Source organism: Passer domesticus, chromosome 18 (assembly GCF_036417665.1).
Source record: "Passer domesticus isolate bPasDom1 chromosome 18, bPasDom1.hap1, whole genome shotgun sequence".
Lineage (NCBI taxonomy): Eukaryota > Metazoa > Chordata > Aves > Passeriformes > Passeridae > Passer > Passer domesticus.
The window spans coordinates 1,524,536-1,595,075 of NC_087491.1; the positions used below are offsets into that span (position 1 = coordinate 1,524,536).

The 70,540-nt window shown below is 51.7% G+C and overlaps 2 protein-coding genes across 2 annotated transcripts; both read left to right on the plus strand.

The window, feature by feature from the left end:
- The first annotated feature begins 32,837 nt into the window (after window positions 1–32,837).
- Window positions 32,838–34,926, plus strand: LOC135283351 (gastrula zinc finger protein XlCGF9.1-like). Its single transcript, XM_064394062.1, has 3 exons — window positions 32,838–32,889; window positions 33,493–33,905; window positions 34,870–34,926. The coding sequence occupies exons 1-3, from the start codon at window positions 32,838–32,840 to the stop codon at window positions 34,924–34,926; spliced, it is 522 nt and encodes a 173-aa protein (XP_064250132.1).
- An 11,470-nt stretch (window positions 34,927–46,396) lies between these two features.
- On the plus strand, window positions 46,397–49,217 carry LOC135283352 (olfactory receptor 10A4-like). The gene is made up of 3 exons (XM_064394063.1): window positions 46,397–46,837; window positions 47,051–47,221; window positions 49,014–49,217. The coding sequence occupies exons 1-3, from the start codon at window positions 46,397–46,399 to the stop codon at window positions 49,215–49,217; spliced, it is 816 nt and encodes a 271-aa protein (XP_064250133.1).
- Window positions 49,218–70,540: the final 21,323 nt, after the last annotated feature.

Below are 70,540 nucleotides of genomic sequence, written 5' to 3' on the forward strand. Positions count from 1 at the left end.
GTGGAAACTGCTTTGGAGGTTTTCTCCCAAATTTGCCCTAAACCAGGACAGGGCAGTGGGGAGAGAAGGGAGCCCAAAGTGGCTGGATTGGGGTGAGGCTGGAGAGGGGGACCCCAAAACCCTCCACCATTACTAAGCAGGACCCAGGGGAGGGGGGATCCCCAGGATCCATGGGATCCCAGCAGCCCTGAGACAGGGGATGGCTGGAACCCCAGAGGGATGAGAGTGGAAATGGGACACTCCTGGTGGCTTTTTTTGGTTCACTCTTGATTTTTGGAGATAGACTTGGGTGAGAGGAATCCCCGACCAAAGGCATTCACACCTTGTTTTTCCCTAAACAAGGATTTCCCATTCCCAAACCTTGGCCAGATGGAGGAGGAGGCTGCGAGGAAGATGCCCCAGGACACCCAGGCAGGTGAGGAGGAAGTCAGTGCCCCTTTCCCCTCTCTCCTGCTCCATCTCCCAGCCCAGCATGGCCCCTGGCTGCAGGACAAACCCCATTGCTGATGCTGTCCTGCTGGGGATGCACTGGGGGGGCATCTTCTTCCCCTTCCCTGTGGCACGGAGGCAAATCCCATCCTCTTATTGTCCTTCCTCCCCCAGACAAGGAGCTGAGGATGGAGACCAGTCAGGACAAATCCCAGGGCAGAGCCTCATGGAAGAGGCTGTTTTGAGTGGCTCATTGGAGCAGGAATCCTAGGAGGAGGAAAAGCCTCAGAGATCCCACAGGAAGAGGGGCTGCAAACCCAGCCCAGGGTGCTCTGAGGAGGAAACACCCACCCTGTGCCAGGAAGGTGGACAGAACTTCAGCCAGAGCTTGGAGATGGTGGTCCATGAGCAGCTTCCTGATGGGGAGAAACTCCACAAGTGTTTGGAGTGTGGGAAGAGCTTCAGGAAGAGCAGCACCCTGATCCGCCACCAGATGATCCACACTGGGGAATGGGCCTGTGAGTGTGGGGAATGTGGGAAGGGCCTCAGGTGCAGCTCTGCTCTCATCACCCACCAACGCATCCACACTGGGGAGAGGCCCTATGAGTGTCCTGAGTATCAGAAGAGGTTTCAGAGCAGCTCCAGTCTCCTCCTGCACCAGTGGATTCACACCGAGGAGAGGCCCTTCTGCTGCCCTGACTGTGGGAAGGGCTTCAAGCAAAACTCCCACCTTGTCATCCACCAGTGCATTCACACAGGGGAGAGGCCCTACGAGTGTCCCCTGTGTGGGAAGAGCTTCTCCAGGAGCTCTCACTTGACCAGAACCAGTGGAGGCACAGATAATGGAAGCCCTGTGAGTTGCCCCGAATGCAGGAAGAGCTTTGGGCACCGTTCCCATTCCACCCCCATTGGAGGACCCACATTAGTCAGAGCCCTGGTGACCCCCATTCCCTGTGATCTGAATTAGGAAGACACCTGGCTGCTTATCCTTTTGGTTCGGCCCTAATTTTCTTCTGATCTATCTTCATCCCTTAAAAATACCCAATATAGGACAAAAACAAATTGATCAGAGATGTCTAAAGTCCCACTATTTCAGAGGTATTTGTGGGGACATTTATGGTTTGGGGTCATATTCTGGAAGATTTGTGGGTTCTTGGGGGATTTCAGGCAGTGTTCTCCATCTCTTTGCACTCCAAAAGCCAAGATGAATTGATCTGTCACCTCCAGATGACTCAGTCCCACTGAAAACAACTCAATCTTACCCCAAAAGGGCTCAGTCCTACTTCAAAATTGTAGAAACTTTGGGGAGCATCTCCTAGGTTAGGGAGACACAAGAAGCTTCCCTCAAAAAGCTCTTAAGACCCTACTGATTCCTTCCTCTGTTCTATGTCCCTAAGCCACTCCCTATTCCCTGATTGGCCCTTATCTTTGTACTGCCCTGAGACCAAGTTCAGCCCTGGGTCCCTTGGCAGAGAGAAACCTGGAGACTCCCCGTGAGAGTGCCTGGGATCCTGAACATCTTACCAGGGAGCTGAATTAAACATCTGTAAGTATTATGCAAAGGCCCTTTTTGCTTCCTTACCCTGGACTTTATTAGCAGCAAGTCTGGCTGCAACAAGTGGCTCCCAAACAGGGACTTCTTCTCCTGGAAAACATCTGCAATAGACCACACCAAGAATTTCAGGTTTTTTACCCCTGTGTTGTAAGTTGGACATTTTAGTTCTTGCCTCTTTTTACTCTCAGGTGTTAGGAAGAGACTTGAGTTAAGGAGGAAAGCAACACTCACCCACACACAACAAAAAGTTTACCTCCACCTTGAAAAGTCTTTCCTTCAAGAAAATTTTTGTTTTTCAGAGGGGGAGTTAAAGTGTTTTATACACTAGTTATTTAAACATTTTCCTTATATTTTGCTGAACTCAGTCCTAACTGATAAATTTTTAGAAGTAGTTTGGGAAAAGTTAAGAACTAAGATAGAATTCCATCCTTTATTTAATATAATGATGAAATACATTCTGAATCTTGAAGAACATTTAAAAAATAGTGAACCCCAGCTGAAAACCCCTCCATGTTCCCCTCTTCATGCCCCTGCCCCCCCTCCCCTGTCACAAGGAAAGACTCCTCCAGGTTCTCCTGTCTTTACTCCTGTTGATCAAGTAGGTTCTCATTGCATGGCCTCGGCCACATGGTCACATTCATGTACTGAAGATGGCGGAGACCGTGTAGCAGGGGCCACGGGGTATCCCCTTCCATCCTTTAGTCCTCACACCTCCTCCCACAGTTTCCATGGTCCCAGGAATGAGGGTGGTGGGGGGTCAGAGGAGCAGCCCCTGACTGGCAAATTACAGCTGCACCAGTCTCTTACAACGAAGGGGAAAGAAACCCCACCTGTGAGCCTTTTCCAAACGCACAGTTTATTCAGCATTGCAGTGCTGGAAAGGACAGTAAGCAAAAAAAGGGACATGTTTAGCTCAGTAGCTATAGCACCTCAAGACACAGCATGTGTGGCAACAGCCGTCCCCCCTGGCACAAACTGCTGCCCCACAGAAAACCCATGGCCACCCTGCCACCGCTCCGCATGGCCAGACCAAGCCAGCCGACACACGGAGCCCAGCCCGCGCCACACCAGCCCACCGCACCAGGGCCAAGGGTGGGCGGGCAAGGCCAGCTGCCCCGGGATGCCACTGTCACCAGGTGGGTGGGCAGCCCCACCGGGAGATGGCTCAGAACCACAGTTCTGGCAGCGAAAGCACCGCCACCCCCACCTCTGCACTGGAAACCCCTCTCCGGCAGTGCCTGTGAGCACCAGCTGAGACAGACCCCTGGGAAGGGGCCGGGCCCCAGCCCGGCCACCAGTGCTGGGAGCAAGACAAAGCTCGGACAGCAGCGCCTCAACACCAGCACCAGCAACAAGTCCAACACCAGAAACACAAACCCACTGGCAAAGGTAAAAATGTCCTTGCAATGAATGTTTTGGGGACAGTGAAATGGTTCAATGTAAAAAACAGACACAGTTTCATAACCCAGAATGATAATGAAGAAGATCTGTTTGTTCATCAGACTGCTATAAAAAAGAATAACCCCAGGATAAGAATAAACCCCACAGTCTAGGAGACAGAGAAATTGTGGAATTTAATATAACATAAGGAATAAAAGGCCCCCAGGCAGCCAGTGTGAAAGGACCTGGTGGAGATCCAGTGCAAGGTAGTAAATATGCACCAAACTGCAAACCTGCAAAATATTATCCATGTCATAGAAGTTTTTCACACACCTTATAAGGAAATAGAACCCAAAGCCAGCAACCATCAAGCCTCAGCAACAGCCTAAAAGCCAAAAGGGCACAGAACACCGACAAGCTGTCCTGCATCCAAAAGTCCTCCTCCATAGTGATGCAACCTTCCAATTGTATAAGTCCCACTTCTTCTAACGCTTCCTCAATTCCTGTGGCCTCCCTGCCTCCCTCACACTTTCCCCCTTTCCTTTCCATTGTCCTATTACCCTTTTCTAATGTTCCCACAAATTCCTATCTCCTTTCCCCCCCTTCCATGGCCTCCCTCCACTAATCCCTTTTCCCAGAGTCTTGTTTAAACTGTGTTCCCTTGAACGAGGACACGAGGCTTGACTCCATTTTCATCAGAAGGCTGATTTATTATGATATATATTATACTAAAATACTACATTACAACTATACTAAAAGAACAGAGAGAAGAAGATCAGAAGGCTACAAAGACAAGAATAGAATAGGAATGAATAACAAAAATCTTGTGACTGCTCACAGCCTTGGCACAGGTGGCTGTGATTGGTCACTGATTGAAAACAACCTACATGAACCAATGGAAGATGCACCCGTGGCATTCCACAGCAGCAGATAGCCATTGTTTACATTTCTTTCCTGAGGCCCTCAGCTCCTCAGGACAGGAAAAATCCTAGCAGAGGCTTTTTCACTAAAATTATCATGGCAACATCTCACCCTTTTAAATTTATTAAATTAAATAGAAAAAGAAATGTTTGCAATCTCTTCTACTGGCCTTGCAGAAGAGAGAACAACACCTCTTGAGGTTCATCTGTTGCCAGTCAAAATCTCAATCATCTGCTGATGTGTAAATGGTCAGGGAAATTCTTCACCTGTAGAACATTCAGGGAAATTCTTCACTTATCAAACATCAAATTCTATCATATCACTAAAACAATTCTAAAATATAAGAAAATGCAAAACTCATGCAAAGAAAGTTCATTGTTTCGAGTCCAAACAGCTGAGTTTCAGGACAGAGTTCATGGACTGAAGATGTTCTTCTTTGACATCTCTGGAAGTCCCCTTTGGTCCTGAAACAGACTTGCAGAATTCTGAAACAAAGAACTGCTAAAGAAAACAAGAATTATCAAAAAATCCATTGACAGTCATGAAACAATTCAGAGAGAAAATTCTGGAATGCCCTGGCCACAGCCCTTCATTGAACCACTTGGGCTGAGGCTAATTTTTGACTTTTCAATGCTTTGAGCTGCTAGCTCTTTCCACTTTTCTTTATTAATTTTTTTTTTTTTTCCAGAAGAAGAGCAGCAGCAGCAGAGGGTCTCTAGGACCATTCGGTGGCCCTGGTCCTGGTGGACGGACCAGAGAACCCAGACCTGGCCCACAGAATGGTGGCCCAGGTCCAGGCAGGGAGATGAAAGCTCCCAAACCCAACACTGGATGGGGCGGTGGCCCCGGCCCAGGGAAATGAGCCAAACGGCCCAGAACTAGCGTGTGAGACGGGCTCTGTGTGCTCAGAACCTGGCAGGACCATGCTGCCAGTGTCTTCAGAGCAGAAATGACCCAATGCTTCCTCCCCCCAGCAGCACCGGTGCACACCGGCAGCTCGGGAAGAGAAGCTTTCTCAGGAATTGTCATCCCAGATCTGAGGGGTTCTTGTCCCCAGAGCAAGCGAGCAATGCTTGCTTTGCATTGTTTCTCTTGCTCCAGCAAGGCAAACGCCACTGCTCCTGCTTTTGCCCCTTGGCACCACCCCTATCCCCTCCGGGCTGGGAACCAGAGGCAGAATTTCCAGGACCCAACTCCCCCACGCCGCTGGGGTGCTCGGGGGAAGGCAGGCACCCCAACCCTCAGGGAGAAGCCCCCGACCACACGCGAAATGAGCCGCGAACTCCACTGAGTTTGAAAACAGCCAGCCGAACTGCTCCTACAGTCAGCTGGCGAACCATGCTCCCTCCACGGAGGCAGAGGTTGTCCGCAGGGTCTGATGTGAAGGACGGAGCTCTGGAAGGCAGCAGGACAGCTGGGGTGGGCGGTTAGGGTGGCAAGGGCAGTGGGACCGGCTCTTGAGACAGTCCCATGGGCTCAGCACCGTTCTCAGAATGCTGTTGCACTGCAATTGGGTAGTCTGGGAGCAGTGAGACCGGCATGGGTGACAGGGGCGCACCCCCACTGGCTTGGGTGCAGCAGCCGAGCCTCCGGGGTCTGGACACTGCAGCGCAGGCACAGCCATCAAGGCCGGCAGAGCTGTGGGCAGGGCCTCGGGCTCCAGTGCCTCCCGCGGGGCCAGCCAGGGCGGGATCAGGTCCGCGCCCTCCCGGAGTGGGGGGAGCAGAGACTGCTGTGGCGGAGTGGGTGGGGCCGGTCCGGAAAGTAGCCGGGCCGGCTCCCCATCCCCCCCAAGAGAAAGAGCTGGGGGGGAAAGGCTGCGCACACTCCAAAGATGCAGAAAAAGCTCTTGCTCAGCCATGGGTGATGCGGGGGGAGGGGCTGGGAACCCGCAGTTCGTCTTCTTTGAGAGGTTCCTCTCATGCCGGGTCTGGTGGAAATGGGGCTCAGCCGGGACAGCAAGCCATGAGTCCCCCCACAGCCTCTCTTCATTTCAAAACATGGAAAAAGGCTCGGAACAATGCATACATTGTTAGGAGTTTAACACCCTGGTCACTTGTCCTCTCAAAAGCAGACTCCATGAAATCCTAAAGGTCTAAATTGAGGGAGTATACCACATCTGTAAAATATCTATGTAATTTGCCCAGCTGAAAAACCTCATAATGTTGTCTCTCCAACGTATCGATTCCATCCTCACATCCCCATCTGTGCCAGAGCTTAATAATTTTCTCATCTAATGCAGATAACTGAACCTGAGTTTTCGAAGGTGCATTTTGCCAACTTTCCTCCCACATTCTGTGAAGGGCAGGATCTTCAGGAAGGGAAAAAATAACAGTACCTTGAGACAGTGTCCTTGGATCAGCTGTCCAGCTCTGCTGCACTGCAGTCTCTGGACATGATGTCCGGGAAACTCCAAAGGGTTCTTCTTCTTGCCTTGGCTGTGAACTCTGCCCATATTCAGGGTCTCAATTCTTCAGCTCCAGGCTGGACTCCATGGTCACTCCTGGGCTGACCATCAATTCCACACATCCGGAGGTCACCAATTGTTCAGGTGAACACCCCATGTGTGGAGACACGAGGCTTGACTCCATTTCAGGATGATTTATTACCTTATATATTATATTAAAATACTACATGAAAACTATACTAAAAGAACAGAGAGAAAATATGATCAGAAGGCTACAAAGAACAGAAATAGAATAGAATGCATAACAAAATCTTGTGACTGCTCACAGCCTTGACACAGGTGGCTGTGATTGGTCATCAATTGAGAACAACCCACATGGACCAATGGAAGATGCACCTGTTGCATTCCACAGCAGCAGATAGTTATTGTTTACATTTCTTTCCTGGGGCTCTTCAGCTCCTCAGGAGGGAAAAATCCTAGGAAAGGATTTTTCATAAAATATCATAGCTACAAAACTTCAGTGTTTCATTCTCTTTTTGAGTCCCTGAAAAGTCCATTGAGCACTCTCTGAGGGACTGAGTCTATTGCAAAGAGCACCCAAGCCCCAGAGCGTCATTAAAGTCCTTGTGCTGTGTCTGTGCTGCTGAGCTGGGCTGGGCTCCTGGCCCAGAGGCAGCTCCTGGCAAGGGCAGCGCTGCAGAGAGACAGCTCTGGCCAGGAGCAGCTCCTGTGCACAGCCCAGCAGGGCTGGGGCACTGCCAGAGCAGCTCAGGGACACGAGCAGGGCACAGACAGAGCTGACAGGGGCTCAGCACTGGCAGGGGCTGGGGGATGTCCCAGAGGGGGCTGTGTGACAGCGGCACCTCTGTGGCTGTGTCCTAGAGGCACAGGGCAGCTGTGATGTCAGCAAGGGGCTGTGTGACAGCACAGAGTAGGCTGTGTGAGGTCACAGATTGGGCTATGACATCACAGAGTTTGTTGTGTGAGGTTGTCAAGCAGCTAGAGCATCATAGAGGGGATTCTGTGTCATCACAGAGCAGGCTGTGACATCATGGCATGGCTGTATGACATCATAGAGCGGTCTGTGAGGTCAAAGTGTGTGCTGTGACATTACTTAGTGGCAGTATGGCATCACAGAGAGGGGTTTGTGACATCACGGAGGGGGTTGTGACATCACAGAGCTGGCTGTGATGTCACAGAATATGGTGTGAGGCCATAGAGCAGACTCTGCCATCATAGAAAGTGGCTTTGTGACATCAGAAAGTGGGTTGTCGCATCACTGGGTGCTGTGTAACATCATAGAGGAGGCTGTGACATCACAGAGCAGACTTTGACATCACAGGGTGACATTGAGACACAACAGTGTCTTCTCTGACATCACAGAGCAGCTGTATTGCATCACAGGATGACATATCAGAGTTGGCTCTGTGACATCACATGGGCTCTGTGACATCACAGGGCAGCTGTGTGACATCACAGGGGCTGTGTGAGGTCACTGGGGAGGTCACTCTGCCCCAGGCCCCATTCACAGTTCCCCCCAGAGCAGTCCAACGCTGCTCGTGCACAGCGGGGTCCCCTGTCCCCCCAGAACCTCCCGCCCCCAGCGCCGCAGCCTCCCCCAGAGGATGTTCCACAAGATCGACCCCAGAGCCTGACACGGGGCCAGGGGCCGGGGCCCTGGGGGGTGGGACAGGGGAACAGGGACCCCCCTGGCAGAGTCCCCATGTCCTACGAAAGAGGGCTTGAGAGCGCTGAAAAAATCCCCTGCAAGGGATTAATATTAAGTGACAGAATGTCGTGGTTTGACCAGGAAGCGAGTTTCTGAGAAAGTTGTGGTCAAACCAATCAGTGGCCAGATTTGAAATTGTCACCTAGTGTGGCCACTGAAAACCTGGATACGCCTCTGTAAACACAGAGGGGTTAAAAGAAGAGGATTCCCAGAGGGGCTCTCTCTTTTGAGTCCGTCCATGAGTGGAGTCTGACCTCTCCCCTGCACTTAATAGTATTAACCTAACTTACAACCTATGACTTTGTAATTTAAAAGAGGAATAACACTTAACAATGTTTAACTTAGCTAGTGACTTATATTAAACGTAACAACTTAGCCCAACAGCAACTTTTAGAAGCATTTAATTTAGCTTACACCTCATGATTTAACTTCACTTACAGGTCTGACTAACTCAGCTATCCAAGGCACTCCAACCCCTCCAAGAGCAGCATTTCTGCCACATTTCCCCAGCACAAGCACTCCTGTGTGCACACAGACACAAAGAGTCAGTGCAAGGCACCTGTGAGAAATTCCCCTGAGGGCAGGAAATGCTCCCTGTGGATGCTTTGGCATCTCCCCAGCGGGTGAAGGGTTGAGCCTGGAGGAGTGGGGGGATCAGCCCAGGCTCCCTCGTTGTTCAGGGATCCCCGAGTGCAGCAAACGGGAGAGTTCCCGGCTGGGAGAGGCCCCACTCAGAGGGAGTCGCTGGCCCAGGAGAGCTCCAACGGGCTCCTTTTGGAGCGCTGTTTGTAGGGCCCCAAGGGAGGGGCTGCAGTCACAGCAATGGTTCATCCTGGCCGCACTTGGCATCAACAGCTTTCTTTGGCAGTGTGAGAACATGGATTTTCTACCACTGAGGGAACACAACCAGTTCCCAGGGCTGCTCCCACACCAACCAGGAGCTGGTTAGGCAGCAGCAGAGCCTGGAGCAGACAGTGTTTGTGCTGAGCTGCAGAGGAGCTGAGCCCAGGGGCTGTTGGCCAAGGCTGAGGCCCAAGGAGCATTCCTCAGTTGGCAGGGCGGCATGAGAATGGGAGGGGGGGAATGCAGCAGCACAGGGCCCATGGAACCAAGGGACCATGGTGACACTGTGGGGCCCTGTGAGACCAAGGGACCATTGTGACACTGTGGGACCCCGTGACACCAAGGGACCATGTGACACTGTGGGGCCTCATGTAACTGTGGAGACCATTATGACACTCTGGGGGTCATGGAGCCATGGAGACACCAGTAAGGGACTTCACAGACTCATGAAACCATGGGGCCATTGTGGCACTGAGTGGACTCATGGGATCATGGAAACCATTGTGACACTGTGAGGGCCCATGGAATAAGCAAAGCATGTGACACTCTGAGGCCTCATGGAACCAGTGAGACCATTGTGACCCTTGGGGCCCCCACAGAACCAAGAGGACCATTGTGATACTGTGGGGCCTGGTGAAACCGAGAGGCCTTTGTGACACTGCAGGTCTGCATGGAACCAAAGGTCCATTGTGACATTGTGGGGCCTGATGTCATCAGTGGTCCATTGGGACACTGTGGTGCCAAAGGAGACCATTGTGACACTGCAAACCCCCAGGGTCTAGAGGTCCATTGTGACATTGCAGGGCTCATGGAACAGAGGAGTCACATGTCATTGTGGGGCCTGGGGAACCACAGAGACCATTGTGACAGTGCAAGGCCTCATGGAATGGTAGGGACCATTGTGACATTCAGGGCCTTCTGCAACCCAGGAGCCATTGTGACATTGTGGGACCCCAGTGAACCAAAGCACCAGTGTGACACTGCTGGACCCCATGGAATCAAATCACCATTAGGACACTGTGGGGTCCCATGGAACCAAGGGGACCATGGTCATACTGCAGGGCCTCTTAAAACCAAGGCAACACAGAACAGGTCTGCCTGGTTTGGCCTCCTGTGGACTGCCTGACTGGTCCAACTGACCATGGCATATTGAAGGCCACTTCTCATCTGCTGTTGAAACACTGGTGCTCCATACTTTCTGTACTTCTCCTGCAGGCACCCATGGCCAGAATTGGGATTTCATCTCCAGATTTCCTTATATCCAGGGATTATTCCCATAGGAGTACTGCCAGGACAAGACTAGCTGACAACGGTTTCATGAGGGTCACCTCTCATCTGTCCCTAAAACACTGGGGAAGGCTCCGTGCTTTCCTTCCTATGGGAAAAAACTGTCCTTCTTCTCCAGGAACCCATGGCTGAGAATGGGCTTCTACCTCCAATATTCCTAAATTTCAAAGACTGCTCCCAGACAAAATCTGCCATTCCTGACAAGTCTGGATGGCCTTGGTCTAGTGAGGCTCTCACCTGCCTTCTAAACACTGGGGGTCTGTGCTTTCCTTCCTATGGAAAAGAACTGTCCTTCTTGTCCAGGTGCCCATGGCCAGAATTAGGATTTCACCTCCAACTTTCCCTACTGTGACAGACTGAAGGAGATTGTTGGCTCAAAACATTTCATTTGAAGCAGAGGACAAGGCAGAACCAGCCTTGCCCTGCCCTGGAACCCCAGCACTGCCCTGCCCTGCAATCCCAATCCCCCCAGAGCCTCTATCCCAGCCCAGCAGTGTCTGCTAGTCCCTGGCACATAACAGGCAATGCTCCACAGCCACCTCTGGAGCCCCCAGCCCAGCTCCTGTGTGACCGAATGAGCTCAAGTCCCACCTGGGGGAGGGCCCAGGAAGACCAAGGGGTATTGAAGGCTGACCACAAGGCAAGCACACATTGTGACCCCACCTCCTGTTGGAATTTCTTTCTGAACACTGTTGGAATACAGGAGTTGGTAGCTGTATTTGTGCTTCTCTGTATCTTCTTTTCTTTCACTCTTTCTAATTCCCACTTCTTGAAAATTTTGGTTAATATAAAATTGAACAAGCTTAGAGTTTGTGAAGTTTAAAGGCCAAGTTAATGCTATGAGAAGTGTTTTTTGTTGATTGAATGTAATACTAAACTTTTGCCAAAATTTCTCTGATTTTCCAAAATTGCCAGTAAAGGTTGTTTTGTTGTTTTGAGCTCTTCAAAATTGCTTCTTAGTATTTCTACAGTACATCCAAATCAGAATACATAAATAATTGTAATTCCTTTTAAATGTCTCCTTGAGAGGGTTGTTTTGGGGATGGGAGTCAGGGTTTGTCTGTCCTGCTGGGAAAGCCCAGGCAGGGCTTTCCCAGCCACATTCCACACTCCATTGCCCAGCTGGAGCTGCTGGTGCCTCTGAGTTCTGCTGGCCCAGCCCCAGGGACGCTCTCCTTGTCTGCCCATTCCCCCACGGTCTCTGGGCAGGGATGGCCTCAGTGGGGGCTGCTGACATCCTCAGCAACTTGGAGGCTGCTGCTGGATTTCACTGTTCCAGAGGCTTGTTCAGCCTTCAGCTCTTCAGTGCAGGAATTCAGTGTCCCAGGGCTCATTAACATTGAGAACCCCTTAACAAGCCAAGCCTCTGGGAATAATTTTATTTCAGTTTTCAAATCATTTTTGGTTAATTAGATTTCAGATTTGTATTCAAACTGAATATATTCTATTTAAAAAGACAGTGAGAAAGCATTTTTTAGGTCCTGGTTAGATTTTTTTTCCCAGTTAGTTCATGGATATGTGCAATCTCCAATTGACACTGAATCCAAGTACCTCCTCATGCAGTTTGATTAGATATCCCTTTATGGCTGACAATCAGTCAGACCCTGTCCCTACCCCACCATTTCCCCCATCCAAGCTCTGGCACTCAGAGCAGCCTTGTGCAAATCTGAGCTCCCTCCAGCCCAGGCCGCACCTGCAGCTTTCAGCTCCTTGGCTCCAAGTCCCACCTGCTTTCCTTGGAGAAGGAGCTGCCCGAGACACAGAGGGATGTTCGTTGATTGTCAGCCAACAAAGCCAAGGGAAGACACAGCTCCATCCAATGCAGAAGTCATTCTTCTCCCTGGCTCTGCCCTGCCCCTGATTCCCACAGCCTGTCCTGTTTCCTTCATTCCTCCTTTACCAGGCACTGTCTGGGACAAGAGAGCTCTGCTCTGGCTATGGAGCGAGGTCCAAGTGCAGCCAGTGGATTGGGAACCACAACTCATCAGGTTTGTGTGAATTGTGGGACCAGGAATTGGTGAGACTCAGAGGCACAGAAAGATTTCTGTTCATGGCAAACAAAAAATGTGAACATGATAAAATTTAAGAAACATCAAAACCCTTCATTCAGTTTCTTGTGACATCCCAGCAACATCTGACATGTCCACCATCCACACTGGATTGCCATACAGGAAGGATTTTAGACAAAGACATAAAAAGTGGTGATAGAAAAGATAAAGCTACAACTAAGATGCTGACTAAGGTGTTATTTCAACTTCTGAAAGATTGGGCAATTCCCTGATGCTCAAATCATTAAGCCAATCAAGGACGACACATTGGAATGAGCAGAGAGCATCTGGAGGAAGACTTCTGGGAGCAAGGTGAAGGACAAGGATCCAGCTGCTCTAAATGAAGAGATATCCTTAGACATGGCCATTTCAAAAGGAGAGCTAGAAACACCTGAAGGAGGGGGTCGTGAAATATTAGAGTGAATGATGTTCGTGGCAAAGGTAGAGGGGAAGACCCGTATTTCTCCTCTTGCCATAAGTAGAAGAATCCAGTAGAATCAGGAAATTTCTTTTCCTGGAGGGAAAACTTGGCCATTTCTTAAAAGTACTCAAATGACCCAGATAATAAAGATTTGCTTGTATATTATGAAATGTACAAGTATTAAAACCAGTGCCCCTTTCCAGGCAGACATCAGCTGTGTGCCCATGAACAGGCAGTGCCACTTGTGCCCTGAGGTGCCCAGCTGGGATTGGATCTCTCCGAGAGCACCTGAGGGAGAGCAGAGCAATTTGCAAGCTGCAGGTCCCTGACAGACCTGCAGGGCTCTTGTCCCATCAACATCTGCTCTGCTCCAGTTTGAAACAGGGCCCAGCATGGTGCCGGGATCATCAGAGAGCTGAGGTGTGTGCTGGAATTCAATGCCCTCCCCATCCTGCAGCAGCCCTGCATTTCCCTGCTCCAGCCTTGGTCTCCAGCACAGCCATGGAGGCTCTTTGGGCTCCTGACTGTTCCTGCAGCCCCCAAGGGCAGCTGAGCTCTGCCTGTGGCACAGTCAGCCCTGGCCAGCGCAGGCCATGCTCAGCAATTGCTTGTGTGTGCCTGGCCTTGCTGTCAGCCCCGGCAGCGGCTGCGTGGCCCCTTGGTGGCCCTGTGCTGGCCCAGCCATGGCAGCCCAGTCCCTGTGCAGGCCCAGCCCAGGCCAGGAGCATTGCGGCTGGGAACGGCCCCTGTGCCGTGGTGCCCACAGCAGCCTTGGGGCTCTGTGCCCCATGGCCTCCCTGCTGGGCAGCCTCTGCCAGCTCCTGCACAGCCCCTGGCACCTGTGGGCCTGCACAGACAGCCCTGCCCTGGGCTCTGCCAGCCTCTGGGCCAGCAGAGAGGCCGGCCAGGGCTGGCCATGGCCGGGAACAGGCCCTGAGCCCCGCAGGAGGATGGAGCTGGGCCACAGCCAAACTCAGCCCAGGGCAAAGCTGGGCTCAAGCAGCCAGGGCTGCCAAGGGCTGGGGACAGAGGCTGGTGGTGACAAATGTTCTGGGCCCCCTCCCTGCTCTGTCCATGCCCCCAAGGGCACAGAGCAGCCTCCTCTCTGGGGCACTTGCCTGTTTTCAGTGCCTGGCACAGGCGCTGGCCCTGCCCCATAAGGCCTGGCCTGAGTCCTGCCCCTGCACGCTCAGTCAGGCTGAGATGGACACTGATGGTTTCTGTGGCAGGCTCTCTGAGCCCAGCCCAGCTCCCTGCAAGCTCTGCCAGCTGCCCTGAGCTCTGGGCAGCACCAAGGGCCTCTCCCCAGCCCAGCCCAGCCCAGCCGGCTCTGGCCCCACAGCTCTGCTCAGGCCAGGCTGCTCTGGCCACTGGCCTCACAGCCTCAGCCCCTGGCAAGGGCACATCAGCAGCTGCAGCTCACACAGGACTCAGCCCCAGCCATGGGGGAAGGTGCTGAACCAAGGCCAAAGGAGGCTCCCTGGCTGCCCTGCTCCCCTCTGGCTGAGATGCTGAGAGCTCTGCAGCCCCTGCTGCCATCCCATGTGCCCAGGGCAGCACAAGGGCCCTGGCCTTGGGGCCCTCAAGAGCTACTCCAGGCCCTGGGCCCATCCCAAAGCTGGGGTAGCCACAAAGCTGTGCCCATTGCTGTTCATTGCTTCTCTGATGGGGATGGATCCTCAGCCACTTGGAGGCTGATGATGAATTTTACTCCTCCAGTGGCCTGTTCTTTCTTGAGTTCCTCAGTTCAGGAATTAATTGAGAAAGGTTCATAAACATTTGTTTAAAACACCTGAACAAGAAAAGCCCCTGAGAATTATTTAAGTTTTCATTTGTTCTATGGTTAATTAGGTTCATTTCAGAAGTGTATTCAAAATGAATATATGGTATTGAAAACAATGTAGAGAGAACAGTTTTGTCCTGTTTTCCTTTCCTGTTTATACACTGATATCAGAACTCTCCACTTGATATTGAGTCCCAGCTCCTTCTAATGGGGTCTGAATAGATATGAAAATCAAGACCCATCATGGCTGGCAACCAAGAACACTTTGCCCCACCCTCTCCCCGCCGTGTCCCTTATCCAGCCCCTGGCACTCCTATGGATCAGGAATGGTGTGGCAAGCAGGACCAGGGCAGTGATTCTTCCCCTATGCTCAGCACTGGTTGGGCAGCACCTCGAGTGCTGTGTCCAGTTCTGCAGACCCCAATTAAGGAAGGACATGCAGGGGCTGGAGCGTGTCCAGGGGAGGGCAACAAGGCTTGGGAGGGGTCTGGAACATAAGTCCTGGAACACAAGTCCTTTTAACACAATGTCCTTAGGTGAGGGTTTGTTTATCCTGGAGAAGAGGAGGCTCAGGGGAGACCTCATGACTCTGTCCAACTCCCTTACAGGAGGGTGCAGCCTGGCGGGGATCAGGCTCTTCTCCAAGGGAACAGTGACAGGACAAGACAACCTAGGTACAGCCTTCAGTTGCACCAGGGGACATTTAGGCTGGACATTAGGAAACGTTCTTCACAAAAGGGGTGACTGGGCATTGGAATAAGCTGCCCAGGGAGGTGAGTGAGTCACCTCCTGCAAGTGTTTAAGGAAAGACTGGATGTGCCATTCAGTGCCATGGTCTGGGTGACAAGGTGGTGTTGGGTCCCAGGTTGGACTAGATGCTCTCCAAGGTATTTTCCAGCCTGGTTGATTCTCTGATGATTGTGACACTGCAGGGCCCTGGGGAAGCAAGGGGCCATTGTGACACTGCTGGGCCTGGTGGCACTAAGAGGACCATGGTGGCACTGTGTGCGACATGGCAGCACAGAGCCAAGGGGCCACTGTGACCCTGTGGGGCTGAAGGGAAGCAAGGAGTCCATTGTGACAGTCTGGGTCCTGGTGGAACCACAGAGGCCACTGTGACACTGCGGGGCCTTGTTGAACCAAGGGGCCATTGTGCCACTGCAGAACCAAGGAGACCCTTGGGAGAGCCTGGGGACAATGGAATCAAGGGGCCATTGCTCCATTGCAAGGACTCTGGGAACTGAGGAAACAATAGTGACGCTGTTGTGTCCCATGGAAACAAAGGTCCCTTGTGACACTGCAGGACACAAGGATCCAAGGGACTTTGTGACACCAAGGGGTCCCCGGGAACCAAATGGACATTGTGAAACTGATTGGCCTCATAAATCATAGAGACCATTGGGACACTCTGGGGCCTCATGAGACCACGGTGACACCAAGTTGGCTGGGGGGTGTTGATCTGCTGGAGGGTAGGACCCGGGACAGGCTGGATCCAAGGCCCAAATCCAACAAGGTGAGGTTTAACAAGTCCAAGTGCCGGGTCCTGCACTTTGGCCACAACAATTCCTGCAGCGCCCCAGGCTGGGGACAGAGTGGCTGGACAGCAGCCAGGCAGAAAGGGACCGGCAGGGATTGATGGACAGTAGGCTGGACATGAGGCAGCAGTGTGCCCAGGTGGCTGAGAAGGCCAATGGCTCCTGGCCTGGATCAGGAATGGTGTGGCCAGCAGGAGCAGGGCAGTGATTCTTCCCCTGTGCTCAGCATTGGTTGGGCAGAACCTTGGGTGCTATGTCCAGTCCTGGGCCCCCCAATTTAAGAAGGACATGGAGGGGCTGGAACATGTCCAGAGAAGGGCAACAAGGCTGGTGAGGGGTCTGGAGCACAAGTCCTGTGAGAAGTGGCTGAGGGAGCTGGGGTTGTTTTTCCTGGAGGAGGTTCAGGGAGACAAGGCGGTGTCAGGGCACAGGTTGGACTTGATGATCTCCAAGGTCTTTTCAAGCCTTGCAGATTCTGGGATTCTCTGAAACCACCCTTGGAGCAGTTGCACAATGAGCCCTGGGCCTCCTCTTCAGAAGCTCCAGCAGCCCAGGTGCCTCAGCTTCTCCTCCCAGCCCCAAAGCCCATCCTGTCAGTCCTGCAGAGCCTCTGCAGCTCCTTCTCATTGCCCAGAGCAGGAAGCCCCACAAGCAGACACAGCAGCCCAGATGTGCCCCCTGGCCTGGGGTGTCTCTGGCAAGGGAGCAGCACGAGGCACTGCAGGAGCCTGCAGACAATTCCTGCAGCACTTGGAGGATGGTCCTGCAGCCCAAGGGACGTTCCCATGGTGCAAAGTCAGGAACTGGAATGGGAAGTGGGGCCAGAGAGGAAAGGGCAAACAGGGATGGGCTGTTTGCAGGGGAGGGAACAGGGGTAGGCAATAGGAAGAAATTTGTAGCAGGAATGGAAAAAGAAAGCAAAGGTGAAGCAAAGAAAATGCTTGGGGCAGTTTGGGGGTGGCTGCCATGCAGCCCTAGCTCTGAGCAACAGCGTCTGCAGTGGGACAGGAAACTCCCAGCTGATGGGAACAAACTTTCTGGCTGACTGCAGAGGCCAGGACAAAGCTGAGTGCTTTCCCAGCCCTTGCTGGCCCCAGGGGCTGATGCCATTTGTGCTGCCTCAGGTTCATGTCCCCACAGCAACAGCATGGGGGTGCTCCCGCCTGCTCTGTGCAATGCAAACAGGGGCTCCTGAGCCATCGCTGCTGCGTCTGTGCCTGCAAGGACGCGGCACCTGTGTGAGCTGGGGGAGAGGCCAGGGCTGCAGAGGGGGGATGTTGTTGGCAGCTCCATGAGGACGCTCTGGGACGCTGCCCTGGGCTGTGCAGCGCACTGGGGATGGATCAGCCCCTGCTCTGTTGCTCCTTCCCATCTCCCCCAGGGCCCTTGCAGAGCCCCAGCCATGCTGTTTGACCCCAGCCTGCCCACGGCCAGTCTGGGGCTGCTCACCCTGGGGCTTTTCTGTGCTGAGCATTGGCCTGGGTGTGTTCTGGAGAGAGCCTGGGCAAGGAGCCTGGAGCCCCCAGGGTCTGGCCTGAGGCGTCAGCGCTGCCCCAGCAGTGCCCATGGCCTGTCCCTGCTGCAGCCCTGGCACTGCCACCCCCAGGACTGTGCCCGGCCCCGAGAGCACTCAGGCTCTGCAGCAACACCAGGGCCAGCAGGGCAGCGGGGCAGGGCCACGGCAGCAGCACTGGCAACACCAAGTGCTGCTGCTGCTGCTGGGCACAGATGCTGGGCCAGCACTGCTCTGCCCCCAACTCTGCACACAGACATTGCTGCTGCAGCTCCAGAGATGGCAAGAATAGAGGGATCTTCGGAGAAAACTCTGCTGGGAGATCCTTTATTTCTTTTAAAGCCACCAAGAGTGGAGACCCTCACGGACACAGTCTGTGGCCACAGAGAAAAAAAAATGAGAAATGGCACAAACAATAACATTTATTTGTGAACAATATGAAAAAGCTGAAGGAAAGTGAAAAACACCCCACAACCAAGCTAACAAGAAGTATCAAAGCTGACATTAAGTACAAGTGATGTGCAGAAATAGGCAGCAGTTTAATCTTTCTGAATGCATCCAGGCATCAGTCCCCACACTGCAGCCTTAAGCTGCTGGTTCCTCAGGCTGTAGATGAGGGGGTTCAGGGCTGGAGGCACAGCCGAGTACAGAACTGACAGGGCCAGATCCAGGGATGGGGAGGACACGAAGGGGGGCTTTAGGTAGGCAAACATTGCAGTGCTGAGGAACAGGGAGACCACAGCTAGGTGAGGGAGGCAGGTGGAAAAGGCTTTGTGCCATCTCTGCTCAGAAGGGATCCTCAGCACAGCCCTGAAGATCTGCACATAGGAGAAAACAATGAACACAAAAAAACCAAATATTAAACTGACACTAAATGCAATGAGCCCCAGTTCCCTGAGGTAGGATTTGGAGCAGGAGAGCTTGAGGATCTGAGGGATTTCACAGAAGAACTGGCCCAGGGCATTGCCATGGCACAGGGGCAGGGAAAATGTATTGGCCGTGTGCATGAGAGCATCCAGAAAGGCACTGGCCCAGGCAGCTGCTGCCATGTGGGCACAAGCTCTGCTGCCCAGGAGGGTCCTGTAGTGCAGGGGTTTGCAGATGGACACGTCGCAGTCGTAGCACATGATGGTCAGGAGGAAATACTCTGCTGACATAAAGAACAGAAAGAAGAAGAGCTGTGCAGCACATCCTTTCTAGGAGATGGTGCTGGTGTCGCAGAGGGAATTGTGCATGGCTTTGGGGACAGTGGAGCAGATGGAGCCCAGGTCGCTGAGGGCCAGGTGGAGCAGGAAGAAGAACATGGGCGTGTGCAGGTGCTGGCCGCAGGCTACGGCGCTGATGATGAGGCCGTTGCCCAGGAGGGCAGCCAGGGAGATGCCCAGCAAGAGGCAGAAGTGCAGGAGCTGCAGGTGCCACGTGTCTGCCAGTGCCAGCAGGAGGAAGTGACTGATGGAGCTGCTGTTGGACATTTCCTGTGGCTGCACAGGGGGACCTGTTGATGGAGAAAGGACAGTGACAAGTCAGGAGAGGGTGCTCCGAGCCAGTCCTGGACCATCCCCTGTAGCCTCCTTCGCTGGGACTCACCCACCCTTGTTCCTGCTCTGGGAAAACCTTCACCCAGGTCCCTGCCTGAGGTCCAGTTGTGCTGGCTGAGTGTGCCAGGAGCTGCCAGGCCTGTGCAGGGGGGGCTCTTGAGGAGCCATCCCTGCCCTGCTGCCCTGAGTTTGTGGCCATGTGGAAGAGGGACAAGGCTGGATATTCAGGATTTGTCAGGGAAATCACTCCTAATGGAGAATGAATTGGTACCATCTGCACTCACACTTCTAAAGAATGTCAGGAGTTGGTTTTAGGAATTGTTTTAAAACATCATTGCTGGATTGCTGAGGTCAGAAAACTGCAGCATTCCTGCTGCACTCAGAGTTTGCCACTGAGAGATGAGAGAGGCAAAGGATTCCCTGTGGCTGAGGGAAGGTGAGGGGCTGGATGGGTTTGTTCCCACTGCCCTGGCTTTGCATCTTTGGCTGCAATCAGAGCACAATCACACTCCCCGGTCACCCTGGTATAAAACAGACCCTGCCCAGAGCAGAGGGATCCCTGAATGTCTCACCCTCTCTAAAGGTCTCTGGGCAAAGTCTCAGCACCCCCTTTTGCCAAGGACACTCACGGCTCCCTTGGCAAACCCAGCAGCATTTCCTCAGCTGTGGCAGCTCTGCCCTTCCCCGTGGGACATTCAGGGAACTGCCAGGGGCTCTGGCACAGATTTGCACCCAGAAGAGCAGCTCAGAGCTTGGAAGGGTACAGCAAGGAGATCCCCAGCTATGCCCATGATGGGATCTCAGGGAGGGGACTCATCTCATTCCCCTTTCCCATGGACTGTTTGCCCACAGCCCCACTGGTCCCAGGGAAGCTCAGACACCCCATTCCCATGGACACCCCTGCCTGGCAGGAATGCCAAGGGCAGTGCCTGACTCAGCTGCTGCAAATGCCAGAGCCTCCCTGAGAGCAGCAGATAACAGTGACAATATCAGGGCAGTGCAGAAACAAGAGAAGATGTTGTGGTGCTGTGCCTGAGAGGGCAGGGCAGAGACAGCTTGGCACTCAGGACAGTGTTCCCGTGCCCAGATTTGCCTGGCACCTCCCACACACCAACAGTGCCCTCCTGCCCCAGCACTGCTCTCTTCAGCCCCCTCTCCTTGCCTGAGCATCTTCCTGGGCCTGGACACTCCCTCCTGAGAGGAGCCTTGTCCCTGCCAGCGCTCACAGAGCCCATCCCACCCTGTGTGCCCTGGCCCCGGCCCTACAGAAACCTGCCTGTGTGCAAGGCCCTGGCTGGGGCAGGCTCTGTGTGCAGGTGGGCAAGGGCAGCTCAGGAGAGCCCTGCTGGGCCCTGCAGAGGGGATCCTGGTGCTGTCCAGGGCTGAGGAGTGGCTGAGGGCCCTTTGGGAGGCTCCCAGCAGAGAGACTGACCACCCAAAGTTACAGTTCTGGAGTCTCTGTAAATGTTCAAACATTCTTTTGGTGATCCTGCTGTGTCCCTTTCAAGTCAGAATGTTCTGTGATTCTGGGATTACAATTCCTCTTCTGCTTCTCTCATCCCCCTGTTGTCTATAACCAAAAGAGGAAAAAACCCCCTTGCAACAGTGTTTGAACAGTAAAGTAAAAACCAGACATTTATTGGAAGCTTCCAGGTGTCCCAGTGGAGATGGGGCACACCTGGCCCCTGATTTCAACAATTTGTTATTGTTGATTAATTAGGATATTTAACAGGAACATCCAATAGGAGATTCAGTTGCCCCAGTTACACAACCTTGGGTCAACCCACTGGAGTAGGTCCACGGGTTTTTTGTTTTCACTATTTGTAATGATTGCTCACATTCTGGTCAAAAACTAAACGTTCTTCTTATAAGTCCTCTTCCTGATAACTAGACTACATTTCAGGAATGTATTTAGACAGTCAGCTTATTGTTCTAAAATCTAAGAGAAAGGTTAGGAAATGAAGAGGTAATTAAAGATTATAATTATATTGGTATATAATAGTAGTTTAATAGAGTTCATTAAGGGAATAATACTTTTAAGTAAGGATTATAGTTTTATAAATATATACTTGTAATTCACAGAGCTACGAATATATGAAAGATGTATAAAACGTAAAAATATTTTTGTCATCACCCCAACTTTCCCATCCTTCTCTAAGCAGGAAATTGAAAACACTCTCAGGAAAGCTCCTGGTCTTTACAGCAACCCCAGGCTTACCTTCTTTGGGCAGTGTCCTCCGGAGCTGTGCCCAGGCTGGTGTGGAGCTGGGAGCAGCCCTGCCCCACCCAGCCCCTCTCAGCAGCAGCACCTGCCCTGCTCAGGGTGGCTCCTTCCCCCCACAGCTTCTCCCCAGTGCTGGGAGCAGCTGCCAGGGCTGGCTGAGAGCTGTCCCTGGCAGGCAGCAGAGTCCCTGCCCCAGCACAGCGCCCTGGGCTGCAGGAGCCTGCTCTGCAGGACAGCCCTGGGCACCCCTGGCTGCACCCGCGGATGCTCAGCCCTGCAGCAGAGCCTGGCAACAGGAGCTGCCTGGGGCTGTGCCTCGGCTGGGGCAGCAGGGAAAACCAGCCCTGCCCTGGGGCCACATCCCTGCCCTGGAGTAGCTCAGAGAGTCCTCCGGAAAGCTTCTAAAAGGTGTGCGATGTGTCGGCTCTGTGAGATCCCTGCAGGAACTGCAGCTTCTCTTCCCACAGCCAGGGAATGACTGTTTCAAACTGGGGATGATTTCTGCTCTAGTGAGCTCTGGGAGAGCTCTGCTGTGTATTCCCAACCCAAGCTGAGTTTAACCCCTCTATGCCTCTGTGCTGCGCCCAGGGTGGCTGCAGGCAGTGCCCCAGCCCTGCTGGGCTGTGCACAGGAGATGCTCCTGGCCAGAGCTGTCTCTCTGCAGCGCTGACCTTGCCAGGAGCTGCCTCTGGGCCAGGAGCCCGGCCCAGCTCAGCAGCACAGACACAGCACAAGGACTTGAATGACTCTCTGGGGCTTTGTGCTCAGGCCCTGAACATCAGTCCCTCAGAGGCAGCTGAAGAAACCTCTCCAGAACTCCAAGTCAGAATCCAACTCCAAAGTTTCTTGGACTTTTAATGGGTCCCACTGAGGGACACGACTCAGAAAGTGTCCCCAGGCCCCAGCTAGAGCAGAGAACTGGAGGCAGTGATGAGAGGTGGGGACAAAGGGAACCCAAGTCTTGGTGCCCTGGGGCACAGCAGCAGGGTCTGTGCCACCAAGGGCTGGGAGGAGACACCTTGTCCTGAGGCCCTGGGGCCTCCTGGCACAGCCCGAGCCAGGCTGGGCACTGCCAGCCCCTTGTCCTGCCCTCAGCATCCCCCGCTAGCCCACATCCCAGTGGCCTCAAGGATCTGCTGGAAGGAGTCCCTGGGGAGCCTTGTTCAGCAATGGCCCTGGGGGCTCCTGAATGCTCCCAGGGACTGCAGGTTTTTCAGAGGACTTTGGGTTTGTCTTTTGCCTTGGAATCTCTGAGTGGTTTCTGCAATCATGGCCTCCAATTTTGTGCTGTAATTAGTCCCTGGAGAGGCTTTGTCAGTAACAACACTCAGTGGGACTCATTAATGCTTCAAGGTACTTCAGTTATTTTAAGGTACTTGATGTTTCCATTTTGATTCAGACTCTGTGAGAGGTTTGTGCAATCATGGCCCCAATTATCTGCTTTAATGAATCCCTTGAGAGCTTTGCCCTGACACTCAGTGGGGCTCATTTATACTTTGAGTTACTCAAAGATTTTAAGGTACTTTGGATTTCCCTTTCCACACGGAGTCTCTGAGAAGTTTTTTGTGCCATCTTGGCCTCCAATTCTCTCCTTCAAGGAGTCCATGAGGAGCCTGTTTTGGGGATGTACCTTAGTGGGACCCATTAATGCTTTCAGACACTTTGGGTGTTTCCTCTGACTTGGACTCCTGGAAAGGTTTGTGCAACCTGCTCTCAGGCCCTGGGTTTCAAGGGCTCAGCTCCAAATGCACCACGGGGCTCATTAGGATGAATTAAGTCCTGACAAACCATGGCTCTGCCATGACTTCCCTCTGCTCTAGTGCAGTTAAACAGGAAGTTTTCTGTAGTGGTTTTGGTTTGCCAATTTGAGATTTTTTTAGCCAATGCATCAATTGCATTGGTGTGGTGGGTTCAGTGCTAGCTAATTACAAGTGCACTTCACTAAAATATACTTACTCATTTCCTGCTGTGAGGATTAGAAGAAAGGCAAATTAGGCTCAAAACTTTAATAGGGTATAAAGTTTATTAACAGTAACTAAAAGAAAGAGTAATAAGAATCAGAACAAAACTTCCCCCCTCTCTATACAATCATTTCTTTCTTACTGACAATGTAAAGACAGAAAACCAAAATTTTTCAATCAGTTTACCACCTCTAGTCTTTCTTCAGTTCACCTGGGGAGAGGAGTCTCATGCTATGGAGACTTCTTCATAAGAAAACAGTTCTCTCATGACTCTCAATTTCCATACATAGCAGCTGCCTGGAAACATCTGTAGTTGTGAAGTCCCTCACAGTTTTTCTCAGCTTTCCCACAACTGTGTTTATGGGCCATGTCAACTTATGGGGTATCAGTTTAAAGATGAGCTGATTGACAGCAAAGGTTTTCTTAATCTCTCTCTAATATAATCTTCATATCTGGGAACAGAGATCTTCTGAAGATGAAGGGTACAGGGTGTGAGGGCACATGGTCTCATCACTCTTCCCTCTTTCTCTGTTCAAACTTCTCATGGAATCACATCTACTTCAACATTTGCTTAATTTAGCATGGAGGCCTTTGCTGAACAAGTCATCTCTCCATACTTTTCAGCTCACTACAGCAAAAAAGAGAGTCTGATGTATCAATTACATACTTCTCCATAGCTTTACAAGACAATTTCAGCCCCAAGATCAAGGCATCTCCTCATCCCTCCCATCTGGGACTCAACTTCCCCTTCACTGATCTTGGTGTCTTTATGTTGCTCCTCTATGTGCCTGCACTTTGCATTTCTCTCACTCGAGGGAGGATGGAAGCACTGAAAGAGTTAATATCTCTCCCGGGGCCTGCAGATGGTTCTGTGACCCCGGCTTGTCTTGGTCCTTGCAGCCGGAGCTGTTTTATGATGGAGGTTTCTGCAGCGGCTGCGCTGGGGCTGTGTCAGAATGGGCCGCGCTGGGGCAGGGCCAGGATCTCAGCAGCCAGGCCAGATCACAGCAGCAGCACGGCCGGGGCCCATGGCTTCTCCTCCCCCTGCCCGGGGCTTGCGGGTGATCCCCAAGGGTGGCAGAATCTTGGTGGAGCCGGCCCGGCCCGGGGCTGCTCCTGGGGCCCAGCGGATCCTGGCTGGGCCCGGGCTGGCGGCGGGGCAGGGCTCGGTAGCGCCCAGGTGTTGGAAACCGCAGCCATGGCCCGGCCCGGCCTTGGCCCCGCGGCCTCCCCTGCCCTGCCCAGCAGCTGATGGGGCCTGGGGGGCTCCCTGGGAAGGAGCCCAGCCCCACGGCAGGAGCCACCCGGCCCGGCCTGGCTGAGACGGGGGCTGAGCCAGCCTTGTTACCTCTTTGCTGGCCAGAAGGGAAAGAGACCCTCCCAGGCTTTCTCATCTTTAACATGTGTCTTCACAGAGGCATTTACAGGTTCCTCAGTGGTTTAACAGACTGTCAATTCTCAGAGCTAATTACTGATTAGTTTTTTTGGCCAGACAAGGAGGAAACTGCTAGCAGCTTCTTTTAGAACATCACTTCCATGATGCAAAACCATCACAACATCACAGAGCACAGAGCTCCTTTGTTCATATGTATTGGTCATGGGCCTGAGGCCTCAAATCATATGTATTTGTCATGGGCCTGAGGCCTCAAAACCCTTCCTTGGAAGAACTCTGGGTGCTCTCCAAGGTATTTCCAAATGAAAGCCTTCAGCTCCTAGTCTAAGGAAATCACCAGAGGACATGGCCAGCCTGAGCTTTCTGTCCTGGCTACTTTTGGCTGGGAGCAATCTATGTATATACAGAATTGAAGAGGCCAAATTTTAATTTTTTGCCATGGCTCTTGGACATGAAAGCTGGCTCTTTTCCATAGGAAGGAAGGAAGAGAGCCCCACTGTTTCCCAGGTGGATGAGAGATTATCACCAAAGGCTAAGGGCAGCCAGAGCTGGCAGGTTTTGTTCTGGGAGATACCTTTGCATAAAGGAAATTTTTAGGGAGAGTACCAATTTTGGCAATGGACATCTGAAAAGACAGATGGTTCTATTCCATAGCAAGGAAAGCATGGAGCCCCAGTGCTCCAGGAGCTGATGAGAGGCAGCCCTTGACATTCCAAGATCAGCCAGACCTGTCAGGTGGCCCCTGGGAGGCCAAGCCAGCCAGACCTGCTCCATGTTCCCTCGGTTCCATGGGGCCCCACAGTGTCCCAATGGTCCCTTGCTTCCATGAGGCACTGAGATGCCATAATGCCCCCTTGGTGACACGAGGCCCTGAAGGGTCAGAATAGTCTCCATGGTTCCATCAGGCCCCACAGAGTCATAATGGTCTCTGGGTTGCATGAAGCCCCACTGTGTCACCATGGCCCATTGGTTCCATGGGCTCCAGTGGTGCCACAATGATCCCCTTGCTTTCCATGAGGTCCCCACAGTGTCCCAGTGATCTCCTTGGGAAGAAAAGAGCCAAGCCCCAGTGTTGCAGAGGCAGTCACCAGCGGCCAAGGCCAGCCAGACTTGGAGGTACTGGCAGATTTTGCCTGGGATCAACCCTTGGATATACAGAATTTTAGAGGTAAAATCCCAATTTCAGACATGGACACCTTGGGGAGAAGCACAGTTGTTTTCCATAGGAAGGAAAGCACAGAACACCAGTGTTTCTGGGGCAGATGAAAGGTAGCCATCAAGAGGCTTAGGCTGGCCACACCTCTCGATCCTGCTAGCTTTTGTCTGAAAGCAACCCTTGGATATAGGGAATTTGGGAGGTGGAATCCCAGTTTCGGCCATTTCTGTGTAGATAAGAAGGATGGTTCTTTTCCATAGGAAGGAAAGCACAGAGCCCAAGAGTTTCAAAGGCACAAGAGGAAAGAGGTGGCTCCCGGGAGTCCAAGCCAGCCAGACCTGTTTGTTCTGGCAGCTTTTGTCATGGAGGAATCCTTGGATATATGGAATTTGGGAGGAGGGATCTCAATTTTGTGCACAGGCACCTTGAGAAGAAGGATGGTTCTTTTCCATTGGAAGGAAAGCACCAACCCCCAGTGTTTGGTAAGCAGGTGAGAGGCTGCCTCCAAGAGGCCAAGGGCAGCCAGACCTGTCTGTCCTGGCATCTTTCATTGGGGAGTAATCCTTGGATGTATGGAGTTCTTGAGATGGAATCCCAGTTGGCCATGGGCACCTGGTCAAGATGGATGGGGTTTTTTGTACTGGAAAAAAAGTGTGAAGTCCAAGTGTTCTGGAAGATGATGAGAGGTGGCCACCCTTAGGACAAGCCAGACAGACCTCTTTCTGCTGGCACCTTTTGTCTAGGGGCTATCCATAGACATAGTGCACTTTGGAGGTGGAATCTCAATTTTTGCCATCGGCACCTGGACAGGAAGAAGAGTTCTTTTCATTAGGAAGGAAAGCACAGAGCCCCAGTGTTTTAGAGGCACATGAGTGCCAGCCCTCGGGAAGCCAAAGCTAGCCAGACTTGTCACTCCTGGCAGCTTTTGTCTGGGAATTATCCTTGGATATAGGGAATGCTGGAGGCAGATGCCAAATTTTAGCTATGGGTGCCTGGTCAAGATGGATGGTTTTTTCCCATAAGAAAAAAAACACGTGGTCCCAGTGTTGCAAAGGCAGATGAGATGGCCCCTGGATGGCCAAGGCAGCCAGAGCTGTCTGTCCTTGCAGATTTCATCTCAGAACAATCTTTGCATATAAGGAAATTTGGAGGAGGAATCCCAATTTTGACAATAGGCCCCTGGAGGAGAAGGACAGTTCTCTCCCATAGGAAGGAAAGCCCAGAGCCCCAGTGCTTCAGGGGCAGATGGGAAGCAGCCCTCGACATGCCAAGGTCAGCTGGACCTGTCAGGTGGTCCCCAGGAGGCCCAGCCAGACAGACCTGTTCCATGTTCCCTTGGTTTCCTGGGACCCCAGAGTGTCACAATGGCCCCGTGCTTCCATGAGACCTTGCAATGTCACAATGGCTTTGTGGTTCCACAAAGCCCTGATGTGTCACCATGGCCCCTTGGCTCCATGCACCCTTGCTGTGTCACAATGGCTCCTCTGTGACACTGTGGGCTCCACAAGGTCACCATGGACCTTTGGTTCCTTGGGGCCCCTGAGTTTCACAATGGAGACAGTCCTGGATTGCCAAGCAGATTGTATTCTCTTTGCCATCTGTATGGCAGTTGTCTTCTGTTAACTGGGCAGTTTTCCTTATCTCTTCCACACCCACTCCTCCCTCCGGGCACACATCTGCTGATAACAGGCTGTTGAATGTCACTGCATGACTTATAAGAACTACAGCATCCCATTGTGATATGATCTGCTCAGAGGGGAGAGCCAAGCATTCCTACCCAGATATAATCTTAAAAATTCTGGAACACCAACATGGCTTTCTCCACTGGATTTTCCAGAGGAACAGCAGCTGCCTCTTCCACTGGATCTTCAGAGGAAGACTATACCTTTTTAAAGGACCCCCCCTCCAGCAGAACCACATCTGCCGCTCCAGGAGGACTGCAGCCACCATTCCAGTTGGATTGCTACCAACACCCTGACCAACAGGGTGTCAGGTTGTGTTCTGACTCTGTCAGTGTTGTCTTGCTTTACTGCATTGTTTATTTTATCCTTTTATTTGCTTCCCTAATAAAGAACTGTTATTCCTGCTCTCATATCTTTGCCTGAGAGCCCCTTAATTTCAAATTTATAACAATTCAGAGGGAGGGGCTTTACATTTTAGATTTCAGGAGAGGCTCCTTCCTTAGCAGACACCCATCTTTCCAAATCGATCTTTGCTTAATAACTGGTTTCGCTTTAACACAGTTACTTTGAAATCACTTCCTAGTATATGATATGATACGATATGATATGATATTATAATAATATAATATAATATAATATAATATAATATAATATAATATAATATAATGTAATGTAATGTAATGTAATGTAATGTAATGTAATGTAATGTAATGTAATGTAATATAATATAATATAATATAATATAATATAATATAATTAATATATGTTACAGCTGTTATACCTAGGAGCAAATTTTTCAGATTAAGATAATATTGTCTAATCATTACCATCATAGATAATATAAATTTATAGAAATAGCTCTGGTTTGCCATCTTTAATCCCGTGGGACAAAGTCTATAAAGGTTTCGTTCCACCCTTATAAATCTTTACATACAAAGTCTTGAAAGTCTGGGACTGGGATTGGAAACATCTGCTCCAAGGCTCCTCTCACAAGAAGGAGTTTAGAAAGCTTGGAGGTCCTTGCAGGTGTTTGGGGAACCGTGGGGGCTATTGGGGGTCCAATTTACTGCCCAATTAACAGAAGATAACTGCCCTACCTGTGACAGATGGCAAATAGAATACACACATTATATTTCAATCCAGAACAACAGGATTTCAAATTAATAGAATGTAACTTAACATTGCTCAAATCTAACAATAATGAAGTTTAACTGTGCCTAATCTTGTCAACCCTGAATTTACATTAAATTAAACATCACAGAATTAAAAATTAATAACCTTAAAATTTATACATACAACAAAATTTGACTTATTCTGATGTTATTAATGCAAATAAGGCACTGAAAAGTTGAACAAACTGAGATTGAAATACCAGCATGAAGGATTTACTGGAGGGATTAAAAGCATGTAATAAGTGTGTCATGATTTTATGTAATTTAGTTTTGAGAGAAGCCCATGGTAGCCACAAATTTTATGCAAGCATAAATTTGCTAAGACCTTTTAAAGTGCAGTTTTAATGAACGAAACAACAATGTGGAATTGGGCAAACTGCCCAGAAAACCAGCAGCTTCTTGAAATTATATTTAGTGTAATTCCAGAGGGTCAATTTACCAGCATTTCTGTTAAAGAACCTCCAGCAAGCGCCGTGGTGGGGGGGCCTGGTGGAGCTGCGCCGGGGGCTCGGGGGAACCGCGCCAGGAGCAGCTGAGCCACGCACCCCAAAGTGCCCGCAGTTCCCCCTCCTGCCCCAGAGCCTGTGAATGTGCCTCCATGCCAGAGGGAAGGGGAAGGAGATCCCCCAGTGCATCCCCGGCAGGACAGCGTTGGCAGTGGGGTTGTCCTGCAGCCGGGGGCCATGCTGGGCTGGGAGATGGAGAAGGAGAGAGGGGGAAAGGGGCACTGACTTCCTCCTCACCTGCCTGAGTGTCTTGGGGCATCTTCCTCTTCCTTGCAGCTTTCTCCACCGTTGGGAGTTTGGGAATGGGAAATCCTGGTTTGGGGAAAAACAAGGGATGAGCACAGTGAGGCTGAAGTTCCTCTGCCCAAGTCCTTCTCTAGAAATTACCTGGTGTCCATAAAACCTTCAAAAAGCAAAAATGAATCTAAAAAAGACACCATGAGTGTCCCATTTCCAGTCTCATCTCTCTGGGGTTCTGGTGATCCCCTCTCTCATGGCTGCAGAGGATCCCATGTGTCTGGGGGATCCCCCCTCTCCAGGGTCCTGCTTAGGGATGCTGGGGGTTTTCAGGGTCCCAGCGTCCCCGTCTCCAGACACCCCCCAGTCCAGACAGTTGAGGCTCCCTCCTCTCCACACTGCCCTGTCCTTGTTTAGGGCAAATTTGGGAGAAAACCTCCAAAACGGGTTTCCTATAGAAAGCAAATTCAAGCAGCCCCTCCCCCAGCCAGTTCAGTACAAGATTTCCTTGGAGAAAAGTGGAAAAAACCTGTTTATTTAAAAGGAAATGCATTTATGAGCACAGCAAATGACCAATATTAAACAATAAAAATTCTTGCCACTCCAAAAGAGATGATAAATTCAGAAAGTCCCTCAGTGGGCTGTAGCTGGGCTCACTCAGTCTCTTATCAGTCCCTTAACAGTTCCTCCAGCACTGGAAATGCCACGACCCAGGCTCGGCCCAATGGGCCACAGGTGCCAGCTGTCAGTGCCCTTCTGGGTGTTCAGTCCAGAACAGGTTAAAACAACTCCAAAGAAAAAGAAAAAATCACAATCCATGGAACTTATCTGCCTCAGAGAGCTAAAACTCACTAAAAACAAAGGAGAGACCCGTCCCGCCATCTGTCTGTCCAGGAGCCGGAATGTGGAGGAGTGAGTGCAGTTTCTAAAACAAACTGCAGCTTCTTCCTGCCTCCCTTCGCTCTCAGAACCAGCCTTAAAGATGCAGAACTTATTTCTGTGCTAAACAGATGAATGGGGTAAAAGCATGATCCCAGGTTCAGCCCTTCTGGGTATTTGGGGGTGTCTCTGTCCCTCTGACCCTGATGATGTTTGGGCAGGGTCACACCAGGGCTGAGAGGGACAGAGAGCCCCCCCAGCCCCGAGCACCCTCAGTGGTGAGAGGGACACAGAGCCCCTGGTCCCCAGCCCTGCACAAGCATTCCCTGAGGCAAGAGGGATGGAGACCCCTGAGCATTCCCCAGGGTGAGGGGACAGAGACCCCTGAGCACCCCTTGGGCTGAGAGGGACAGAGACTGCCCCAAGCACCCCATGGGGCAGGGTGAGAGGGAGGGAGACCCCCAGGCATTCCCTGGGGTGAGAGTGATGGAAACCCCCTGGGGAATGGCCTGGGGTGACAGGGACAGCCCCCACAAGCCCCTCCCAAGCATCCCCCAGGGCAAAAGGCACAGAGACCCCTCGAGCACTCCCTGGGCACTGGACAAAATAAACTTGGCAGAAATCAAATTTAACTCTGTATTAATCACTTTGATGAATATTTGATTTTCCCACAACTCATGGGTGATTAAAATGCAAACAAATCCCAAACATGAATAAACCGATAATAGAAGCAATTCTGTGGCAAATTCAAGTTTCATTGGTTCCTGCAAAGTTCCAGTTCAGCTGCTGGCAGGTTCCCATAAAAGAAAAGTGGAAATTGGGCCCAATACAGATTACTAAATGGAAAGAGAAAGCATTGTGGGGCTGTCACAAAGGTGACAGGGACAAAGAGAATAATGATTCTCACATTTGGCAAAGCTCCTAAGCCTGTGAATTTGGCATTTATTCAGGAATTTAGCTGCTTGAGCTGGGCTTCTTGTGGGACTTTTAGCAGCCTTGTTTTCCTCACCTTGGGGTGAATGAACCTTGTCAGACTCGCTGGTATCATTTGCTGCCTTTCCTCCAGTGTTTTTAAGAAACTTTTCCAGGAAGGACAACAAAACATTTTCTTTACATTGGCCACCCAGCCACCAACACCCATTTCTCTCATCAGTTCTCCCATAAGTTGCTCAGATGAAGCTGCATCCAAGTTTCCAAGAGTTCCTCCAGAGAGGACCACAACCTCCTCAGAGGAGGGAACCATGCTGTAGTCAAAGGCACTTGGGGGCAAAGAACAGTGTCTAAACTCACTGTGCCAAAATAATGTTGCAGTCTGGTTAAGAAAATTGTCAGAGAGATGCTTCTGCCCCAATTGAGGTGCTAAGAAGACCAAATCCAAAGTGGATTGTATTGAAGAGGAAATGTGAGGTAGAGAGAGACATGGAAAGAAAGAGAAAAAGAGAGAAGAGGGGGTAGGGCAAGGTAGTGAAGGGGACAGAGACCTCCCCCGGCAGGGCAAATGTGACATTGTCCTCTGTGTGCGTGGCCTTCCCAGAGTGAGGGTTTTACACCTGAGCCAGTTTGGGTAAGGGGGGTGGTGTTCACCCCCACAAGCAGGGATTACCCCACTGTTTCAGGTTACAGTGTAAGATGTAACCAAATGCATGTTTTCAATCACCATCTTGACAAACTGTTATAAACGGGCGGGGCAGTGTTCTTTATCTCTTCCATGACTCAGCCCTGATAATGCCCTCCAGGGGCTATCTTCTGTGAATGGGCCATTGAGTGTCCCTGCAGGACTGATAAAATGACAGCATCCCATTGTAGGATGCTCCGCCCAGGGGGAGGAGCCATGCATTCCTACCTGGATATAAGCTGAGGCTTGCAGCACCAGGAGCACCTTGCCTACTGGATTCCCAGAGGACAAGAGCTCCATAAGCACCACTGGACCTTCAGAGGAAGACCAGACCCTTCTACAGGATCACTGCTTCAACAGAATCACATTCATCCCTGCAACAGGACTGCAGCCACCATTTAATGGGACTGCTCCCACCACCCTGACCAACAGGGTGCCAGGTTAGAACCTGACTCTGTCAGTTTAAGGCAGTGTATAATTGCGTTGACCTTAATTTTCTTAATTAATTGTAATTCTGGCCTAGAATCTCCCCCTGGTTTGCCTTCAAACCAGTACAAAACTCACTGTACTCATCTCTTGCTTTCCTCCCAGAACAGAATTTCCCATCCCAAAATCTTTCCCAGATGGAGGAGGAAGCTGTGAGGAAGAGGAAGATGCCCTGGGACACGCAGGCAGGTAAGGAGGAAGTCACTGCCCTTTTCCCCCTTTCCTTTGCTCCATCTCCCAGCCCAGCATGGCCCCTGGCTGCAGGACAACACCACTGGCAATGCTGTCCTGCCAGGGATGAACTGGGGGGATCTCCTACCCCTTCCCTCTGGCACGAAGGCAAATCCCATCCTCTTCTTTTCCGTCCTCCTCCAGACAAAGACCTGAGGATGGAGACCAGGGAGGACAAAACCCCATGGCACAACTTCGTAGCAGAGGCCATTTTGAGTGGCTCCACAGCACAGGAATACAACAGGGAAGAAAAGCCCTGGAGATCCCACAGGAGGAGGGGCTGCAAACCCAGCCCAGGCTACTATGAAAAGGAAAGACCCACCCTGAGCCAGGAAGGTGGACAGAGCTTCAGCCAGTACTCAAAGCTGGTGGTCCATGAGCAGCTTCCTGATGGGGATAAGCTCCACAAGTGCTTGGAGTGTGGGAAGAGCTTCAGGCAGAGCAGCACACTGATTAGCCTCCAGAGGATCCACACCGGGGAATGGCCACACAAATGTGAGGAGTGTGGGAAGGGGTTCAGCTACAGATCCACCCTTGTGACTCACTAACGCATCCACACAGGAGAGAGGCCCTATGAGTGTCCTCAGTGCCAGAAGAGGTTTCGGATCAGCTCAGATCTCCTCCTGCACCAGCAGATTCACACCAATGAGAGGCCCTTCTGCTGCCCAGATTGTGGGAAGGGCTTCAAGCGCTACTCCCACCTCGTCAGGCACCAGCTCATCCACACCGGGGAGAGGCCCTATGAGTGCCCCCAGTGTGGGAAGAGGTTTCAGACCAGCTCCAATCTCTGCCCGCATGTACGGATTCACACAGATGGGAGGCCCTTCTGCTGCCCCGACTGTGGGAAGAGCTTCAAGCAGAAATTCACCCTCGTCAGGCACCAGCGCATCCACACTGGAGAGAGGCCCTATGAGTACCCCACATGTGGGAAGCGCTTCACCCAGAGCTCTGACTTGACCAGCCAGGAGTCACCGGTAAGGGATGTCCTGCCAGTGCCCCAACTGCAGGAAGAGATTGATGAACTGCTCCAGCTTCTTCCCCCACTGGAGGACCCATATTGGAAAGAGCCCTGTGAACCATGGTGGGAAGACATCTGTTAATTTTCCTGCCCCTGCCAATGACGTGGTGTGAGATTGAAGAACATGACGGTCTGGCCATGGCCCTGTCATCACATTCACTTCCACCTCAGGTCATTGCCAGGGGCAGGAAAGGGACTCTCTCTCCCTGAGTGTGGTATTCACATGCCTTCTGAACATGTGAATGTTCGAAGCTGTGAGACAAGCAGAGAAGAAGGAAAACATCATTCTTACCTCTCTTGCTGTGCCTGTGTTGTGCTAAAGTAGAATGCAATATGGAGATTGTTTACTGTTGTGTTGTGTTTTTCAGGCTCTTAGTTATGCTAAGTTGTATATTGTAAGTTGGTTTGTTCCATTCGCCCCTGTGGTTGTGTAATGGTTCTACCCAGGTTGTCTCCTCCCCCGCAATCCTTGTCAGTCTCCCTGTTCCCTTGCCTGTTACCCCAGTTAACATTGTATCCTTTGTTTTGTCGCACCTTGGTGCTTTGTCTGTCACTCAGCAACCCATCCTCTCTATCTAGAAGCTTCTCTTCTGGGCACCAAGTGATTGGTTCAGCAGCTGGGGCCCTTCCCCTAGTCACTCCCCATTGGTCCCATAGCAGTGTCCTTCTTTCCTTTTCTACTCCCTCCTGCTCCTCTATTGGTTGGAGGGCAGGCTCCACCCCTGTTGCCACCTCCCTTTATAAGTTGCTGTAAGCGCTTTTCCCACTGTGTTCAGCTTCTGGACCCCCTGGACTTTTCATCTCCCTGCTCCTCCCAATAACCCTGTTTCACCAGAAGTCGGAGCCCGCTTTCTTCACTCCTGTTTGCATCGGCCCAGAGTCCGTCAAGGCATTCGTGCCTAAGGCTCTCTCCTTGCAAGCGCAAGCGAGGAGAGTGCCCCCCACACCTCGCTGTCACTCACATGCTAAAAAGCTAGCCTGGGGCAGCCCTCAAGGTGGGCTTTTGGATGCATGTGGCCACATGTTTGGCACCCAGCACGAGGCCTGAGGTCATCACCAGACCCTGTGGAAAGTGGACTCTGGGCTCTTGCAGATCTCCATCTGGACCTGCTGTGGGAGTGACCTCTTGAGACCACCTGGCTGTGAAGCTTCCTCCAGTAGGAGCAGACCCATCTCTGGTGGGTTGCACTCCTGGAGGCTCGAGGAGGCAGCTCCTGCACCCGAGGAGTCTTCCCCTGACAGGAACCACCACCTTTGGTCTTTTGTTCACCTAACACTGGATTTTTCCTGAGAGGGGGCCCGAGTTGAAGTGGTGTAGAATTTTGCGCCTGACTGTAAGTGGTCTCCTCTCCCCTTCTCACCTCCTTCTTGTTCCCCTGTCTCTCTACCCCAGATCCTTTCTATTGTTGAAGGGTCGGGGCATCCTGAGCTCCTTTCATTTACTTTGAGCCAGGTCTTTGTAACTTAGCACCTTTGCCTCTTTTTCTGTGCTGTGCAGCCACCGTTCTTTTCGACAGGGGCCGGTGTGGGTTTTTCTGCCTTTTCCTTTTTTATTTTCTCAAGGGTGGTGGGTATTGGTTCTCTCTCTTAACATCATAAGTCATGGGTGCGAGGCTTTCTGGGATCCAGAAAACAGTGTTTATCCAAGTTGAGGGAATCCTTGAGGGTGGGGATGTTCATGTTAAAAAGTGAGAATTAAGAAAGTTAATTGTTTGGTTGTTTTCTCACTTCCTGGAGGTTACCACTGGCCAATTGTATGGGGTCGATTTTTGGGATGTAGTCATTGCAAAGTTGGCAGAATTAGGACGGTCAGGGAACTCCTCCCTTTCTAAGAGTATTTTCTGGTTTCACCAAGTAAGAGCCATTTTAAATTCAAGGTGGGAACGGAGAAAGCAACTGGCAGTTAACACTTTAATCCCCAGTTCATGTGGTTCTCCCCGTCCTACCCCTCTTCCCTCTCCCGTGTTCCCAAAAGGTGGAATCTTGAAGGGAGCTTCCACAGTTGTCCCAAATTGGGGTCCCCATCTCCCCGGCTCTCTACAAGGTTCTCACCCCTCCCGCCCAAGAAGTCCCACTACAAACCAAGGCCTAACCCGGCCCTGGCCCCACACGGGCATTCCAAGCATCCCAAGGTGTCTGGGGACATGGATCTCATCCTGCCTCTGACAGCAACCACAGTGACCCTACAGAACCTCATGGAGCCAGGGGTCAGTTGTGACAACGCGGGTCCAAGGACACCACGGTGACACTACGGAACCTCATGGAACCAAGGGGCCACTGTGACACTCTGGTGCCTCATGCAATCAAGGAGACCATTGTGAAACTCGGGGCCCCAAGGAACCAAGGGTCCATGGTGACCTTGTGGATCCTGTAGTGTCACAGAGGAGCCATTGTGACACAGTGAGGGCGCATGGAGCCGAGGGGCCATGGTGACACATCAGGGCTTTGTGGGAGCATGAAGCCATTGTGACGTTGCAAGGTCTCATGGAAGCATGGGGCCATTGTGACACTGCAGAAACAGGGGGAACATTGTGACACTCCAGGGCCTCATGGAACCAAGGAGACCATTGTGACACTCTGGGGTCCCAGGAAACCAAGGGAACATGGAACAGGTCTGGCTGGCTGGGCCTCCTGGGGACCACCTGACAGGTCCAGCTGACCTTGGCATGTTGAGGGCTGCTTCTCATCTGTCCCTGAAGCACTGGGGCTCTGGGGTTTCCTTCCTATGGGAGAGAACTGTCCTTCTCCTCCGGAGGCCCATGGCCAAAATTTGGATTCCTTCTCCACATTTCCTTATATGCAAAGGTTGTTTCCAGATGAAATCCACCAGGAGTGACAGATCTGGTTGCCTTGGTCATCCAGGGGCCCCCTCTCATCTGCCTTTGAAACACTGGGACCATGTGCTTTTCTTTCTTATGGGAAAAAACCATCCGTCCTGACCAGGTACACATGGCCAAAATTGGGCATCTGTCTCCAGCATTCCCTATATCCAAGGATAACTCCGAGACAAAAGCTGCCAGCTGGAGTGACAAGTCTGGCTGGCCTTGGCTTCCTGAGGGCTGGCACTCATCTGCCTCAGAAACACTGGGGCTCTGCGCTTTCTTTCTTCATAGAAAGAACTATTCCTGTCCACGTATCCACAGCCAAAATTGAGATTGCATCTCCAAAGTGCTCTATGTCCAAGGACAGCCCCTAGACAAAAGGTGCCAGGAGAGACAGGTCTGGCTGGCTTGGCCTAAGGGTGGCTACCTCTCATCTTCTTCCAGAACACTTGGACTTGGCACTTTTCTTTCCTGTAGGAGCAAATCATCCATCTTGACCAGGTGCCCATGGCCAAAACTGGGATTCCACTTCCAAAATTCTGTACATCCAAGGATTGCTCCCAAGTGAAAGTTGCCAGGACTGACAGGTCTGGCTGCCCTTGGCCCCTTGGGGACTGCTTTCCAAACACTGGGGCTCAGTGCTTTCCTTCCAATAGAAAAGAACCATCCTTCTTCTCAAGGTGTCCATTGTCAAATTAGAAATTCTTCCTCCCAAATTCCATATATCCAAGGACTTCTCCATGATGAAAGCTGCCAGGAGAAACAGATCTGGCTGGCTGAGCCTCCCAGGAGCCATCTCTCTTCTCATCTACATTTGAAACACTTGAGCTCTGTGCTTTCCTTCCTATGGAAAAGAACCATTCTTCTTAACTGTGCAGAAATGGCCAAAACTGGGATTCCACCTCCCAAATTCAAAATATCCAAGGGTTGCTTTCAAACAAAAGCTACCAGGACAGAGAGGTGTGGCTGGCTTTGGCCTCGAATAGCTGCCTCTTAGCTGCCCCTGAAACACCAGAGTTCTGTGCTTTCCTTCCTATTGAAAAGGACTGAGATTCTCCCCCAAGTGTCCATGTGTGAAATTAGGATTCCACCTCTAAAATTCTGTATATCCCAGAGTTGCTCCCAGGCAAAATCTGCCAGTACCTCCAAGTCTGGCTGGCCTTGGCCTCTGGTGACTGCCTCTGCAACACTGGGGCTTGGTTCTTTCCTTGCCATGGAGATCACTGGGACACTGTGGGGACCTCATGAAACCAAGGGGATCATTGTGGCACCACTGGAACCCATGGAACCAAGGGGCCATGGTGACACAGTGGGGCTTCATGCAACCCAGAGACCATTATGACTCTGTGGGGCCTGATGGAACCATGGAGACCATGAGGGCCTTTCAGGGCCTCATGTCACCAAAGGGCCATTGGGACACCTCAGTGCGTCATGGAAGCAAGGGACCATTGGGACACTGTGGGGCCCCGTGTAACCGAGGGAACATGGAGCAGGTCTGGCTGGCTTGGCCTCCCCACGGGTCACCTGACAAGTCCAGCTGACCTTGGCATGTCAAGGGCTGCTTCTCATCAGCTCCTGAAACACTGGGGCTCCGTGCTTTCCCTGCAATGGAAAAGAACCATCCCTCTTTTCAGATGCCGGTTGCTAAAACTGGTACACTCCCTAAAAGATTTCTGGTGGGCAAGGGTATATCTCAGAACAAAACTTACCTGCGCTGGCTAGCCTTGGCCTCTGGTGGACACTTCTCATCTGCCCCTGAAACACTGCGGCTCTGTTCCTTAATTCCTGTGGAAAAAAACCACCTTCCACGCCCAGACACCATGGCCAAAATTAGAATTTTATCTCCCAAATTCTATATATCCAAGGATTGCTCAGACAAAAACAGCCAGGTCAGGCTGGCCCTGTCCTCTGGTGATTTTCTTAGACTAGGAGCTGAAGGTTTTCATTTGAAAACACCTTGGAGAGACCCCAGAAACCTCCCAGGGAGGGGTTTTGAGGCCTCGGGCACATGAGCACTACACATGGACAAAGGAGCTCTGTGCTCTGTGATGTTGTGGTGGAAGTCATGTTCTAAGAGAAGGTGCTAGCACTTGCCTTCATGTCTAACAGAAAACCAATCAGTAATTTGCTCTGAGAATTGACAGTCTGTTAAACCACTAAGGAAACTGTACACACCTCTGTGAAGACACATGTTAAAGACTAGAAAGCCTGGGAGGGTGTCTTTCCCTTCTGGCCAGCAAAGAGGTAACAAGGCTGACCCAGCCCCTGTCTCAGCCAGGCTGGGCCAGGCGGCTCTTGCCGTGGGGCCGGGCCCCTTCCCAGGGAGCCCCCCAGGCCCCATCGGCTGCCGGGCAGGGCAGGGGAGGCCATGGGGCCGAGGCCGGGCCGGGCCATGGCTGCGGTTGTCAATACCTGGGCGCTACCGAGCCCTGCCCTGCCGCCAGCCCGGGCCGAGCCAGGATCCGCCGGGCCCCAGGAGCAGCCCCAGGCCAGGCCAGCTCCACCAAGATTCTGCCACCCTTGGGGATCACCCGCAAGCCCCGGGCAGGGGGAGGAGAAGCCATGGGCCCTGGCCGTGCTGCTGCTGTGATCTGGCCTGGCTGCTGAGATCCTGGCCCTGCCCCAGAGTGGCCCATCCTGACACAGCCCCAGCGCAGCCGCTGCAGAAACCTCCATCGTAAAACAGCTCCGGCTGCAAGGACCCAGCCCGGCCAGGGTCATGGAACCATCTGCAGGCCCCGGGAGAGATATTAACTCTTTCAGTGCTTCCATCCTCCCTCGAGTGAGAGAAATGGACAAAGTGCAGGCACACAGGGGAGCAACATAAAGACACCAAGGTCAGTGAAGAGGAAGTTGAATCCCAGATGGGAGGGATGAGGAAATGCCTTTATCTTGGGACTGAAATCCTCTTGAAAAGCTATGGAGAAGGATGTAATTGATACATCAGACTCTCTTTTTCCCTATCATGCATGGAAAAGTATGGGGAGATGACTTGTTCAGCAAAGGCCTCCATGCTAAAATAAGCATATGTTGAATCAGCTGTGATCCCATGAGAAGTTTGTACAGAGAAAGACAGCAGAGTGATGAGACCCTGTACCCTCACAGAGAGAAGAAGAAGAACTGTGTTCCCAGAGATAAAGGTGATTTCAGAGACAGATGAAGAGGACCTTTGCTCTTACACAGCTCATCTTTAAACTAATACTACATAACTTGACATGGCCCATAAACACAACTGTGGGAAAAGCTGTGAAAAATGGGAGGGACTTAATGACTGCAGGTTTTTCGGGCAGCCGCTATTCATGGAAATTGAGAGCCAGGAGAGATCTGTTTTCTTATGGAGAAGTCTCCATAGCATGAAAGAGAGACTCCTCTCCCTATGCAAACTTAATAAAGACTATTCCAGAGGTGGTAAACTGACTGAAAGCTTCAGATTTTGTCTGTTTACATTCTCAGTAGGAAAGAAAATTTTGTAGGGAGAGGTGAAGTGTTCTGAAAGTTTTGTTCTGATTCTATCACTGGGATGTGGGCTAGGGGGAGATGCTGAGGGCAGGACAAGGGGCTGACAGTGCCCAGCCTGGCTGGGGCTGTGCCAGGAGGCCCCAGGGCCTCAGGACTAGGTGTCTCCTCCCAGCCCTTGGTGGCACAGACCCTGCTGCTGTGCCCCAGGGCACCAAGACTTGGCTTCTCTTTGTCCCCACCTCTCATCACTGCCTCCAGTTCTCTGCTCTGGCTGGGGCCTGGGGACACTTTCTGAGTCGTGTCCCTCAGTGGGACCCAATAAAAGTCTAAGAAACTCTGGAGGTGGATTCTGACTTGGAGTTCTGGAGAGGTTTCTTCAGCTGCCTCTCAGGGACTGATGTTCAGGACCTGAGCACAAAGCCCCAGAGTGATGGAGAAGGAAGACTTGCTCACCATATGATGATCGACAAGTCTCGTCTTTATTCCCGAATCACCGATTATTATACACCCTTTAATTAGCTCATGCATAGTGCAAAATCCCAGCTCACCGTTGGCTAACTAGCTATCAGCTACCTACGTGCTGGTTTTAGTATAACTATTCCACTTTCCCAGGCTATTTGCTCCACCACCTGTGTCTGTGCATTACTTCATCCGTGGGCCAAGGACACAGTTTAATTGGAATGGCAACTCCCCTCATTCTCTATCTCGGTCAAATTAATCTCACTGTGAGCTATAGCTCGGAGCCAGCTTGTTATAAAGCTCTCAACATTTCCCCCGTTTTCTTTTTGGGCCAGAAGTGTTGTTTTCCAAGCCCTTTCCATCATCTGACTCACCATTCTTTGTATACAATTAAGCAAGGATGGTAATACAAGCATTAGCAATACTATCACACAATATCTCTATAGCATATTGATACAGAATGATCTGATAAATTCATACAACACATACTCTCAAATTCTTCACAACCATGGCTTTGAGCTAATAATAAGAAATTGATTGCTGCTCTATTCTGCAATACTGCATGATTTACACTTTGTACATCTTGAGACAGCATGTCCAATACCTGGGAGGTGGCGTTCAGTTCGTCTTTGGCCTAGCAGCCTAATTGCTTGGCCAAATTCATGGCCTTATTAGCTGCCCCTCCAGGTAAAAGTGTGGCTACTACTACCTGTTTCAGCTCGCTTCAGAATGTGGGTTGCCCTATTTGGCAGTCCCTCTGGAGCGAAGAGAACAGGACTTAAGTTGCTTGATGCAGTCGTCTAGTGCCTCCTCAACCCTACAGTCCAGGCACGGCTGTGATTGAGGAGCTTTTAGTTCTACCGTAAGGTCCTGACACCACTCGATCCAATCATCAGGAAGATGAACGCAGGCATGTCGCGCGTCGTTAGAGTAGGGCTGGAGGTGTTGCAAATAGGGTCGCAATATCAGCGTCAGTTTGTTGTGCACCCTCTCTTTGTCCTCCGGTGGCAAGGCCGCGAGGGTCCTCAACATCTGGTACAGCTCGAGTCCACTTCGCGGGGATCCACAAGGGTCCTGTTGGAGAGGAAACACAAAGATATCCCCTCCCCCAGTATAGTACCCTGGCAGCTACTCCTGCTACATAAAGGGAGTCAGTCACAATATTCAAAGGACCTTTTAAATTCATCATTGCCCATACTACAGCTAAAAGTTCCAATGTCTGTAGACTGTCCCTGGCATCTGCATTTACAAATGTTGTCGCCACTGTCCTTACTGTTTCCATGTCACGGCTGCTCTCCTGGACTTTTTACCAGTGTCCGTAAAGGCCGTGATAGCCCCCCTTAATGGTGACAGACTCCGAATGGGCTTTGTTATCCAGTCCCATTCTGTCATCCACTGGAGGGGACTAGGATGCAGTTTCCCAGTCTCCACGACAGCTCCAGCTCCTAAAAGGGCTTCCTGGAGCTCCCCAGAGTTCACCAAATACCAGTCAAGTGTGTCCTTTTTGATGGGCAATCGTATTGTGGGAGGCTCCGCTCCTGTAACTTGGATTGCTCTAAAACGTCCTTTCTTTATGAGGGATGCAATCATTTCAATTTTCAGTCTCACAGTTCTCTGTTGCTGTAGCGGTGGAGAGAGCCACTCCAATACCCTGAGCTCCCCCGTTTTCTTTTCAAGCTGAGACAGGGCACCTGTTAAAACACAAACGAATCCCACATCTCTGCAGGACTGAAGAATCTTCTCAAAATCCTGGAGGTGAAGAATGGGTCCTGGTTTCATTTTGCAATGTTACATAAAGAAATGTTAAGATAAGAGTAATTAGGAGTCAATTTAGATAATACACACAATTAACAACACATATAAGATCAGAAAATTACTAAACACTACAACACTGAACTCTTATCCCAGAGTCTGCGACAGCTGACAAACCTTAAAATGACAGAGAATTGGAGAAATCATGTCCGGATTCATGTTTCTCCAAATCACCTCTGAAAATGGCTCAGCTGTCATAGATGGTCAAATTGCCAAGTCAAAAGGACTTGAATACTTTTTGATGCAGAAAACATCTGGGTTGATTGTCAGTCACTCCATCTAAATAGAGTTAGAACTTGGCCAGAGCCCGAACTCTAATTGGTGAGTGTCACTTAACATACCTTTTAAACAGGACTTTTAAAAACACCTGTTATAAACAAGAAACCTTAGGGTTACAAACCAATAAACCAGCAAATAATTGAATCCTTCTGAAGTTTCTGTCAAGACAGAGATTTTTCAAACACAGCAAAATTCTTGAATTCTCTGCTGGAGTATTCCTGTAATAATAATTAAAAAAACTACAAAACTGGCAATTTGGATAAAAACCCTCAAAAACATCTAAATAGTTAGGAAATAAAAAGACAGGATCCTGAAGAGACACGTGTCTTGCAGGTGATCACACAAAAAAATAGAAAAACACATGAAAGCTAGCTGCAAATACTACAACAATACCTTAATAATAATTCTTATCACAAAAATCTGAAAACTCCCTAACAAGAAGTGCTTGAAGGGGTTAAGACAACCTTCCCAAAGTATTCATCTAGTATTAACAGCAATCACTATCTATCAGCATTACTTACAAAAACTAAAAATAACAAAGTTTATAAACTTAATATAAATAATTCTTAAAACTTTGAATCTTGGATAGATATTTTAAAACAAAACTGAGAAAGATGACAGATAATCTTAAACACAAATAATTTCACTTAAAATAAGGACAGTACAAAATAATTAGCACATTTACATCCATTTATCTAATGCCATCTCTTAATGAATAGAAGAGAGCAAAGACTATAAAGCCCATAGTATACAGAAATATTACAGTTTATATCTTCTTATATGTAGTCCAAACAGAAACTAGGAAGTTTACTTAGACTCTGCCCCCTAAAAGGTTGTTCTCGCCTCAGGCAAGGGAAAGGTAATAAAGTCATCAAGCTTAAAGCCATCAAACCCAAATACTCAATCATTTTTCAAAAAGCAAACACATTTACAAAAAAACTGGTAAACTAATTGTAAAGTCTGTGGAACAGTTGGGTGAAATGCCCCGTATAACATCTGGTTGAAACACTGTGTGAATTTTCGGAAGTTTTCTATCCTGACCTTGAAGAAAATTCCTGACTTGGTTTTTCTCAGACACTTGTTTGAATTGTTGCGATGGGCTGGTTGCTGTGGTTGCTAGGGAGCTGTGACAGGGCGGTGCTTTGATGAATGTCTGCTCGTGCCCGTCTCCGCCTGCTTGCACAGCCTCAGTCTGCGCTATCCCGGGGGTGCGGAAAGGAACGCTCTCGCCCGGACCCGCGCAGCCCTGATCTCGTTTGGGCTCCGCTCTGCCTGGATTTCCGCTCGGGCTGGTTCTCCCTGGCTCTGCGCCAGCACCCGCAGCCAGCGGGAGCATGTCCCACACCGCTGGTGCTTTTATGCGCTTGCAAAAAGTGAAAAAGCCCTCCTAGTTCCAGCTTTCGAGTTTTGCTTTATTGGTGTGCGTCCGCCGCCGCTACCACCGGCACTGCGCTTATCGCTGCCGCGTATTCGGCTGCCGCGTGTCGCTTTGGCTGGCTTAGCCCTGGCCGGCACCCCCCTCGCGATCTGTGCACTTTCCCCATGGACAGCTGCCATGCGAGTTTTTGTCACCGTGCGTGTCACTGGACCCGCGGTGCACGTAACCGCCGCCGGCACCGAGCATGCGGTTGCCGCAGCGCTCGGTCCGCTCCGCCGCCGCACTGCTGGGAGCGCCGCCGGCACCGAGCATGCCGCCGCCACCACACGCGTTCTCGCCGCCGCGTCTGCCCCGGGCTCTCCCGCGGCGCGCATAACCGCCCTCCTGGTCCCAAACTTACGCCACTCTGTTAACTCACGTACTGTACAAGGATCTTGAGAAACTCCTTGTGCATACCCGTAAGCTAACAACTGTGGGAGCTCTTTCTGCAAGTCTATGTCCTTAACCTGACGCTTTTTTAAAAAGCAAGTAAATAAATCATATGCTGCTTTCCATTTCTAATCAGCGCTGTTGCAAGGCTTTTCAGACTTCGGCAGCACGTAGGCTAGGACCACCTATATGACTCCTAGGGCCGCGAACGCAGTGGTTCGTTTGCCGTCCCCCCCTTGCTTCAGAAGGACCCGCTCCTCCTTCCCCATCCGTGGCAGCCGTGTCCGTCCGTAGTCGTCTTACGGTCGACGTCGGGGTCAGCCATTTGATGGAGAAGGAAGACTTGCTCACCATATGATGATCGACAAGTCTCGTCTTTATTCCCGAATCACCGATTATTATACACCCTTTAATTAGCTCATGCATAGTGCAAAATCCCAGCTCACCATTGGCTAACTAGCTATCAGCTAACTACATGCTGGTTTTAGTATAACTATTCCACTTTCCCAGGCAATTTGCTCCACCACCTGTGTCTGTGCATTACTTCATCCGTGGGCCAAGGACACAGTTTAATTGGGATGGCAACTCCCTCATTTTCTATCTTGGTCAAATTAATCTCACTGTGAGCTTTAGCTCGGAGCTAACTTGTTACAAAGCTCTCAACACCAGAGCGTCATTCAAGTCCTGGTGCTGTGTCTGCTGAGCTGGGCTGGGCTCCTGGCACAGAGGCAGCTCCTGGCAAGCAAGAAGAGCTTCAAAATCACATTTCTCTTGATGAGCAGCTCTTCTGCCAGCCCAGCAGGGCTGGGGCACTGCCTGCAGCCACGCCGGGCACAGCCCAGAGGCACAGAGAGCTTCAATCAGTCAGGGCTGGGAAGGTGCTGAGAAGTGCCTGGGGCAGAATCACTGCCAGCCCTTGACACAGGAACCTCTGGCTGCAGGACAATGCAGCTGCAGGTCCTGGAGTGATCTCCTAAATCTGGAACATCCCAATGCCTACAGACCCTGTGAGTACATTCTCTGATTCTCTCTTGTGCAGAGCAGCCAGGGGTGCCCAGGGCTGTCCTGCAGAGCAGGCTCCTGCAGCCCAGGGCGCTGTGCTGGGCCAGGGACTCTGCTGCCTGCCAGGGACAGCTCTCAGCCAGCCCTGGCAGCTGCTCCCAGCACTGGGAGCAAGATCTGGATAGGAGCAGTCGGCTGGTAAGACTTGGAAGTGTTCTTCTTGTGTGGTGAGGATGTTGCATTGTTCAGGAGTGCTCCCAACATGACATTTAATTCCAGAACATTTCTGAGTAAATTATACTGGGAGCACAGCAAAGCAGGGGCTGCATAAAAGGGAAAATCCTGCTGTTTTAAACTACTGCTTTGGCTTGCCTGAATGGGAAATTGCACATAGATATTCATCTCTCACTTCAGGTTGAGGAAGAAAAAAAATTATATCAGATGTCAATAAACCATGCAGAAATGAGCACAGGGCCACTTACAGGCAGCATCAGTGTCACTTTTCCAGCCTCTTCATGGTTGCTCTGACATTGCCATCAGAGCCTGCAGAGCCCAAGCTCTCCCTGAGCATTGCCAGAGCTGGGAGGGGTCTGCAGGACAGAACTGAGCCCACAGGGCAGCACTGGTAGGGCCCAGCCCTGAGCGCAGGGAAGCAGCTGCTGGCAGGGACAGCTCCAGGCAGCAGAGCCCTGGGCAGGCAGAGGGGGGAAAGTGCCCCCAAGCTGTGCTGGGATATTTAAAGTCCTCTCCTAATCTAAGTATTCCATGATTATTTTATTTACAGATCCCCATGCCAAGACAGCACAAATGTCCAACAGCAGCTCCATCAGGCACTTCCTCCTGCTGGCATTGGCAGACACGCGGCACCTGCAGCTCCTGCACTTCTGCCTCTTGCTGGGCATCTCCCTGGCTGCCCTCCTGGGCAACACACTCATCATCAGCACCGTAGCCTGTGGCCACCACCTGCACACGCCCATGTTCTTCTTCCTGCTCAACCTGGCCCTCAGCGACCTGGGCTCCATCTGCACCACTGTCCCCAAAGCCATGCACAATTCCCTCTGCGACACAAGGACCATCTCCTACAAAGGATGTGCTGCTCAGCTTTTTCTTTTGTATTTCTTCATCTCAGCAGAGTATTTCCTCCTGACCATCATGTGCTACGACTGCTACGTGTTCATCTGCAAAGCCCTGCACTACGGGACCCTCCTGGGCAGCAGAGCTTGTGCCCACATGGCAGCAGCTGCCTGGGCCAGTGCTTTTCTCTAGTCAATGCTGCACACAGCCAATACATTTTCCCTGCCCCTTTGCAAAGGCAATGCCCTGGGCCAGTTCTTCTGTGAAATCCCGGCAATCCTCAAGCTGTCCTGCTCACACTCCAAACTCAGGAAACTTGGGCTTCTTGCTGCTAGTGCCTGTTTAGAATTTTGTTGTTTTGTGTTCATTGTTTTCTCCTGTGTGCAGATCTTCAGGGCTGTGCTGAGGATCCCCTCTGAGCAGGGATGGCACAAAGCCTTTTCCCCCTGCCTTCCTCACCTCGCTGTGGTCTCCGTGTTTTTCAGCACTGTCATTTTTGCTCATCTGAAGCCTCCCTCCATCTCCTCCCCATCCCTGGATCTGGCCCTGTTCAGTTCTGTACTCGGTGGTGCCTCCAGCCCTGAACCCCCTCATCCACAGCCTGCGGAACCAGGAGCTCAAGGCTGAAGTGTGGACCCTGATGACTGGATGCTTTCAGGAACATTAAACTGCTGGCCAATTTCTGCAAATCACTTGTAATAAAAATCACCTTTGATTCTTTTTGTTCATTTCATTTTGGATGTTCTTTTCCTTTTTAATTTTTTTCATATTGTCCACAAAGAAATGTCATTGTTTGTGCCATTTCTAAGTTTGTTTCTCTTCAACTTGCCTGTGGCCACAGACTATGTCAATGAGGGGCTGTGCTCTTGGGGGCTTTAAAGGAACTAAAGGATCTCCCAGCAAAGTTTTCTGCAGAGATGCCCTTTTGTTGCCTTCCCTGGAGCTGCAGCAGCAATGTCTGTGTGCAGAGCTGGGGGCAGATCAGTGCTGGCACAACTGCCCTGCTCCTGCTGGCCACACCATTCCTGATCCAGGCCAGGAGCCACTGGCCTTCTTGGCCACCTGGGCACACTGCTGCCTCATGTCCAGCCTGCTGTCCATCAGTCCCTGCAGGTCCCTTTCTGCCTGGCTGCTGTCCAGCCACTCTGTCCCCAGCCTGTAGCGCTGCAGGGGTTGTTGTGGCCAAAATGCAGTACCCGGCACTTGGACTTGTTCAACCTCACCTTGTTGGATTTGGCCCCTGGATCCAGGCTGTTCCAGGGTCCTGTGCAGAGCCCTCCTACCCTCCAGCAGATCAACACTCACTCCCAGCATGGTGTCATCTGCAAAGATGTTCTTGGCTCCATGTGGCCTCTCAGTGTCATAATGGCCCTTAGGTTACACCAGGCCCTGCACTGTCACATTAGTCTCCTTGTTTCAATGAGACCATGCAGAGCAACAATGCTCTCCTTGGTTCCATGGGGCCCCAGAATATGACAAAGGACTCATTGTTTCCATGGGACTTCACAGTGTCACAATGTTCTCGTTGGTGCCGCAGTTTCACAGTGGCCCCTTGGTTCCATGGGGCCCCAGGGTGTCACAATGGCCCTGTGGGTACATGAGGTCCCACACTGTCACAATGGTCTCTGTGGTTCCACAAGTCCCCTCAGTGTCACAATGGACTCCTTGTTTCTACAAGGTCACACAGTGGCCACACAAGTGTCTTCCAGATCCTTTGAAGTCCAATTGTGTCACAGTGGATCCTTGGTTACACAGGATCCCGAAGTGTCACAATGTCCCCTTGGTTCCATGAGGCCCCGCAGTGTCAGAACGGCCCCTTGGTTCCAGTGGGCCCTGGAGTCTCCCAATGGTCTTCTTGGTTTCTCAGTATCAAAATGGTGAAACCTCTTCGTTGCACATGGTGTTGTAGTGTCACAATGTCCTCTGTGGTTCCATGAGGACCCAGAATGTCACAATGGACTCCCTGGTTTCATTTGGCCCCACAGCACCACAATGGACCCCTGGTTCTATGCTGCAGGGGCATCATGGTCCTCTTAGTTCCACGAAGCCCTGCAGTGTAACAATGGCCCCTTGCTTCCCCAGGGTGTCCCAATCATCAGAAAATGACAGGATCAAATAGGCTGGAAAAGACCTGTGGGATCCACAAGTCCCACCAACACCCTAATACTGCCTTGTCACCCAGACCATGCCACTAAGTGCCACTGGAGAGGGACAGTGACTCTGCCACCTCCCCCCAGGCCTGCCCATTCCAATGCCCAATCACCCTTTCTGTGAAGAATTTTTTCCTACTGTCCAGCCTAAACCTCCCCTGGTGCAGCTTAAGGCTGTGTCTTCCTGTCCTGCCCTCCAGCAGATCCACACTCTCATCCAGCTTGCTGTCATCTGCAAATTTGTGAAGGGCGGACTCGATCCCCTCACCCAGATAATCAGTGAAGATATTAAACAGGACTGGGCCCAACACAGATCCCTGGGGGACAGCACCAGTGACTGGACACCAGCTGGGTGCAGCACCATCCCCACCACTCTCTGGGCCCAGCCTCCAGCCAGCTCTTAAATCTCCCAGTGAGGAGGGAACCTGCCCAAGCTGTGGGCTGCAGCTTTTCCAGGGAATGCTGTCAGAGACAGTGCCAAAGGCCTTGCTGAATTCCAGGCACACAACATCCACAGCCTTTCCTGCATCCACAGGCTGGTCACCTGGTCATAAAAGGAAAGACCAGGTTGGTCAGGCAGGACCTTCCATCCATAAATCCATGGTGGCTGGCTCTGATCCCTCAGCCATCCTGTGGGTGCCCTGTGATGGCACACAAGGTGATCTGTTCCATAACCTTGCCAGGCACTAAGGTCAGGCTGACAGGCCTGGAGTTCCCCAGATCCTCCTTCCAGCCCTTCTTGGGATGGGCTCACACTGGCACCTCCCTGCTGAGCCAGGACTGATGGTAAATGATGGAGAGCAGCTTAGGGAGCTCATCCACCAGCCCCGTCATCCCCCTTGGAAGGATCCCATCTGGCCCTGGAGAGACCTATGAGCACCTGAGTGGCTCAGCAGGTCACCCACCAGCTGCTTCCTCCTGGATTGCAGGGGGCTGTTCTGCTCCTTGTGCCCATCTACCAGATCAGGGGAACACTTGTCCTGAGGACAACCTGTCCTAATATTGAAAATTGAGACAAACAAGTTGTTAAGCAGCTCAGCCATTTCCTTATCTTTAGTTCCTATATTCTCCCCTGCATCCAATAAACAGTAGAGTTTCTCCTTCCCTGTCCTTTTGCTATAGTTTTTTTTAACTTTTTTTTTTTTTTTTTTTCAGAAGCCACCAGATTAAGTTCTAATTGAGCTTTCTACTCTTTCCTTTTCTTTCTTCATGACCTAATGACATCCTTAAACACCTACTGAGTTGCTGGTCCTTTTCTGTCTGAGTTCCCACAAAAACTCCATGGGCAGCCAGGCCAGTCATTTTCCTCACTAGCTCATCTTTTGCCACACTGGGACAGGCTGCTCATTCCCCCTTAAAATTACTTTCTTGAAGTGTGTCCATCCTTCCTGGACCTCTTTGTTTCTAAGGCTGTTTCCCTTAAAAAATCAGTACCTGATTCGGTACTCTCCAAATCTGCATCCTAAATAGGCCAAAGTCTGCCCTACCTAATTCCAGTGTAGAAGTTTTGTTGCTGCCCCTCCTTCCTTCCCAGAACACTGAAAACTTGATTATTTCATGGTCACTGTGCCCCCAGCAGCCTCTGATCCCCACATCTGCCACCAGCCCTTCTCTGTTTGTGAACAGCAGGAGACAGAGCTTTCCTTGTCAGTGGGAGTGTTACCAACAATTTGGTAAAACAGAAAACTCCTTAACACCAATGTAATATGAAGAAGCAGCATTCTTTATTCAGCTGGATGCACGGGGGATAGCTCCTCCCAAAGTTGTGCATGCTGAGTACAGGAAAGTTTCTGTTTCTTTTCTGTATATTGCACACATATTCATTGATTGTCCTGAACTAAACACACATACGATAATCATTTCCCCAAAATCATTAACATATTTCCCCTCCCCTTCACCCATGTGTTCTTCTGTCCTGGGGGCCTCTCTGGTGGTTCCTGGTGGTTGTGGACCCAATGTTCCAGTGGGCATGGCTGAGCTGGCAGGACACTGAGGCTGGTGAACTCCCAGTTCCCCTTCTCACACAATGGGCATTGTGTGGTTTCCATAGGCCTGGGGTTTTGGAGAACAAGCTCCAGGTCTCAGCTCACCTGGTGTAGACAATTGATCATCTGGCAACATGAGTTCACAGAGTGGGCTATGACATCACAGAGTGGGTTCACAGACATCAGAGATGTGAGGTCATGAACAAGGTATGACATAATAAGCCACCTCTGTGACACCACAGAGCCAGCTGTGACATCACAGGGCAGAGGTCTGACATCACAGAGCAAACTATGACACCACAGAGCAGGCTGTGACATCAGAGACCACCTGTGTGACACTACAGAATGGGCTGTGACATCACTGAGGGGCTGTGTGACATCCCAGGAGGGCTGTGTGAGGTCACTGGGTTGCTCACACCACCCCAGCTCCCCCTCACAGCTTCTCCCAACAAGTCCAATGCTGTTCATGCCCAGCAGGGTCCCTGTCCCCCGGTATCTGCCCAGCCCACCTGGAGCCACAGCCTCCACCAAAGGATGTTCCACAGGATCCACCCCAGAGACTGACTGACTGCCAAGGACACAAACCTGATGAGCTGTGGTCCCAATATTACAGACGGGACTGCCTTGGTCTGTCTGGCCTTGACTGCTGACCAAATAGCGGTACCTGTGGAATTTTCTCCTCAGAGACGCTATTCAGTTACCTGCTCCAAATCCTACCTCAGGGAACTGGGGCTCATTGCATTTAGTGTCAGTTTAATATTTGGTTTTTTTGTGTTCATTGTTTTCTCCTATGTGCAGATCTTCAGGGCTGTGCTGAGGATCCCTTCTGAGCAGAGATGGCACAAAGCCTTTTCCACCTGCCTCCCTCACCTAGCTGTGGTCTCCCTGTTCCTCAGCACTGCAATGTTTGCCTACCTAAAGCCCCCCTTCGTGTCCTCCCCTTCCCTGGATCTGGCCCTGTCAGTTCTGTACTCGGCTGTGCCTCCAGCCCTGAACCCCCTCATCTACAGCCTGAGGAACCAGCAGCTTAAGGCTGCAGTGTGGGGACTGATGCCTGGATGCATTCAGAAAGATTAAACTGCTGCCTATTTCTGCACATCACTTGTACTTAATGTCAGCTTTGATACTTCTTGTTAGCTTGGTTGTGGGGTGTTTTTCACTTTCCTTCAGCTTTTTCATATTGTTCACAAATAAATGTTATTGTTTGTGCCATTTCTCATTTTTTTTTCTCTGTGGCCACAGACTGTGTCCGTGAGGGTCTCCACTCTTGGTGGCTTTAAAAGAAATAAAGGATCTCCCAGCAGAGTTTTCTCCGAAGATCCCTCTATTCTTGCCATCTCTGGAGCTGCAGCAGCAATGTCTGTGTGCAGAGCTGGGGGCAGAGCAGTGCTGGCCCAGCATCTGTGCCCAGCAGCAGCAGCAGCACTTGGTGTTGCCAGTGCTGCTGCCGTGGCCCTGCCCCGCTGCCCTGCTGGCCCTGGTGTTGCTGCAGAGCCTGAGTGCTCTCGGGGCCAGGCACAGTCCTGGGGGTGGCAGTGCCAGGGCTGCAGCAGGGACAGGCCATGGGCACTGCTGGGGCAGCGCTGACGCCTCAGGCCAGACCCTGGGAGCTCCAGGCTCCTTGCCCAGGCTCTCTCCAGAACACACCCAGGCCAATGCTCAGCACAGAAAAGCCCCAGGGTGAGCAGCCCCAGACTGGCCGTGGGCAGGCTGGGGGCAAACAGCATGGCTGGGGCTCTGCAAGGGCCCTGGGGGAGATGGGAAGGAGCAACAGAGCAGGGGCTGATCCATCCCCAGTGCTCTGCACAGCCCAGGGCAGCGTCCCAGAGCGTCCTCATGGAGCTGCCAACAACATCCCCCCTCTGCAGCCCTGGCCTCTCCCCCAGCTCACACAGGTGCTGCGTCCTTGCAGGCACAGACGCAGCAGCGATGGCTCAGGAGCCCCTGTTTGCATTGCACAGAGCAGGCAGGAGCACCCCCATGCTGTTGCTGTGGGGACATGAACCTGAGGCAGCACAAATGGCATCAGCCCCTGGGGCCAGCAAGGGCTGGGAAAGCACTCAGCTTTGTCCTGGCCTCTGCAGTCAGCCAGAAAGTTTGTTCCCATCAGCTGGGAGTTTCCTGTCCCACTGCAGACGCTGTTGCTCAGAGCTAGGGCTGCATGGCAGCCACCCCCAAACTGCCCCAAGCATTTTCTTTGCTTCACCTTTGCTTTCTTTTTCCATTCCTGCTACAAATTTCTTCCTATTGCCTACCCCTGTTCCCTCCCCTGCAAACAGCCCATCCCTGTTTGCCCTTTCCTCTCTGGCCCCACTTCCCATTCCAGTTCCTGACTTTGCACCATGGGAACGTCCCTTGGGCTGCAGGACCATCCTCCAAGTGCTGCAGGAATTGTCTGCAGGCTCCTGCAGTGCCTCGTGCTGCTCCCTTGCCAGAGACACCCCAGGCCAGGGGGCACATCTGGGCTGCTGTGTCTGCCTGTGGGGCTCCCTGTTCTGGGCAATGAGGAGGAGCTGCAGAGGCTCTGCAGGACTGACAGGATGGGCTTTGGGGCTGGCAGGAGAAGCTGAGGCACCTGGGCTGCTGGAGCTTCTGAAGAGGAGTCTCAGGACTCATCCTGCAACTGCTCCAAGGGTGGTTTCAGAGAATCCCAGAATCTGCAAGGCTTGAAAAGACCTTGGAGATCATCAAGTCCAACCTGTGCCCTGACACCGCCTTGTCTCCCTGAACCTCCTCCAGGATAAACAACCCCAGCTCCCTCAGCCACTTCTCACAGGACTTGTGCTCCAGACCCCTCACCAGCCTTGTTGCCCTTCTCTGGACATGTTCCAGCCCCTCCATGTCCTTCTTAAATTGGGGGGCCCAGGACTGGACATAGCACCCAAGGTTCTGCCCAACCAATGCTGAGCACAGGGGAAGAATCACTGCCCTGCTCCTGCTGGCCACACCATTCCTGATCCAGGCCAGGAGCCATTGGCCTTCTCAGCCACCTGGGCACACTGCTGCCTCATGTCCAGCCTACTGTCCATCAATCCCTGCCGGTCCCTTTCTGCCTGGCTGCTGTCCAGCCACTCTGTCCCCAGCCTGGGGCGCTGCAGGAATTGTTGTGGCCAAAGTGCAGGACCCGGCACTTGGACTTGTTAAACCTCACCTTGTTGGATTTGGGCCTTGGATCCAGCCTGTCCCGGGTCCTACCCTCCAGCAGATCAACACCCCCCAGCCAACTTGGTGTCACCGTGGTCTCATGAGGCCCCAGAGTGTCCCAATGGTCTCTATGATTTATGAGGCCAATCAGTTTCACAATGTCCATTTGGTTCCCGGGGACCCCTTGGTGTCACAAAGTCCCTTGGATCCTTGTGTCCTGCAGTGTCACAAGGGACCTTTGTTTCCATGGGACACAACAGCGTCACTATTGTTTCCTCAGTTCCCAGAGTCCTTGCAATGGAGCAATGGCCCCTTGATTCCATTGTCCCCAGGCTCTCCCAAGGGTCTCCTTGGTTCTGCAGTGGCACAATGGCCCCTTGGTTCAACAAGGCCCCGCAGTGTCACAGTGGCCTCTGTGGTTCCACCAGGACCCAGACTGTCACAATGGACTCCTTGCTTCCCTTCAGCCCCACAGGGTCACAGTGGCCCCTTGGCTCTGTGCTGCCATGTCGCACACAGTGCCACCATGGTCCTCTTAGTGCCACCAGGCCCAGCAGTGTCACAATGGCCCCTTGCTTCCCCAGGGCCCTGCAGTGTCACAATCATCAGAGAATCAACCAGGCTGGAAAATACCTTGGAGAGCATCTAGTCCAACCTGGGACCCAACACCACCTTGTCACCCAGACCATGGCACTGAATGGCACATCCAGTCTTTCCTTAAACACTTGCAGGAGGTGACTCACTCACCTCCCTGGGCAGCTTATTCCAATGCCCAGTCACCCCTTTTGTGAAGAACGTTTCCTAATGTCCAGCCTAAATGTCCCCTGGTGCAACTGAAGGCTGTACCTAGGTTGTCTTGTCCTGTCACTGTTCCCTTGGAGAAGAGCCTGATCCCCGCCAGGCTGCACCCTCCTGTAAGGGAGTTGGACAGAGTCATGAGGTCTCCCCTGAGCCTCCTCTTCTCCAGGATAAACAAACCCTCACCTAAGGACATTGTGTTAAAAGGACTTGTGTTCCAGGACTTATGTTCCAGACCCCTCCCAAGCCTTGTTGCCCTCCCCTGGACACGCTCCAGCCCCTGCATGTCCTTCCTTAATTGGGGTCTGCAGAACTGGACACAGCACTCGAGGTGCTGCCCAACCAGTGCTGAGCATAGGGGAAGAATCACTGCCCTGGTCCTGCTTGCCACACCATTCCTGATCCATAGGAGTGCCAGGGGCTGGATAAGGGACACGGCGGGGAGAGGGTGGGGCAAAGTGTTCTTGGTTGCCAGCCATGATGGGTCTTGATTTTCATATCTATTCAGACCCCATTAGAAGGAGCTGGGACTCAATATCAAGTGGAGAGTTCTGATATCAGTGTATAAACAGGAAAGGAAAACAGGACAAAACTGTTCTCTCTACATTGTTTTCAATACCATATATTCATTTTGAATACACTTCTGAAATGAACCTAATTAACCATAGAACAAATGAAAACTTAAATAATTCTCAGGGGCTTTTCTTGTTCAGGTGTTTTAAACAAATGTTTATGAACCTTTCTCAATTAATTCCTGAACTGAGGAACTCAAGAAAGAACAGGCCACTGGAGGAGTAAAATTCATCATCAGCCTCCAAGTGGCTGAGGATCCATCCCCATCAGAGAAGCAATGAACAGCAATGGGCACAGCTTTGTGGCTACCCCAGCTTTGGGATGGGCCCAGGGCCTGGAGTAGCTCTTGAGGGCCCCAAGGCCAGGGCCCTTGTGCTGCCCTGGGCACATGGGATGGCAGCAGGGGCTGCAGAGCTCTCAGCATCTCAGCCAGAGGGGAGCAGGGCAGCCAGGGAGCCTCCTTTGGCCTTGGTTCAGCACCTTCCCCCATGGCTGGGGCTGAGTCCTGTGTGAGCTGCAGCTGCTGATGTGCCCTTGCCAGGGGCTGAGGCTGTGAGGCCAGTGGCCAGAGCAGCCTGGCCTGAGCAGAGCTGTGGGGCCAGAGCCGGCTGGGCTGGGCTGGGCTGGGGAGAGGCCCTTGGTGCTGCCCAGAGCTCAGGGCAGCTGGCAGAGCTTGCAGGGAGCTGGGCTGGGCTCAGAGAGCCTGCCACAGAAACCATCAGTGTCCATCTCAGCCTGACTGAGCGTGCAGGGGCAGGACTCAGGCCAGGCCTTATGGGGCAGGGCCAGCGCCTGTGCCAGGCACTGAAAACAGGCAAGTGCCCCAGAGAGGAGGCTGCTCTGTGCCCTTGGGGGCATGGACAGAGCAGGGAGGGGGCCCAGAACATTTGTCACCACCAGCCTCTGTCCCCAGCCCTTGGCAGCCCTGGCTGCTTGAGCCCAGCTTTGCCCTGGGCTGAGTTTGGCTGTGGCCCAGCTCCATCCTCCTGCGGGGCTCAGGGCCTGTTCCCGGCCATGGCCAGCCCTGGCCGGCCTCTCTGCTGGCCCAGAGGCTGGCAGAGCCCAGGGCAGGGCTGTCTGTGCAGGCCCACAGGTGCCAGGGGCTGTGCAGGAGCTGGCAGAGGCTGCCCAGCAGGGAGGCCATGGGGCACAGAGCCCCAAGGCTGCTGTGGGCACCACGGCACAGGGGCCGTTCCCAGCCGCAATGCTCCTGGCCTGGGCTGGGCCTGCACAGGGACTGGGCTGCCATGGCTGGGCCAGCACAGGGCCACCAAGGGGCCACGCAGCCGCTGCCGGGGCTGACAGCAAGGCCAGGCACACACAAGCAATTGCTGAGCATGGCCTGCGCTGGCCAGGGCTGACTGTGCCACAGGCAGAGCTCAGCTGCCCTTGGGGGCTGCAGGAACAGTCAGGAGCCCAAAGAGCCTCCATGGCTGTGCTGGAGACCAAGGCTGGAGCAGGGAAATGCAGGGCTGCTGCAGGATGGGGAGGGCATTGAATTCCAGCACACACCTCAGCTCTCTGATGATCCCGGCACCATGCTGGGCCCTGTTTCAAACTGGAGCAGAGCAGATGTTGATGGGACAAGAGCCCTGCAGGTCTGTCAGGGACCTGCAGCTTGCAAATTGCTCTGCTCTCCCTCAGGTGCTCTCGGAGAGATCCAATCCCAGCTGGGCACCTCAGGGCACAAGTGGCACTGCCTGTTCATGGGCACACAGCTGATGTCTGCCTGGAAAGGGGCACTGGTTTTAATACTTGTACATTTCATAATATACAAGCAAATCTTTATTATCTGGGTCATTTGAGTACTTTTAAGAAATGGCCAAGTTTTCCCTCCAGGAAAAGAAATTTCCTGATTCTACTGGATTCTTCTACTTATGGCAAGAGGAGAAATACGGGTCTTCCCCTCTACCTTTGCCACGAACATCATTCACTCTAATATTTCACGACCCCCTCCTTCAGGTGTTTCTAGCTCTCCTTTTGAAATGGCCATGTCTAAGGATATCTCTTCATTTAGAGCAGCTGGATCCTTGTCCTTCACCTTGCTCCCAGAAGTCTTCCTCCAGATGCTCTCTGCTCATTCCAATGTGTCGTCCTTGATTGGCTTAATGATTTGAGCATCAGGGAATTGCCCAATCTTTCAGAAGTTGAAATAACACCTTAGTCAGCATCTTAGTTGTAGCTTTATCTTTTCTATCACCACTTTTTATGTCTTTGTCTAAAATCCTTCCTGTATGGCAATCCAGTGTGGATGGTGGACATGTCAGATGTTGCTGGGATGTCACAAGAAACTGAATGAAGGGTTTTGATGTTTCTTAAATTTTATCATGTTCACATTTTTTGTTTGCCATGAACAGAAATCTTTCTGTGCCTCTGAGTCTCACCAATTCCTGGTCCCACAATTCACACAAACCTGATGAGTTGTGGTTCCCAATCCACTGGCTGCACTTGGACCTCGCTCCATAGCCAGAGCAGAGCTCTCTTGTCCCAGACAGTGCCTGGTAAAGGAGGAATGAAGGAAACAGGACAGGCTGTGGGAATCAGGGGCAGGGCAGAGCCAGGGAGAAGAATGACTTCTGCATTGGATGGAGCTGTGTCTTCCCTTGGCTTTGTTGGCTGACAATCAACGAACATCCCTCTGTGTCTCGGGCAGCTCCTTCTCCAAGGAAAGCAGGTGGGACTTGGAGCCAAGGAGCTGAAAGCTGCAGGTGCGGCCTGGGCTGGAGGGAGCTCAGATTTGCACAAGGCTGCTCTGAGTGCCAGAGCTTGGATGGGGGAAATGGTGGGGTAGGGACAGGGTCTGACTGATTGTCAGCCATAAAGGGATATCTAATCAAACTGCATGAGGAGGTACTTGGATTCAGTGTCAATTGGAGATTGCACATATCCATGAACTAACTGGGAAAAAAAATCTAACCAGGACCTAAAAAATGCTTTCTCACTGTCTTTTTAAATAGAATATATTCAGTTTGAATACAAATCTGAAATCTAATTAACCAAAAATGATTTGAAAACTGAAATAAAATTATTCCCAGAGGCTTGGCTTGTTAAGGGGTTCTCAATGTTAATGAGCCCTGGGACACTGAATTCCTGCACTGAAGAGCTGAAGGCTGAACAAGCCTCTGGAGCAGTGAAATCCAGCAGCAGCCTCCAAGTTGCTGAGGATGTCAGCAGCCCCCACTGAGACCATCCCTGCCCAGAGACCGTGGGGAATGGGCAGACAAGGAGAGCCTCCCTGGGGCTGGGCCAGCAGAACACAGTGGCACCAGCGGCTCCAGTGGGCAATAGAGTGTGGAATGTGGCTGGGAAAGCCCTGCCTGGGCTGTGCCAAGCAGGACATCCCCCAAACAACTCTCTCATTGACACATTTAAAAGGAATTACAGTTTTTTGTGAACTCGGAGTTGGATGTAGTGGAGAGATGCCAACAAGAGGTTTTCAGGAGTCAAAAAAACATAAGAGCCTTTTCTGGCAACTTTAGAAAATCAGATAAACTTTGGTAAAAGGTTTAATGCAACATTCAATCAACAGAAAACACTTCTCAGAGCAGTACCTTGGCCCATTCAACTTCACAAACTCCAAGCATGTTCAATTTAAAGTCAATCAAAATGTGCAGAAGGAGGGAATTAGAGGAAGACACAGAAAGAGAGAAAGACGAGAAAAAAAATATAGAGAAGCACACACAGAGCTACCAACTCCTGGATTCCAGCAGTGTTCAGATGGAAATTCCAAGAGGAGGTGGGGTCAAGATGTGTGTGCTTGCTTTGTGGTCAGCCTTCAATACCCCTTGGTCTTCCTGGGCCCTTCCCCCAGGTGGGACTTGGGCTCATTTGGTCACTCAGGAGCTGGGCTGGGGCTCCAGAGGTGGCTGTGGAGTATTGCCTGTGCTGTGCCAGGGACTGACAGCCACTGCTGGGCTGGATAGAGGCTCAGGGAAGATGGAGATTCCAGGGCAGGGCAGTGCTGGGGTTCCAGGGTGGGGCAAGGCTGGACCTTCCCGTTCCTCCCCCATACATGAAGTGTTTCCAGCCAACAATCTCCTCCAGTCTGTCACAGTAGGGAATGTTGGATGTGAAATCCCAAATTTGGCCATGTGCACCTGGCTGAGAAGGACAATTCTTTTCCATAGGAAGGAAAGCACAGAGCCCCAGTGTTTAGAAGTGCCTCACTAGGCCAGGGCCAGCCAGACTTGTCAGCAATGGCAGATTTTGTCTGGGAACAGTCTTTGGATTTAGGGAATATTGGAGGTGGAATCCCAGTCTCAGCCATGGGTGCCTGGAGAAGCAGGACAGTTCTTTCCATAGGAAGGAAAGCACGGAGCCTTCCCCAGTGTTTTGGGGACAGATGGAAAGTGACCCTTGTGAAACCACTGCCAGCCAGACTTGTTCTGGCAGTACTCCTATGGGAGCAATCCCTAGATATAACAAATTTGATTATGAAATTCCAATTGGGTCCATGGATGCCTGGAGGAAGAGGAGAGCTCTTTTCCATAGGAAGGAAAGTCCAGAACTCCATTTGTTGAACAGCAGATGAGTAGAGACCCTCAACATGCCAAGGTCAGCTGTCAGGCAGCCCCTGAGAGGCCAAACCAGCCAGACCTGTTCCTTGTTCCCTTGGTTCCATAGGGCCCTAAAGTGTCACAATGGCCCCTTGGTTTCATGGGTCCCCCCAGTGTCTCAATGGTCTCTGTGGTTCCCCAGGCCCCAAAATGACACATGACTCCTCTGTTCCACAAGCCCTGATGTGTCACAATGGACCTTTGGACCATGGGGGTTTGTGGTGTCACAATGGTCTCCTTTGGCTCCACGGTGTCACAATGGATCATTGATGACACAAGGCCCAACAATGTCACAATGGACCTTTGGTTCCATGAGCTCTGCAGTGTCACAAAGGCCCCTTGGTTTCACAAGGACCCATAGTATCACAATGGTCCTCTTTGTTCTGTGGACACACCCCAGGGTCACAATGGTCTCACTGGTTCCATGAGGCCTCAGAGTGTCACAATGGTCTCCATGATAACATGGGTACCCTCAGTGTCACAATGGACCCTTGGTTCCATGACACCTCAAACTGTCATAATGGTCTTCACAGTTCCATAAGGCCCTGTGGTGTCACAAGGGACCCTTGGTTTGATGGGGCCACACAGTGTCACAATGATCCCTACATTCCATGGAGCCACACAGTGTCAGTACTGTCCCCTTGGTTCCATGAGGCTCAGCCATGTCACAGTGCTCTCCACGATCAACATCACAGTGCTCTCCATGATTCCATGACACCCCACAATGTCACAATGGTCGCTTGGTGTCACAGGGCCCACAGTGTCACAATGGTCCCTTCGTTCCATGGGCCCTGTGCTGCCACATTCCCCCCTCCCCTTCTCAGGCCTCCCTGCCAGCTCAGAAATGCTTTTTGGGCCTCAGCCTTGGCCAACAGCCCCTGGGCTCAGCTCCTCTGCAGATCAGCACAAACACTGTCTGCTCCAGGCTCTGCTGCTGCCCAACCAGCTCCTGGTTTCTGGAGGAGCAGTCCTGGGAACTGGTTTTGTTCTTTCAGTGGCACAACATCCATGTTCTCACAGTGCCAAAGAAAGCTGTTGATGCCAAGTGTGGCCAGGATGAACCATTGCTGTGACTGCAGCCCCTCTCTTGGGGCCCTACAAACAGCGCTCCAAAAGGAGCCCCTTGGAGCCCTTCTGGGCCAGCGACACCCTCTGAGTGGGGCCTCTCCGAGCCGGGAACTCTCCCGTTTGCTGCACTTGGGGATCCTGAACAACGAGGGAGCCTGGGCCGATCCCCCCACTCCTCCAGGCTCAACCCTTCACCCGCTGGGGAGATGCCAAAGCATCCACAGAGAGCATTTCCTGCCCTCAGGGGAATTTGTCACAGGTGCCTTGCACTGACTCTTTGTGTCTGTGTGCACACAGGAATGCCTGTGCTGGGGAAATGTGGCAGAAATGCTGCTCTCGGAGGGGTTGAAGTGTCTTCGATAGCTGAGTCAGTCAGGCCTGTATGTCAGGTTAAGTGAGGAGGTCTAAGCTAAGTTAAATGCTGCTAAGAGTTGTTCTTTTTCTAAGTTGTTAAGTTAAAGTTAAACGCTAAGTTAAATATTGTTATGCCTCTGTTAAATTACTAAGTCATATTTAAACTAACTTATAATGACCTATAAGTCATTATAAGTTAAGTTAAATACTGTTAAGTGCTGTTCTTTTACTAAACTCTGATGTGTACTGTATCAGTTAAGGTTAAGGTATAAGTTAAGTCCTGTTTACTTTGAGCTCTCTTAAGCTTTTAGGCTGTATTCCTTTTATCCTTGCCCTCACTGTCCTTATGTCATGCATACACACACACGCACACACACACAGGGACTGTTCATGGTTCATTCCTGGTTTGACTACCTGAATTTGATTTGGTTTTGTTGTTGCTTCCTCAGTGTGCCTGAAGTGTCCAGTCAGGAGCAGAGTGACTCTTGCCAAGGAACTTTGTGGTGCTGTCACTTAATATTAAATCTGGTTTTTGCTGATCCCTTGATGGGGATTTTTTCAGAGCTCTCAAGTCCTTGTTTGTAACAGGCTGAAGAAGCCCTGGCCCAAGCTCTGGCCCTGGGGAACACAGGGACACTGCCGGGGGGTCCCTGTCTCCCTGTCCCACCCCCCAGGTCCCCGGCCCCCCGGCCCCGTGCCAGGCTCTGGGGTCGATCTCGTGGAACATCCTCTGGGGGAGGCTGCGGCGCCGGGGGCGGAGGGACCCGGGGGGACAGGGGACCCCACTGTGCACGAGCAGGGTTGGACTGCTCTGGGGGAACTGTGAGGGGGGGCTGGGGCAGAGTGACCTCCCCAGTGACCTCACACAGCCCCTGTGATGTCACAGAGACCCAGTGATGTCACACAGCCCACATTATGAAGTCATGATATGTGACTGTTGTGATACCACACAACCTACCCTGGGATGTCACACAGCCATTCTGTGATGTCACAGCCTGGTCTGTGATGTCACAGCCTGGTCTCTGATGTCAGAACCCCTCTGTGATGTGACACAGATACCCTGTGATGGCAGAATCCATTTTATAATGCCCAGCCTATGATGACACAGAGCCTACTCTGTGATGTCATAGGCAACTCTGTGATGACTCACAGCTCCTCTGTGATGTCACAAAACCGCTTCATGATATCACAGGGCCAGACCTGGGAAATCACTCTGTGATATCATACAGATGCAGTGTGATATCACAGAAGATTCTGTGATGTCACAAAATCACCCTGTGACATCAGTCTCTCCTGTGATATCATAGCTGGCTCTGTGATGTTACTCAGTCACCCAGTGATGTCACAACCCACTCTTTGATGTCCGAGAGCCATCCTCCATGATAGCAGAGTTTGCTCCATGGCCTCATATCCTACTCAGTGACATCACAGCCAGCTCTGTGATGTCACAACTCCCTCAGTGATGTCACTAAACCATCCCTGTGATGTCACACTGCCACTCTGTAATGTCACAGCACACACAGCCTGCTCTATGGTGTCATACAGCCACGCCTATGATGTCACAGCCTGCTCTGTGATATCACACAGCCCCCTCTATGATGTCCATAGCTGCGTGATGACCTCACAAAAAAACTCTGTGACGTCATAGCTCAACCTGTGACCTCACACAGCCCACTCTGTGCTGTCACACAGCCCCTTGCTGACATCACAGCTGCTCTGTGCCTCTAGGACACAGCCACAGAGGTGCCGCTGTGACACAGCCCCCTCTGGGACATCCCCCAGCCCCTGCCAGTGCTGAGCCCCTGTCAGCTCTGTCTGTGCCCTGCTGGTGTCCCTGAGCTGCCCTGGCAGTGCCCCAGCCCTGCTGGGCTGTGCACAGGAGATGCTCCTGGCCAGAGCTGTCTCTCTGCAGCACTGCCCTTGCCAGGTGCTGCCTCTGGGCCAGGAGCCCTGCCCAGCTCAGCAGCACAGACACAGCACAAGGACTTGAATGACCCTCTGGGGCTTTGGTGCTCTTTGTGTCTGCCATGGCCCAAGTGCTGCCCAAGTTGGCTCTGTCAGGGCCTTGCAGCTGCTGCACTTCCCTGTGCCCTGTGCAGCCCAGGCTGTCCTACGGTGTCCCTGCCCTGCACCTCTGTCCCTGCAGGCTGTCCTCATCCCCCGGCTGCCCCACCTGGCTGGCCCCTTCCTTTGCTGACAGCTCTGCCTCCTGCCTGCCTCTGCCTGCCCACACAAAGCCTTGGGATGCTCCAGGCTCCTTCTGGGGGACGTGCTGCACCACAGCCCTGCCCTGGCAGGGAAATTTCTTTCTCCTGGTGTCCAGTCTGAGCCTCCCCGGCTGCCTTTGGTGCCATTATTGCCTTCTCATGCTTATATCTTCTCTGAAGAAAAGCTCCAGCCTCTCTGAAACCACCCTTCACTCCCTCCCGGCCTATTCCTGTTCTGTCCTCAGTCTCCACACCACTGGGCCCAGAGCCTGCAGCCTCCTCCCTTCTGTTTATGTGATGATGCCTCCAAACCCTATCTTGGGAGATTTTTGGGTCCTCTCCAAGGTCTGTGAAAAACGAATAGTGGTCAAAATTATTTTCTCCCAAATCTTGCTGTGACAGAAAAGGCTTAATATCTTTCAACTGAATGAGGGTGGATTTACATTTGTTAGAAGGAGGAAATATTTTACAATTATGAGAGTGGCACAAAATTGCAACAGTTTTCCCAGAAAAGTGGATTCCCTATCACAGCAATACCCCAAGATCAGCAGCTTTGTGCAACCTGACCCAGTGAAACCCTCTCATCTCCAATAACAGAATTCCTGTTGTGTGGGTTCTCTGATGTGCTGGGTGCCCCCACAACGCTTCTGGCTAGAATGTCAGCTGAGGGCAGCCAGGCTGCTGCAGGGGCAATGACCTCACAGCCATCACCATGGCAGCCCTGTCCCCTGGGCCTGGCTCTCCCCTTTCCTCTGCCCCTGCCTTGTCTCTGCTGGCATGAAGAGTTTTGTCATTCATATCTTGTCCCCAAGGTGCTGGGGCCAATGGCTTCGCAGGCAGGCTCCTGGAGCAGAAGTGGCTTTTCAGAGCCCAGGCAGAAATGAGCCCTGAGGCAGCAGCTCTGCAGTGCTGGCCACCAGGCCGGGCTGCCAAGGGAGGCTTCTGGCCATGCCCTGCAAGCAGCTGCTGCTGCCAAGGTGCCTTTGGTGCCTCAGGCTCTGCCTGGCACAGCTCCCAGCACGGCACTCTGCCCTTGTGCCCGAGCCCTTCCCTGTGCTGGGGCTGGCCTGGGGCTTTTCCTGCAGCGGGACCTGCCCTGCTGATGGCACAGGAAAGGCAGTTCCTGCTGGAGCAGGAGGCTCTGCCTGCAATGGGCTCCAACAGCTCCAGCAAGGCTGTGCTGACTTCAAAATTGCTTCCTGGAGCAGAATATTCTAATAATTGTTATAGTTCCTGTATTGTGGAGTAAATAACTCTTTTTTTTTAAATTTACTCTGTGGTGCAAATAAGCCATTGTCTTGGTTTGAAAAGACAGGAGCCTGTGAAGGAAGGCAAAAGCCTCCTGTGAAATGGAGAAGGTAAACCCCCTCCCTCCGAATTATCACAACTTCAGAATTAAAAAGGGCTCTCAGGCAAAGATATGGGAACGGGAATAACAGTTCTTTACTAGGAAGGAAAAAAAACTAAATAACAATGTAATTTAGCACAAGCAAAAAAAACCACTGGCAGAGTGAGAAAAACCTGACACCCTGAGAAGTCAGGGTGCTGATAGCAGTCCAGCCAAATGGTGGCTGCTCCTCCTGGAGCGGCGATCTGCAGAAGGGTGTAGATCCCTTCCGAAAATGCGGCAAAGGAGCAGCTGGGCCTTGGTTCCTGATTCCTCTCGGAAATCCAGCGAAGAAGGCTGTCTGTGGTCTCAGAAATGCTTGTTTTATGGTGGCAGGGATGCTTGGCTCCTCCCTCTGGGTGGAGCATCTCCCAATGGGATGATGTAACTAATCTTACCAGCCACAGTGAGTAATTCAATAGCCCATTAGCAGGAGATTATCCTCCTGGCAGTGTCATTGTTCTTGAAAGAGATAAGAAAAACTGCCTAACCCCCAACAGATGGCAAAATAGAATACATGCTTATTTTACAAGCCAGGACATTATCCACCCCTTATTCTATTTCCATCTGTGTCACAATGAAATCTTATACTCAGTTTTCACTTAAGACCAGGTTTCCCTGTGGTACACAACGGGTTTCCCCATCTTTCTGCATTACCCACCAAGTGTAACCAGGTCCTTGAGCAAAAACAATCCCACGGATGGGTTTGTCTCTGCCTGAGGTGGGATTAATCCAGACAGCTTTCCCTAAAATACTCTTCATATGTACCACAGGGACTTTATCTCCATCTATTGTGTGCAAGGGTTCAGACTGGGCAGGGCCAGCTCGATTGATGGACCCTCGGGTGTTGACCATCCAGGTTGCTTTTGCTAGGTTATTTTCCCAGTTTCTAAGTGTTCCCCCACCAAGTGCCTTCAGGGTAGTCTTAAGGAGTCCGTTGCACCGTTCAACTTTGCCAGCAGCTGGAGCATGATAGGGGATATGATATATCCATTTGATACCATGTTCTCTGGCCCAGGTGTTGATAAGGCCGTTCTTGAAATGGGTGCCGTTGTCAGATTCAATCCTTTCAGGTGTGCCATGTCTCCATAGGACTTGCTTTTCCAGGCCTAAGATGGTGTTCCGGGCAGTGGCATGAGGTACAGGGTAGGTCTCTAGCCATCCAGTGGTGGCTTCCACCATGGTCAGCACGTAGCGCTTGCCTTGGTGTGTCTGGGGCAGTGTGATGTAGTCAATCTGCCAGGCCTCCCCATACTTGTACTTGGACCACCGCCCCCCATACCACAGGGGCTTCACCCGCTTGGCCTGTTTGACGGCAGCACATGTCTCACAGTCGTGGATAACCTGAGAAACACTGTCCATGGTTAGATCCACCCCTCGGTCTCGTGCCCACTTGTAGGTGGCATCTCTGCCCTGATGACCTGAGGCATCGTGAGCCCATCGAGCCAGGAACAACTCCCCCTTATGGTGCCAATCTAAGTCTATCTTTGACACTTCTATTCTCGCTGCCTGATCTACCTGCTCGTTGTTTCGGTGTTCCTCATTAGCCCGGCTTTTGGGGACATGGGCATCTACATGACGGACTTTCACCGTTAGTTTCTCCACCCGAGAGGCAATGTCTTTCCATATATCAGCAGCCCAGATTGGTTTTCCTTTACGTTGCCTGTTGGCTTTTCTCCACCTTCCCAGCCAGCCCCATAGAGCATTGGCTACCATCCATGAATCAGTATAAAGGTAGAGCTTTGGCCACCTCTCCCTTTCAGCAATGTCCAGGGCCAGCTGAACGGCCTTGAGTTCAGCAAGTTGGCTCGATCCACCTTCTCCTTCGGTAGCTTGTGCAACCTGTCGTGTGGGGCTCCATACGGCCGCTTTCCACTTCCGGTTCATCCCTACGATGTGACAAGAACCGTCAGTGAAAAGAGCGTAGCGTGTTTCCTCTGCTGGTAGTTGGTTATAGGGTGGAGCTTCTTCAGCTCTTGTCGCTTGTACCTGCTCCTCATCATCAGTGAGACTAAAGTTTTCACCTTCTGGCCAGTTCGTAATTATCTCTAAAATCCCAGGGCGATTCAGGTTTCCAATACGGGCGCGCTGGGTGATGAGGGCAATCCATTTGCTCCATGTGGCGTCGGTGGCGTGGTGGGTAGTAGGAACCTTTCCTTTGAACATCCACCCCAGCACTGGTAGTCGGGGTGCCAGGAGGAGTTGTGCTTCCGTGCCAATCACCTCCGAGGCGGCTTGAACTCCTTCATAGGCAGCCAAGATTTCCTTCTCTGTTGGGGTGTAGTTGGCTTCAGACCCTTTGAAACTTCGGGCCCAGAATCCCAATGGTCGACCTCGAGTCTCACCAGGCACCTTCTTCCAAAGGCTCCAGGACAAACCATTGTTCCCGGCTGCAGAGTAGAGCACATTTTTGACTTCTGGTCCCGTTCTGACTGGGCCAAGGGCTACATCATGAGCGATCTCCTGCTTGATCTGGGTGAAGGCTTGTTGCTGCTCAGGGCCCCAGTGGAAATCGTTCTTTTTGCGGGTAACCAGGTAAAGAGGGCTCACAATCTGGCTATACTTGGGAATGTGCATCCTCCAAAAACCTATGGCACCTAGGAAAGCTTGTGTTTCCTTCTTGCTGGTTGGTGGGGACATAGCGGTGATCTTGTTGATGACCTCAGTGGGAATCTGGCGCCGTCCGTCTTGCCATTTCACTCCCAGGAACTGGATTTCTCGGGCAGGTCCCTTGACTTTGCTCTTCTTGATGGCGAAGCCAGATTCTAGCAGTATCTGGATGATCCCCTTACCTTTCTCAAACACTTCTGCCGCTGTGTTCCCCCACACAATGATGTCATCGATGTACTGCAGATGTTCTGGAGCCTCACCCTTTTCTAGTGCAGTCTGGATCAGTCCATGGCAGATAGTGGGACTGTGTTTCCACCCCTGGGGCAGTCGGTTCCAGGTGTACTGCACGCCCCTCCAGGTGAAAGCAAACTGAGGCCTGCATTCTGCTGCCAGAGGAATGGAGAAAAACGCATTAGCAATATCAATAGTGGCATACCACTTCGCTGCCTTGGACTCCAGCTCGTACTGGAGGTCCAGCATATCCAGTACAGCGGCGCTCAGCGGTGGAGTCACTTCATTCAAGGCACGATAGTCCACAGTCAATCTCCATTCTCCGTCAGATTTGCGCACAGGCCAGATGGGGCTGTTGAAGGGTGAGTGGGTTTTGCTGACCACCCCTTGGCTCTCCAGCTCACAAATCATTCTGTGGATGGGGATCACGGCATCTCGATCCGTCCGATACTGCCGGCGGTGCACTGTCGAGGTCGCAATTGGCACGAGTTGCTCTTCCACCTTCAGGAGTCCTACTGCAGACGGGTTTTCTGACAGTCCAGGCAAGGTGTTCAATTGCTTAATGTCCCCTGCCTCTACAGCAGCTATGCCAAAAGCCCACCTGAGTCCCTTTAGGTCTTTGTAATAGCCGTTCCGGAGGAAGTCTATGCCCAGAATACACGGGGCCTCTGGGTCAGTCACTATAGGATGTTTCTGCCACTCCTTCCCAGTCAGGCTCACCTCGGCTTCCACCAGGGTCAATTGCTGCGATCCCCCTGTCACACCAACAATAGAAACAGGCTCTGCCCCCACATGTCCCGATGGTATCAGGGTACACTGCGCACCAGTATCAACTAGGTCATCGTATTTTTGTGGCTCTGATGTGCCAGGCCATCGGATCCACACCGTCCAGAAGATCCGGTTTTCCCGTGCCTCTCCCTGGCTAGAGGCAGGGCCCCTCTAACACTGGTTATTATTCCTCTCCTGGGTATACATACTAGAGGTCCCTTCAAGGGGATCTGACAGATCGTATCTAAAAGCTTTGTCATGGGAGGTTGAGGCTACCTTCACCTTGGTGGAACTCCCCTGGTTAGAGTTTCCCTCCTTGAGTTGACGGACCCATGCTGCCAGGACAGAAGTGGGTTTCCCATCCCACCTCCCCATATCTTCCCCGTGGTCACGCAGGAAGAACCACAGATTAGCCCTTGGGGTGTACCCTCTCTCTCTAGCTGGGGAATGTTGGGCTCTGACTTTGGGGCCTGTGACTCGTACGGGTGCTGCATTAACCTTCCTCATTTCCTCCCTCATCTCTTCTTTGAACTCCTTAATCACAGCTGAGATATGAGCCTGCATTGGGCCATTAATCATACTCTCATAATTCCTAAGTTTGTTGGCAACAGAGCCCACTGTCTCTCGGTTAATGTCAGCATCAATTGTTGCAATGAAAGTGGTGTACTGAGATGGCCCCAGATTTGCCAGACTCCACAGCATTTGCCCTGTGCACCTGACCTTGTCGGGGTCATTATTATGTTGTCCATCCCTCCCAAAGAGTACCTCTAATACTGCCACTTCCCTTAACTGTTGGATCCCTTCCTCCAGGGTCTTCCAACGCATTCTATGGTGGTGCTCCTGCATTCTCTCCCTGTGGACAAACCTCTCTCTGACACTCATTAAAAGACGTTCCCAGAGGGAAAGGGACCCTGACTCCCTTACAAAAATCTGATTCATACCTGAGTCCTGGGTCAAGGGTCCCAAATTCCTTGCCTCACCACTATCCACTTGCACACCTGAAACCATAAAGTCCCAGACCCAGAGTAACCAGGTTGTATAAACCTCACGTCCCTGTTGTACAATGCCTTTGTGCAGATTAGAGAGAATTTTGTATGTCAGGGACTCGGTGAAGATCTCAACCATTAGCTGTCCTCTGGACTGTGAGGGCCCTCCATTCTTATCTTTATCTGGGTGCTCCGATTTCATCTGAGACCTCCTTGTTTGCACAGGGGCAACTGCTGCTGGCTGTGACTGCCTTTGTGGTTCAGTTGGAACCTGGACAGTTGTAACATCTGTGGGTTCCACAGCTGTACTATTAGACTGTCCCTCTTCAAGGCAAAAGGCGGGCTTCTCACCAGCTGGTGAAATGCACTCCTTCAGCATCTCTCGCATCTCCTGCATCTCCTTAACCAGCACCCTCACCCAATCTGGGTGGTTCGTTTCTGAGGCAGGCTGTGGGGCAGGGTCAGGCTCTGGAGCAGCAGCATCTCCAGTCTCTGGGGTAGCGTCAGGCTCTGCAGCAGCACCCCTAGTCTCTGGTGTAGGTGTCAGGGTAGTTATCCAGGTTAATCTTCTCTTATCTCTGAGTGCTAAACATAACAGGCATATCAGCAACACCATCCATTGTATGATATCATTAGCACTTAAAGTGGATCTTAACCCTTCGAAAACTGGTGGAGCAGACCCAAAAAGATGGTTAAAAGGTTGGGAGAAAGTTTCCCCCCGTGTCATTTCCTCACAGTAGGTACCATTATTAAAGTAACTCCAAAAACATGCAGTTAGTGTGTGATAGCTCTGAATCCATGTACCTGCCATCCAGAGGAAATTAAAGATCCATGAATCCTTCACCCAGAGGACAAACTTGATAACAGACACAGTGACCTTAGTTATAGGACCCATATTTAGATAAGGGCCTGTAAATGGGAAGTATACACTTGCGACCACATGCCACCCAAACCAGGGAAAACTGGACCACATGGTGGTACTTACAAATTAAGCTACCTAAGAACTGTTAATCCCCTTTTTTTTCAATGCCCTCGAGCCGCACGTTGGGCGCCAAAATCT

Bases quoted from the DNA above. Each gene is read 5' to 3' on its own strand.
- LOC135283351 (XM_064394062.1), top strand. From the start codon at position 32,838: ATGGAGGAGGAAGCTGTGAGGAAGAGGAAGATGCCCTGGGACACGCAG. The intron at 32,890-33,492 runs GTAAGGAGGAAG...GCATCCACACAG, and splicing joins GCCCTGGGACACGCAGGCAG to GAGAGAGGCCCTATGAGTGT. The intron at 33,906-34,869 runs GTAAGGGATGTC...TCTCCTTGCAAG, and splicing joins TGACCAGCCAGGAGTCACCG to CGCAAGCGAGGAGAGTGCCC.
- LOC135283352 (XM_064394063.1), top strand. From the start codon at position 46,397: ATGTCCAACAGCAGCTCCATCAGGCACTTCCTCCTGCTGGCATTGGCA. The intron at 46,838-47,050 runs GCCAGTGCTTTT...TCCTGTGTGCAG, and splicing joins ACATGGCAGCAGCTGCCTGG to ATCTTCAGGGCTGTGCTGAG. The intron at 47,222-49,013 runs GTACTCGGTGGT...CCTGCCCTCCAG, and splicing joins ATCTGGCCCTGTTCAGTTCT to CAGATCCACACTCTCATCCA.